Raw genomic sequence first — 72,089 nt, 5'->3', positions numbered from 1 at the left:
GTCGGCGCGTCGACCAGCGATGCCGACATGCATTGCGCGGTAGCCCTCGCGGTGACCAAACCCTTCTAGCCTGCCGACGTGCTTCCTGGTGGGCAGACCGACATCCTCGTTCTCGGTGCTTAGGTAGTTCTGGCAGAAGGAGATGCACTCGTAGGTGAGAAAGCCCTTGGCTATGCTTCCATCTGGACGGGCCCTGTTGCGAACGAATCCTTTGATGACACCGTTCAACCTTTCGAATGGCATCATGTTGTGCAGGAATGTCGGCCCGAGGTGGATGATATCATCCACTACATGGACAAGCAGATGCACCATGATGTCGAAGAACGCGGGCGGGAAGTAAATCTCGAGCTCGCATAGTATCACGACGATCTCTTCTTGTAGCCTGTTGAGCTGCTTAACGCCGATGGACTTCCTAGAGATGACGTCGAAGAAGTTGCAGAGGCCAAACAGCGTCTCGCGGACGTGGTCGTCCATTATCCCTCGCATCGCAACGGGAAGTATCTGCGTCATCAGGACGTGACAGTCATGAGACTTCATCCCGCTAAACCTCTTCTTCGCTACGTCCAGATATCTGCTTATTTTCCCAGAGTAACCGTGAGGAACTTTGACTCCTAGGAGGCACTCGAAAAACCACTCGAGCTCCTCATCGCTCAGAGTGAAGCAGGCAGGTTTAAGCACCACCACCTCATTTATCTTAGCCCTTTTGTGGCGACCCTGAGTCGTTTCCGTCTGTTCATCATCATCACTATCGGTGGGGTACTGAAGTTCTTTCTTGAGGCCAAGCAATTTCAGGTCGGTTCTTGCTTTCGGGCCATCCTTGGTCCTCTCTGGCATGTTCATCAGAGTGCCAAGTAGGCTCTCGGTAACGTTTTTCGTGATGTGCATGACATCGAGGCTATGGGGCGTGTGGAGGACCTTCCAGTACGGCAGGTCCCAGAAAACGGACCTCGCTTTCCATACGCCTAGCAACGGCGATTCTCTCGGTCGCTTATTTCCCGGCGCGGGGCAATCTTCCCAATTTTCCAAAAGCTCGGATATTTCTTCGCCGCTCCTCGGTCGTGAGGCTCTTTCGAACTCCTCTTCGCCATTGAACAGATCCTTGCGTTTTCTCCACGGGTGATCGAAGCGAAGCCACATTCGAGTCCCTTGGAACACAGTTTTAGAAGACCCGGGCACCTTCGGCAGCTGCAGATGCGGGGTCTTATCCATGCACTTGACACATGCGTTGAATCCGTGGTTCACTTGGCACGCTACATATGCGTAACCAGGATAGTCCTGCACTGTCGTTAGCAATGCGGCTCTGAGAGGGAAATAATCTCTTTTGTACGCGTCCCAAGTACGGGCCGGCGTCTCCCACAGCGTGGCTAACTCCTCTTTCAACAGATTGAGATACATATGCATGTCCACACCCGGTTGTTTCGGCCCCTGAATAAGAATACTCATGTGTACGTACCGCTGCTTTGTGCACAGCCAGGGGGGGAGGTTGTATGGCCATACAAACACGGGCCAGGTGCTATGCGTGCTACTCTGGTTTCCAAAGGGATTGAGTCCGTCGGTGCTCATGCCCAAACGAACGTTCCTCGGTTCGCTCCCAAACTCATCTGCGAACTCAATGTCCAACGCATTCCACTGGCTAGCGTCTGCAGGGTGTGTCAGGATCTTGCCCTTCTCCGGATCATCTGTGGGCTTCTCCCTTTCCGCGTGCCATTGCATGAGCTTTGCTTCCTTAGGATCTACGAAATACCGCTGCAGACGGGGAGTGATAGGAAAGTACCAGACAACTTTCAGAGGAACTTTCTTGTTCCCTCTCTTGTACCGTCCGTGCCCGCACACTGGACATGTGGTTCTGTCCTTGTACTCATCCCGGAAAAGTGCACAATCATTGATGCATGCGTGGTACTTTACGTGCGGTAGGTCGAGTGGGCAAACTATTTTCTTGGCCTCGTCGATACTTCTTGGCAATGTGTTGTCCTTGGGAAGACGAGCATGCCAGGATTTCATGTTATCGCTGAAGCTGCTGTCGGTCCATTTGTGTTCCGCCTTCATCTCCAGACACTCGAGCGTTACACTCAAGCGTGTATCCTCGGGCCGACACCCTGGATACAATGGAGTCATCCCGTCTACCTCCATTTGTGCCAGCTTGGCTTCAGGTTTGGCGTTGCCCGTGTCCTTCAGGAGCAGCTCTTGAACATGAGGGTCCCGCAAGGCCGACGTTAGCGGCGTCTGCGTGCTCTCGGCTTCTCCACCACCATCTGCTCCGGCATCATCATCTCCTTCATCAGCCTCATGACGAACACCATGTTCGGGAGACTCTTCGTCTTCTCGCCCGATGTCGTCCTCTTCTTCATGACCAACATTTGCCGCCGGCTCCTCATTGAAGCCGAGCATGAAACCGCGCCTGAGCAGGTGTTCCTCCAGTTGTCCAGAATCAGGGTCGATCCACTGCCGGAGTCCGCATTTTCGACACGGACATCTTATCAGGGTCATGTTGTTCCTAACCATGTCGGCCTTCGCGTTCACCTTGTATCTAACCACTTGGCCTTCCCTCATATGGACGACCATGGTTCACTGCGCGTCATACATAGAGCAAAAGAGAGTTAATTAGAACCACACACATCATGCACAAACACACATGCATGCATGATCGCCGGAAAATTTCGGCATGACCTATCCTAAAAGTAGGACATATGGCTAGTGCAAAAATTTGCCGAAATGGAAATGAATCAACATTTCGGCAAACATCCATGCACCACACGCCGGCACAAACCAACAACACCAACAACACAAATAAGCTTCTTCGCAAGCAAACATTCAACCACAACACAAAGCTCAACAAGTATAAACATCATCGTCTCGCCATCGCAAACCGTCCGGGAGCGCGATAATCTTCACCTACAAAACATCCATACATACAAAACATGCATCCAATAGTACTCAACCTCTCACAAATCTACCAATCATGGTGGAGCAAGAGGATGGGGTGGTGGAGAGAAAACAATGGACCATGCAAGAGGGAAAGTGGAGGAGGAGGGAAAGAGAATTGTGGTTTTTAGTACCCCTCTACAAGTTGGAGTGGCTTCCCCTCACAAATATGCCCACAAAATAGGCTTAGAGCTATCAACAATGGAGGAAAGTATGACCAAAATGGAGTGGGAGAGAGGAGCAACACGAGCTGGTTGGAGGAGACAAGAATGGAAAGGGTGGTGGGTGGAAGAGAAGAGGGGAAAAGCTGCCCTAAAAGCCAGATCTACTGTGCACATTCTGTGGCGCATATGCTGATATGCGCCACAGAAACATGGACTTCTGTGGCGCATATCAGCATATGCGCCACAGAATCTTGGTGGCGTGAGACGGGGGTGGTCCCCGCTGGATATTCTGTGGCGCATGGAGCAATGTGCGCCACAGAAGTTTAAACTTCTGTGGCGCACATTGCCCCATGCGCCACAGAATATCCTTCGCCCATGTGCAGTGGTGGACCCCGCGTGGGCCCCACTAACTTTCTGTGGCGCACTGGCCATAGTGCGCCACAGAATGTCCTCTTTTTGTGGCGCATGGGCTGATTGTGCGCCATAGAAGTTGCTCCATTTTTGTGGCGCATAGAGGATGGTGCGCCACAGAAATTGTTTTGTGGCGCATTGTTAATATGCTGCGCCACAGTTGTTGTTTCTACCTATAATGGTTTTCCTACTAGTGCTATACCGACAACATGAGCTATGACTTCTGGCGAGAGGGTTTGTAGCAGCCACCCAAGCACCGTCTGATCTCGAGACAGCCAGGCAGCATACACAGGATTGGGCTGCCGAGTTTTCTTCTTCTCTGAATCTTCCACCTCGAAGAACTTCTTCGGCGCAGCATCTGTGCCCTCAAGCAGCTCAAGGACCTGGGCACTGCGCAGAGGGGGCAGGACCAAGGTTTTCCAGAACAGAAAGTTTGCCCTGGTTAGCTTGGTGGAGGGTGGACTTCCCAGAACGGCGGCCAGTGCGATCGACGAGGAGGACGAGGCCATGGCACCGATCAGGGGGATTTCCGATCAAGGGATCGTGAGGACTTCCGATCTGGAGATCGTGAACTTCCAATCTGGTGATCGTGGACTTCCGATCTGAGGGATCGTGGACTTCCAATCTGCGGATTGTGGACTTCCGATCTAAAGATCGTGGAGGAATTCTTGTGTTTTTGGTGTTTCCGATCAAGGTCGATCGTGGGAGTTTTTCGGCGGCTAGGTCATGGAGAGGATTGCTCTGATACCATATTGACTAACGTAGCGGAACAGGATTACCTCCTTAGAGGGCCGGGTTGCATGTTATATAGGGGGCAAGAATAACCCTTGCCAGGGTATTACATGTGGGGCAGCTATACGTGTGGTGTACTACACCGTATCCGTATAGTGCTATAATACAACTCGAACAGTCCGAACACACATGCATCAGTTGGCTCGGTACTGCTAGTACGGATGAAACTAGCTAGATCCCCCGCAAAAAAAACTAGGTAGATCGATTCTAGTGCTTTGGTGTTTACAAGGGAAATTCAATAGAAAACAATGCATACTCGTTCAGCTCATCAATCAACGCATTCTCTGTCTATCACGAATAATCAAACTGAAATGGATGCATGCCTCCTTGGTCTATATATATCCTAGATTAACTTGCAATACCATTAACCTGCTACTGCTACCTGCTACTGCTACCTTTTCTTCTGACGAGGATAGATGCGATTTGTGTTCATAGAAGAAATAAAAACTTGGCCAATGAAAAGAAAAAGAGGAGTAGCATAAGGATGATGGGGGCTCTGACTCCACCATCAAAATCATTGAGCTACATCAGAGGCTCCGACAGACGAGAAACAATAACTCTCTGAATCAAAAGGTTGCTTATCACGGGGGAAATATAGGTATTAGCGTTCCCCATCCCCAACCTAAGAACATCAAATACACCAGATTCGGCTATCATACAGGTCTACGATGCAAAGCCACACAGGAATTTTTTTACTGGTCCAACACTATTTACACATCTTCTTCTATGGTGTATGTCCTACAAACATTATCTCAATCAAGCACATCTCCTGAAACACAATGCCGTCACCACTGAGATGATAAACTCTAAGGAAGAATAGAGACAACTAAAAAGGGCCGACAAGATCTGGAGTATGGAAGCACAAACGTTTATCTTCTCGGTCGCCCCTGCAGTGGGGCCCCACGCGGCGCATGCTGGCCTGCCTCGGCCGCAGGGCCGGTCCATAGATTTCGAGGGCCCTAGGGCGAACCGACACCAATGACCCCTTGTTCATAGTGGCTAAGTTTTCTAGGGCAGGGGGCAATGGCCCCCCTACTCTGAAAAAATCCTTAAAGATATCCAGTTATGTTAAATTTATATATCTTACTTAAAGTTTAAGCATGATTGGTGTTTTAGGCCCCTTAACAATCTCAGTCAAGCTTCACCAGTTGGTCACACACACACAAATTTTTAAAAAATTATTATTCAACAAGATAAATATTAAGGTAATGCAATAACAAACTAAATAATATTTACATTTGAAAGATCCATGCTCTTCAGAATATTGGTGAAGACATTTGAAACTATCGAGTCGCTTGGCAGCCCTCAGCCAACGGACGAGGAGAGAAATCCCTACCACGAATCCAAGTACAAGAACCACCCCAGCGAAGCATACTAGGCCAATCACCAGTATGTTCATGAGATTGGCCTTCATTGCTCCTCCGTATCCCCTACCGATCTAAACTTGGGTTTACAAATTGCAACGGCGTAAGCTCCCATTTTATAGGCGATTGGGATGTAAGAAAAGATAACTCCGGGTGCGTGTGGAGAACTCGAGGGGGAAGATGCCTCCGGCTTAATTTGCCAGAGAGGTTGGCACATTGCCACCTTTTCTTCGCCGGAGAGGCAGTGATCGCCTTTTCTTGTTGTTGTTGTTGTTGAGGCTTGAGGGGAGAGGCAGAGCCGCGGCCGAAAATGGTTTCTGTCTTTGTTTGGTTTTCCCTGGTGACGGTAGTACGGACTGTGACTACGGTGGGTGGAACGTCACGGGGTTGGCGAGATAAACAAAACGTGATGACAATGTGGGTGGGCCCTGATGCCCCAGATTTCTGAAAACACAAGGCAGCGTTACTGGGCCGCAAACCCATTAGTTCGTGAGGCGAGAAGCCCACCACAACAACAAATTTGTCAATAACCACTATAAGTGAAGCCCAATACAAAGCTCGTGTCTCATGTATATACTAATAAATATATATTACAATAAATTGATAAATATGTAGGAAATATGTGGCATTGTGTCTAGACTTTAAAAAATCTGCAAGAAAAACAATTCATATGATAGAGCTTTAAATAAATGACAATTCATATGAGAACTAAACCTTTTCCTTTCCGGATTCCTTGGAACATGATGCCCCAACATGTGCTATTGTGTTTGCGTGTGCGGTGTGCCAGCTTTATTGATGCCCCCAGCCTGCCTGTGTTTTGCTTGCGCTTTGGTTTGTGCAAGAAGAGATAAGGTGCAACCAAAAGTGGTTCGCAGAAGTGCCCGACTTAGTAAGAAATAAGTTGTTCTCACGATGAAAGGAGGTTTCTGGAATAGTGGAGGTTATAGGGATACGGCTAAACATGTTTTTGTAAATGAAACTATACGGGAACAAAAGTTAGACTTCTTTGCGATATTAGAATCCGGGAGGGACAATTTTTTGGCCCCTTTTTTGAAGCATATTTCTGGAGGTTTGGACTTCCAGTGGTACTGTATACCCCCCATAGGTAGATCTGGGGGTATCCTAGTGGGCATTAATTCCGATACCATTGAGGTTGACAAAGTTGTGGTGGGTGATAGATGCGTAAAATTTTATGTTACTTCAAAATGTGACAAATTCAAGTGGGTGATGGTAGCTGTTTATGGGGCTGCACAAGATGAACACAAACCCGCCTTCCTCTCGGAACTAGTTAGAATCTGTGAGGATGAGCCTCTTCCAATGATTGTTGGAGGGGATTTCAATATTATTCGGCGTAGGAAAGAGAAGAATAATGACAACTTTAATACACGATGGCCTTTTATCTTTAATGCGATTATTGAAAGATTGGACTTGAGAGAATTATCCTTATCTGGACGACAATATACGTGGGCGAATCGCAGAGATACCCCAACGTATGAAAAATTGGATAGAATTCTTACTAGTGTTGAATGGGAACAGAAATTTCCCTTAGTGACAGTAAGGGCCCTTACTAGATCTGGATCCGATCATACTCCACTTATTATTGACTCGGGTGATCAGGCATTTATAGGAAACAAATCTAACTTCTCTTTTGAGTTATCTTGGCTCAAAAATGCTGGTTTCTCGGAAATAGTATCTCAATAGTGGGTTTCTATTTCCGAAGGATCCAATCCTATGGAGCGTTGGCAAAATAAAATTTGGCACCTTAGACAATTTCTTCGGGGATGGGCCAGGGATCTAAGTGGACATTATAAGATTGAAAAGTAGAGACTTTATAATATAATCGACATACTTGACAAAAAGCGGAGATATGTCCACTAAGTGACAATGAAAGAATGTCGATACGTCAAGATAATGATGAGTTGGCAAAATTGAAAGGATCGTATGCCGCACCTAGAGGGGGGGGGGGTGAATAGGTGCTAACCAATTTTTAGTTCTTTTTCAATTTAGGCTTGACACAAAAGGTAAATTCTCTAGATATGCAACTAAGTGAATTTACCTATATGACAAGGCTAAAAACTAAGCAAGATAAATCTAAGCAATATAGAGATAGAATAGGATAGAGGTAACCGAGAGTGGAGCACGCGATGACACGGAGATGATTCCCGTAGTTCCCTTCCTTTGCAAGAAGGTACGTCTACGTTTGGAGGAGTGTGGTTGCTACGAAAGCCAAACCAACAGCCACGAAGGCTTCACTCAGATCTCCGGTGAGCAACGCCACGAAGGCCTAGCCCACTTCCACTAAGGGATTTCCTCGAGGCGGAAACCGGGCCTTTACAAGGTTCTTGGGGCACACATCCACAACCAAATTGGAGGCTCCCAAATCTGTTACAACACAACAATCAACAACAATACATCAACACAAATCAACTAGGGAACCAAATAGGAACACTAGCATGAGATCCCTCAAACAAGAGAGGGGGAAATGAAGAACGCTTCGGTGAGGATGTAGATCGGTGTCTTCTCCTTCGAATCTCCAAAGATCAAGAGCTTTGGTTGGGGGAGGAAGGAGATCTTGCAAATCTTGAGTTTCTTGAGGTGGCTCTAATGGAGGTGGCTTGGCAGATTTCTTGTGTAATGATTGAGCAAGCAACCAAGGTAGAAGAAGGGGGGTATTTATACATCCCCTCAAAATTGAGCCATTGCAGCTTCCGGGGGGGCGGATATTCCGGCCTAAGTAAGGGCCGGATAATCCGCCCCCCCCCCCCGGATAATCCGGCCAACGGAACAAAACAGTGACATTATCCGGCCAAATGTCCGGCCCTATGCCAGAGAAGCTTTTCTTCCAGTCCTTAGCCAAAATCGGGGGGGCCGGATATTTCCAAAATATCCGGCCCGGATATTCCGGCCCTGGTACAATACCGGGACAATATCCGGGCAAATGTCCGGCCCCCATACTGCGCTGCTTTTCCTCGAAGACTTAGCCAAAAACAGGGGGCCGGATATTTCAACAATATCCGGCCCGGATTATCCGGCCTGGCCAACTTTTTCTGATTTCTTTTGACAGACGATCAAATCCAACACACATGAATAAATAACTATGTAAACCCTGTACCACTTAAACAAACATTAGTGTATCACATATATTGACATCAAACACACAAAACATAATGTGAGAGATGTTCTTTCAATCTCCCCCTTTTTGGTGTTTGATGACAATATACGGATTTGCATGGGAATCACTATAGAGACAAGCATGATGGCAAAACATAGAGGCACTCCCCCTACATGTGTGCATATAAGTAATTTGCATTTGAATACAAATACACAACACATAGGAGTATGGTGCCTCAACACAAGAGATATCCAACATGAGCTCTAACAATAGACATTGACACATATGAAGTTGAGATAGGATGCAAGAAATCATACCCATGTGTAGATATATAATGCGGAGATATAGCATCACACATAATGTAATATCCTTGATCTCAACAAATAGAAATCCGAAAACCATAACAATGTCTCACACCACATAGCACATAGTTTTGAACGGCACACAAACAAACCAAATAGTTCAAATAAGAGGGAACACAAGCAATATAAGAATGATAAACGCATATGCTTGTGCCCAAACCATGCAAATCCCCGAGAATCCTAATAGAACACTTCTCCCCCTTTGGCATCGAGACGCCAAAAAGGGGACAAGCGCAATGCTACACGTCCCATGGGAATTACTCGGAGGCATAATCATCATCGGACTCTTGCGCCTCTTCTTCTTCTTCTTCTTCTTCTTCTTCTTCTTCATCAGTGTCAGGTGCATCCGGAGAACAACGAGAGGTGTTGGACCTTTGAAGGCAATCATCAAGATCACTCCAAGGAACCTGTGCAGAGTGCCATCCACTGTAACCCTGGTGAGCTGGAGGCTGAGGCGGGGGACCTTGATCACCACTGAGCTTGTGTAGAATAACCGCCTGAGTATGCTTAATCAGAACGCTCTCGTCTAGCTGCATAGTTCTCCTTATGGATCTCAATGTTCATGCAAAGGATGTGACACTGAAACCAACTAATCCGGGTCACTTGCTTCCTCATAGCCGGGACATCAGGATGACGAGCAGGAGCAAAACCACTAGAACGAGTAGCACCCATGAAAGTGTCAGGTGCAGGTACAGCTGAAGAGACTGGCTTAAGCTTGTAGGCCTTCTTGACATGGTGCTTCACAAGAGGATACCCACTCAAGTCTTCACCACTCACAGCCACAGAGTTGTTGATGAGAAGCTGAATGTAGGGTGCATAGGGTATGGTGGTCCGGGAGACCATGGCATCATGGATCTCATGGAAGATAAAGTCCATGATATCAAGAGTGTAGTCCCGGTCCTCATTAGTCTCACGAGCACACTTATAGCTGAGGTGCATAAGGTCCACAAGGGCTCCTCTGAGAGCATCATTGTTACCACCACTTGGGCAAATAGTTGCCCGAAAGAACCGGAGCAACTGACTGTATATGGGAAGCAGCCCCTTGGTAAAACCAACTTTTCCCGCTGAGGTATAGAGATGCACAAGAGCATTCTTATCTGTCTGTTGTGGTCCATGAAGGCGACGACCCTCATCAACAGGAACTCCAAGAATACCAGCAAATCGGTGCAGAGTGGCACTGCAGTAAGTGGAGCCAGTCATCCATTCCATAGTGCGTTCCTCATCTTTCTTGATTGCCAAAGTGGCAAAGAATTGCTTCACCAAATCTGGGCTATAGTCACATTGAATCTTCATGATATCATGCAAGCCCAGCCTTCCAGCTACCCAGATTGCGTCTTCAAAGTGATTGTTGACCGCCAGAATGTCCACATCGATAGCTTGCATGGGTCTCAGATTCTTCATGGGCTCATAGACATCCTTGTAGATGAACTCCTGCTCCATGCACCAGAATCTCCTGTCCTCTATCTCTTCATCCCTTGGAACATCTTCATACCAGTTCTTCTTGCGGATAGCGGAATAAGAGACTGGGTCCATGGCCTTGTAGTTCTCCCTCACTTCCTTGTTCTTCCGCCTTGAAGTGACGGACTTGCGAGGTGCATTGGGTGCATACTCGTCACTAGATCGATCATGCCTTGAGCGTCTCCGACCACCCCGAGAAGCACCACCTGTGAGAAGCAAAGGCGGGTAGCAAAGAGAAGGTAATGCTCATAAGTCATGTAAGATACAGTAATATACTCGAGAAACATGCTATAAGTCGGTACAAATCTAGACATGATAGATTGAAGCAAAAACTGCAGCGGCGATGAAGCTCCAGGCCGGATAATCCGGGGTCCCCAGGGGGCGGATAATCCGTCCGGGCCGGATAATCCGGCCAGCGCGGGGGCCGGATAATCCGGCCCTGCGAAAGTTGCAATTTTCCAATCAAAAGCTTGTCTAAGACTAGATCGGCCTCATAGCATGCAAGAGGAGTACACTACACGTGATTTGGAACAACTAGACACCAATTCCACCAAGAAAATAGCACATATAAAACTCAACATCTAGGGTTAGAGATTGTGAATCATACCCACATCCATTGTGGAAACCGCTTGGAGGAGAAGGTAGCTAGGGAGGAGATGCACCCGATCCACCCAAGAACTCCGAGAGGGGGCGGACGGAGCGTCTCCGGCAAGGAGGAGGAGGTCCGGCGATCTTGAGAGGAGAAAGAGGAGAGAGAGGCACGTGGGGGGTGGTGTGAACCATTTGCCCCCCCCCCCCCCCCCGCGGCCTCGACCTCAACCCTTTCAAGATCTGCCCAGGCCGGATAATCCGGCCCTAGCTTAGGGCGGATAATCCGGCCGGGCCGGATTTTCCGGTTTCTCCTGGGGCCGGATTATCCGGGGTTCTGGAAAATTCCAGAATCACCGGGAATCCGGCCCATCTTTCGTTGGTTATTTGCATGACCCATATGTGATACAATAATGTATCACGTCACATATAAGGTGCAAATTTACCAATAAGATGGAGCAACCAAGATCATCCGACCGAAAACACCTCAAACTCCAAGTTTTTACCAAACATGACAAATGAGCAAGATGGAAATGGCTTATAGGAGAGAGTAGGCTTAGGTTTTAGAAGATACAAACTGTTAATGGTACATGATCACTCAAGTTTGCAAGATATGAGCAAATAAGGCCAAACTAGAGTGATTTCCCATAAGAACATGGAGATGTCAATAAAATCCAATGAAAATCCAAACAACTCCAACTCTTCACGAAGAAGAGTGTGGTGGCCTAGGCCACCATATATGAGTGTTGTGGCATGGCACCGCGAAGATATATCTTGGGTCCAAGCCACTACTCATCATTTAAGCTCACATATCAACATATGATATAACGAGAATGAAATCTTTAATGTTGGCATTATGGGGGGAGGGATAGCTCAATTATTTAAACCGCACTCCCCTATTTCCATGCCCACATCTAAACCAAATAAAGTTTTGAGACGAAGGTGTGTTTGCAAGATGGTCAAGCTTATACTCCTTGAATCGATGATATTTAGCTCATTCCTCAAATAAGTGAACCTTGCTTCATCAAGAGGCTTCGTGAATATATCGGCAAGTTGATCTTTGGTAGGAACATAGATGAGCTCAATATCACCACGGGCAACATGATCCCTAATGAAATGATTCCGGATCTCAATATGCTTCGTTCTTGAATGTTGCACCGGATTATAGGCAATCTTGATAGCACTTTCATTGTCACATAATAGAGGCACTTTGTCACAAATGACACCGTATTCCTTTAAAGTTTGCCTCATCCATAACAATTGAGTGCATCCACTTGCGGCGGCAACATATTCGGCTTCGGCGGTGGAGAGAGATATACAATTTTGCTTGTTAGATGACCAACACACCAAGGACCTACCAAGAAATTGGCAAGCCCCGGAGGTTGATTTCCTATCATCCTTGTCTCCCGCCCAATCCGCATCGGTGTACCCATTGAGAATAAAACTTGAGCCTTTGGGGTACCAAATACCATATCTTGGGGTATCAACCAAATATCGAAAGATTCTCTTGAGAGCTATCATGTGGCTCTCCTTAGGAGAAGCTTGATACCTTGCACACACACCAACACTCAACACTATGTCCGGTCTAGATGCACAAAGGTAAAGCAAGGATCCAATCATGGAGCGATATACCTTTTGATCCACCTCTTTACCATTGGGATCAAGTGCAAGATGACATTTGGTAACCATAGGAGTAGCAACACATTTCATCTCGGTCATCTTGAACCTCTTGAGCATGTCTTGGAGATATTTTGCTTGGTTGATGAAGGTTCCTCCTCTCAATTGCTTGATCTCAAAACCAAGGAAGAACTTCATCTCTCCCATCATAGACATCTCAAACCTATCGGTCATAAGCTTTGAGAATTCATCATTGAAAGCTTTGTTAGTAGAGCCAAAGATAATATCGTCAACATATAATTGGCAAACGAAAAGCTCCCCATTGACCCTCTTAGTAAAAAGAGTGGGATCGATTAGCCCAACATCAAACCCACGGTCTACCAATAATTCTTTAAGGTGCTCATACCAAGCTCTAGGAGCTTGTTTGAGACCATAAAGAGCTTTATCGAGCTTGTAGACATGGTTAGGGAAGTTGAGATCCTCGAACCCCGGGGGTTGCTTAACATAAACCTCTTCATGAATAGGACCATTAAGAAATGCACTTTTCACATCCATTTGTTGTAACTTAAAGTTATGATGCAATGCATAAGCAAGAAGGATACGGATGGACTCAAGACGAGCCACGGGAGCATAGGTTTCTCCAAAGTCAATTCCCTCAACTTGAGAGAACCCTTGAGCCACCAATCTTGCCTTGTTCCTCACAACATTCCCAAACTCATCTTGCTTGTTCTTGAATATCCATTTAGTGCCAATAACATTGCGGCACCCCTTTGGCTTCTCTACTAAAGTCCACACTTTGTTGCGCTTGAAGTTGTTGAGTTCTTCGTGCATAGCTTCCAACCAATCCGAATCTTCAAGGGCTTCAAATACTTTCTTGGGTTCCACTAAGGAGATATAAGCATGATGGTTGCTAAAATTAGCCAATTGCCTTCTTGTGGAAACCTTTGCCCTTATATCACCAAGAACCTTATCATGAGTGTGATCACGAAGCTCAAGGTTCCTTTCTCTTCTTGCTAGACGACGGGCCTCGATCTCCTCCTTGGTTCTTCTTGGCCTTGGAGGTATCACTTGATCAACTTGATCTTTTGGGTCCCCGTCTTGACCTTCAACTTGAGCAACTACAATCTCTTGTGAGTGCTCAACATCATGTGCTTGATCTTGGACATCATTTGGTGCGGAGCAAATATCAAATGGATACTCGTCGGAACCATCATGAATTCTTGGTTGATCATAACCTTGATCTTGTCCTTGATCTTGTCCTTGATCTTGCACACTAGAGAGAGGGTGTTGTTCTTGTTCTTGGGTTGGTGCATCATTTGCTTCACTTGATGGGGTTTGTTGATGTTGAGAAGATGAGGGCTCCACCGTGGTAGAGCATAGTCCTTCCCGAGACGCCACACCGTGTCCCTCAATGGGGCGGAAAAATCCCACACCCATTCTTACTATGGCATCTTGAGGTATTTCATCACCTGCACAAACATCAACTTGCCCCACTTGGGAGCCATCATTTTCTTCGAACTTCACACTACAAGATTCAATGATAATCCCGGAGGATACATCAAAGATTCTATAAGTGTGAGATTCGGCACCGTAACCAACAAATATACCCTCCAAAGCTTTAGGAGCAAATTTAGACAAACGAACCCCTTTGATTTTGTAGAAACACTTACACCCGAACACCTTGAAGTATGAGATATTAGGCTTGTTCCCGGTGAGTATTTCATATGGAGTCTTGTTCAAGCCCTTGCGGAGATAGAGCCGGTTGGAGGAGTGACAAGCGGTGGAGATGGCTTCGGCCCAAAAGTTATCGCGGGATTTATACTCCGCCATCATAGACCTTGCCATATCCATAAGAGTCCGGTTCTTCCTCTCCGCAACACCATTTTGTTGAGGGGTGTAAGCAGCGGAATATTGATGACGAATCCCCTCATCACTAAGAAAATCATTGAGTGTGTAGTTCTTGAACTCGGAGCCGTTGTCACTTCTTATTGCCATAATGAGGAGGTTGTGTTGGCGTTGCACCTCGGTAGCAAAGTCAATGAATATTTGTTGAGTCTCATCTTTCGTCTTGAGAAAGTAGACCCAAGTGTATCTTGAGTAGTCATCGACAATCACCAAGCAATGTTTCTTCGCACCAAGACTTGCATGAGTAACAGGACCAAAGAGATCCACATGAAGGAGCTCCAAGATCCTCTTGGAAGAGATGATGGTCTTGCTTGGATGCGGAGAGTCATGCATTTTGCCTTCAACACAAGCCCTACAAACACGATCTTTGGCAAAAGACACATTTTCCATTAGTCCCACAATATGGTTCCCCTTGTGAAGACTTTGCAAAGTTCTCGTGTTGACATGGGCTAGGCGGTGATGCCACAACCAACCCACGTCCACCTTTCCGAATAGGCACATCGCACTTGACGTGGTGGTCCCCGAAAAGTCCACCACATACAAGTTGTGTTCGCGATACCCAACGAATGCGACTTTTAGAGTCTTGCTCCACAAGAGGACCACAATATCATTATCAATAAAGACGGCGAAACCCATCTTGCCAAGGGCGGAAACGGAAAGCAAATTGTAACCAAGGGTTTTGACAAGCATGACATCCACAAGAGTAATGTTGTGTGCAACCACAACCTTGCCAAAACCCAATACCTCGGATGTAGAATTATCGCCAAAGGAGACGGTGATATCATTTATGTTAGGCCTCAAATCCTTGACGAGGTTCTTGCCGCCGGTCATATGACTTGTACATCCACTATCAAGTACCCATTTTGAACCTCCAGCGGCATAGTCCTACATGAGATCAATTCTTGGATTTAGGTACCCATTTTTCAATGGGTCCTCTTTTGTTAGCAACAAGAGTCTTTGGAACCCAAATAGACCAAGCAACATAACCATCATATGGACCAACATATTTAGCATAAACATCACCATAATAATCTTTAAAGAGAACATAGTGAGGGTTATCTATTCCCGCACCATCATCATTAATGGTGTTGCCCTTTCGGGGTTCACCATTAGCTTTCTCATGTGCGGGCTTGGTCTTTTTCTTGTTTGCCTTTTTTGCCTTGGTATTAAAACCAAGTCCCTCCTTCCCATTGTTTGACCTTTGCTTACTCAAAAGATCATCCAAGGAAAGTTTACTTTGGGGAGAGGAGGTCCTAGCAAGTTCATCTTTCAACCTAGCATTTTCCTCAATTATATTTGCATGATCACATGAAGGAGTAGAGGTACTAGGTATGTCATATGAAGCAAGCCTAATTTGAAGTTGCTCATAAGACTCGGAGAGGAGAGAGTATTCACTCTTCAAGGCTTTGTGAGCCTTGTCTAGTTCATCTAGATCCTTCACAAGTTTCTCATGATCAACACCAAATTTGGCCTTTTCCTTTATAAGCACTTTAGTCTTAGCTCTAGCAAGATCTCTAGCTTTAGTGAGCTTGTTAATTTTATCTTGAGGCTCTTCAAGAGTCTCTAGCCTCTCCTCAAGAGAAGCTATAGTTTCTTGACTTTCCTCAAGAGCATTTTTAAGGGCATGGATTTCAAGAGAGTCTTCTCTCTCTATTTGACCCTTTTTCTCAAGCATATCACTTTGTTGAGCTATACGAACCATGAGGCTTGAAACATGCTTCTTAGTGTTACCTTGTAGGTTACTAATGAACTCATCAAACTCTAGCATCTCTTGTTTCACTTTTAGACTAGCGGGGTCAACCCCTAGATCATTAGCAATGTTAGGCATAGAGGGGTTAGGAGATGATACCTCGGAAGATTTAGCCATAAGGCAACTTTCTTCCTCCACATGAATGACCTCATTGGGGGATTCACTTGGTGATGAAGAGTTAGTGGAGAGGGAGGCAAGAGCGACCAATCCATTAGAGGTTGCATCTTCTTCATCATCAACATCATCATCTCCAGAGGTATACTCTTCTTGAGTTGATAGCACAATAGGTGTGTCCAAGGAGGACCTTGCCATGAAGCAATGTGCATTCTTGATATGAGGGTTCTTATTGGGAGATTCAAAGAGAGATGAAGAGGGTGTGTTGGTGGTGACGATGGTGGCCAATTCCTTTGAGCTTTCTTCATCTTCATCACCACTAGAACTTTCAACTTCATCGGAAGAATATTCTTCCCTTGTTACTAGCACAACTCTTGAGGGCCTCTTGCCCTTCTTGGTCTTGTTGTTGTAGAACTTCTTGTTGAGGGGCTTTGAATATTTGCCCTTTGAGTCTTTGCTCTTGTCCTTGGGAATGAGCCTCCCATTATGAAGCTCTCTATTCTCATAGGGGCATTCGGCAATGAAGTGGCGCTTGTCATCACAATTGTAGCATGATCTTGTCTTTGGACCAAAGCTAGTGAACCCACTTTTGTTGTTCCTCTTGATGTTGTCTTCCTTGGCCTTGGAGGGATCAACCCAAAAGGATTTTGCATGGAAGGCCATGTGATCATGGTAGTGGCATTGCAAATCTTCCGGATAGGTCATACTCCAAGATGCCCTATAAGATTCTTGAGGAATCACTTCTTCAACGGAGTTGACCACCAAGGCAAGGTTGGAACCTTTTGCCATCCCAAGAGCACGATTGTGAGAATCATGAGAGGTTTCCTCAAGCACCTTGAGAGCTTGCATCTCGTGCACGACTTGTTGAGAGGTGAGAGAGGAATAGCATTCCCTTCCCACAAGAGTCTTGACATCAATGGGTACAAATGGCATCATGCATTCAATGTACTTCTCCTTGATCCAAGAATCATTGATGTGGGTGGCACCAATAAGCCGGAAGGCATCGGCAACGGTGAGAAGTCTTCCATACATGTCTTCATGATCTTCATCCGGTAGCCTCATGAACCCTTCGGCTTTATTCTTGAGAGCATTATACTTGTTCCTCCTTGTGCTCTCACTTCCAATGCAACTAGCGGTCAAACCATCCCAAGCTTCCTTGGCTGTGGTGTAGTTCCGGACACGATGCAATTCCTTTGTCCCCACACTAGTTTGAATCATGTGCAAGGCGGTGTTGTTGAGTTGACTATCAACCGCTTCTCTTCTAGTCAACTTGTCGGGGTTGTATGGCTTGAAGCCCTCCAAGATGATTCTCCATAATTCATTGGAGGCACTACAAACATGAGAGCGGAACTCAAATTGCCAAGTATCGAAATTATCAATAGAAAACTTAGGTGGGTCGCCCCGAATGTTCAAATGGGGATGGGGAACCGGTATATCGGGTGATTGGAAAGGTGGAGGTACTCGATTGTAGCTCTCACTCCCATTAGTTCCCTTAGGAGATGCAATGGGAGATTTGATAGTGTTTAAGTTATCACCTTCCACGGGTTTGGTAGATGAGGGTAAGTCCGAAGCCTCTCCCTCATCTAACGCACCCGTGTCTTTTACCTCTACACTAGGAGCCTTGGGAAGGGCCGGAGCCAAAAGCTCGGCAATCATCTTTTTCATGCTTTCCATTTGGGCTTCCACGGAGGACTTCAACGAATTGAAGTCTTCCACGGAGACCATCTTGGCGGCCCCTTCCGGGGACTCCTCGTACGGCATACTCTTAGGCGGTTAAGCCCGAAATAAGAGCCGAGGCTCTGATACCAATTGAAAGGATCGTATGCCGCACCTAGAGTGGGGGTGAATAGGTGCTAACCAATTTTTAGTTCTTTTTCAATTTAGGCTTGACACAAAAGGTAAATTCTCTAGATATGCAACTAAGTGAATTTACCTATATGACAAGGCTAAAAACTAAGCAAGATAAATCTAAGAAATATAGAGATAGAATAGGATAGAGGTAACCGAGAGTGGAGCACGCGATGACACGGAGATGATTCCCGTAGTTCCCTTCCTTTGCAAGAAGGTATGTCTACGTTTGGAGGAGTGTGGTTGCTACGAAAGCCAAACCAACAGCCACGAAGGCTTCACTCAGATCTCCGGTGAGCAACGCCACGAAGGCCTAGCCCACTTCCACTAAGGGATTTCCTCGAGGCGGAAACCGGGCCTTTAGAAGGTTCTTGGGGCACACATCCACAACCAAATTGGAGGCTCCCAAATCTGTTACAACACAACAATCAACAACAATACATCAACACAAATCAACTAGGGAACCAAATAGGAACACTAGCATGAGATCCCTCAAACAAGAGAGGGGGAAATGAAGAACGCTTCGGTGAGGATGTAGATCGGTGTCTTCTCCTTCGAATCTCCAAAGATCAAGAGCTTTGGTTGGGGGAGGAAAGAGATCTTGCAAATCTTGAGTTTCTTGAGGTGGCTCTAATGGAGGTGGCTTGGCAGATTTCTTGTGTAATGATTGAGCAAGCAACCAAGGTAGAAGAAGGGGGGTATTTATACCTCCCCTCAAAATTGAGCCGTTGCAGCTTCTGGGGGCCCAGATATTCCAGCCTAAGTACAACGGAACAAAACAGTGACATTATCCGGCCAAATGTCCGGCCCTATGCCAGAGAAGCTTTTCTTCCAGTCCTTAGCCAAAATCGGGGGGGGGGGGGGGCGGGGGCCCCAGATATTTCCAAAATATCCGGCCCGGATATTCCGGCCCTGGTACAATACCGGGACAATATCCGGGCAAATGTCCGGCCCCCATACTGCGCTGCTTTTCCTCGAAGACTTAGCCAAAAACAGGGGGCCGGATATTTCAACAATATCCGGCCCGGATTATCCGGCCTGGCCAACTTTTTCTGATTTCTTTTGACAGCCGATCAAATCCAACACACATGAATAAATAACTATGTAAACCCTGTACCACTTAAACAAACATTAGTGTATCACATATATTGACATCAAACACACAAAACATAATGTGAGAGATGTTCTTTCAAAAATTACGTAGAAATGAAGAGTCAAAGTGGGCTCAAAGGGCAAAGGTTAAACATATCCAGGAAGGAGGAGATAATACCAAATATTTTCATTTAATATCCAATGGTAAACACTGAAGGAAAAAAAATATTCCAACTTGAGCAAGAAGAAGGAACCATTGTGGGTCAGAAGAATTTTAAAAAATATATTTCGGAATATTATAAAACTTTGTTTGGACCACCCATACCTAATACTTGTGAGATGATAGAATCCATGACTCAAGATATTAGACAAGTTTCGGGTGAAGAGAATGATTTTCTGACTAAGGATTTTACAGAAAAAGAAATTTTTGAAGCAATGGTGCAAATGGAAAAAAACAAACCGCCCGGGCCAGATGGCTTCCCGGCGGAGTTTTATATGTTTGAAGTCATAAAATGTGACCTGTTAGCTATGTTTGAAAGTTTTCAAAGAGGTGAGCTGCCTTTGTTTCATTTAAACTTCGGAACTATTATTCTATTGCCAAAAAAATAAAATGCTATTCAAATTCAACAATACCGTCCCATTTGTTTGTTGAATGAGTTTTAAAGTTTTTACTAAAGTTGGAACAAACCGGGTGACTGATATTGCTAAAAATATTATCCAACCGACACAAACAGCTTTTATGCCGGGTAGACATATTTTGGAAGGTGTAGTTGTAGGATAACGTTGCATAGAAAACAAAAATTTTCCTACGGCGAACACGCAATCCAAGCCAAGATGCAATCTAGAAGACGGTAGCAAAGAGGGGGTATCGAGTCTCACCCTTGAAGAGATTCCAAAGCCTACAAGAGGAGGCTCTTGTTGCTGCGGTAGACGATCACTTGCCGCTTGCAAAAGCGCGTAGAAGATCTTGATCACGATTGGTTCCGGCGCCACGAACGGGCAGCACCTCCGTACTCGGTCACACGTTCGGTTGTTGATGAAGACGACGTCCACCTCCCCGTTCCAGCGGGCAGCGGAAGTAGTAGCTCCTCTTGAATCTGACAGCACGACGGCATGGTGTCGGTGGCGGTGAAGAAGTCCGGCGGAGCTTCACTAAGCTACGCGGGAGATATGGAGGAGAGGGGGTCGGCTAGGGTTTGGGAGGGGTGGCCGGCCACTCTATGGGGGGCGGCCAGCTTGTGGTCTTGGGGTGGCCGGCCCCCTCCCTTGGCCCCTCATTATATAGGTGGATCCCAAGTGTTGGTGTCCAAGTCTTCGAATAAGACCCGAACCCAAAACCTTCCATAAGAGGGGGAAACCTAGCCCAACTAGGACTCCCACCCAAAGGTGGGATTTCCACCTCCCATGTGGGGGGTGGCCGGCCCCCTATGGTGGAGTCCACTTGGGACTCCACCCCATCTAGGGCTGGCCGGCCATGGAGGTGGAGTCCCATGTGGACTCCACCTTCCTTGGTGGTTCCTTCCGGACTTTTCTAGAACCTTCTAGAACCTTCCATAGAACCTTCCGCGACATTTTAATTCACATAAAATGACATCCTATATATGAATCTTATTCTCCGGACCATTCCGGAACTCCTCGTGATGTCCGGGATCTCATCCGGGACTCCGAACAAATATTCGAACTCCATTCCATATTTCAAGTGCTACCATTTCAACATCCAACTTTAAGTGTGTCACCCTACGGTTCGAGAACTATGCGGACATGGTTGAGTACTCACTCCGACCAATAACCAATAGCGGGATCTGGAGATCCATAATGGCTCCCACATATTCAACGATGACTTTAGTGATCGAATGAACCATTCACATATATTACCAATTCCCTTTGTCTCGCGATATTTTACTTGTCCGAGGTTTGATCTTCGGTATCACTCTATACCTTGTTCAACCTCGTCTCCTGACAAGTACTCTTTACTCGTACCGTGGTATGTGGTCTCTTATGAACTCATTCATATGCTTGCAAGACATTAGACGACATTCCACCGAGAGGGCCCAGAGTATATCTATCCGTCATCGGGATGGACAAATCCCACTGTTGATCCATATGCCTCAACTCATACTTTTCGGATACTTAATCCCACCTTTATAGCCACCCATTTACGCAGTGGTGTTTGGTGTAATCAAAGTACCTTTCCGGTATAAGTGATTTACATGATCTCATGGTCATAAGGACTAGGTAACTATGTATCGAAAGCTTATAGCAAATAACTTAATGACGAGATCTTATGCTACGCTTAATTGGGTGTGCCATTACATCATTCATATAATGACATAACCTTGTTATTAATAACATCCAATGTTCATGATTATGAAACTAATCATCCATTAATCAACAAGCTAGTTTAAGAGGCATACTAGGGACTTCTTGTTTGTCTACATATCACACATGTACTAATGTTTCGGTTAATACAATTCTAGCATGATATATAAACATTTATCATAAACATAAAGATATAAATAATAACCACTTTATTATTGCCTCTAGGGCATATCTCCTTCAGTCTCCCACTTGCACTAGAGTCAATAATCTAGATTACATCGTAATATACCTAACACCCATGGCATTCTGGTGTTGGTCATGCTTTGCCCTAGGGAGAGCTTTAGTCAACGGATCTGCTACATTCAGATCAGTGTGTACTTTGCAAATCTTTACTTCTCCATCTTCGATGTACTCGCGAATCGAGTGGTAACGCAGCTTGATATGCTTCAGCCTCTTGTGTGACCTTGGCTCTTGTGCATTGGCAATGGCACCCATGTTATCACAGTAAATGATTAATGGGTCCAATGCACTAGGAACCACACCGAGCTCTATAATGAACCTCTTCATCCAAACCGCTTCTGATGAAGCCTCTGAAGCCGCTATGTACTCTGATTCTGTTGAAGACTTCGCCACCGTGCACTGCTTCGAGCTTGCCCAGCTGCTGCAGCACCATTCAATATAAACACGTACCCAGATTGTGACTTAGAGTCATCAGGATCAGTGTTCCAACTTGCATCGGTGTAACCGTTTACAACGAGCTCTTGGTCACCTCCATAACAAAGAAACATATCCTTAGTTCTTTTCAAGTACTTCAGGATATTCTTGACCGCTGTCCAGTGTTCCATTCCTGGATCACTTTGATATCTGCTAGTCAAACTAACAGCATGTGCTATATCCGGTCTAGTACATAGCATGGCATACATGATAGATCCTACTGCCGAGGCATAGGGGATATTACTCATCCTTTCTCTTTCTTCTGCCGTAGCCGGTCCTTGAGTCTTACTCAATACCTTGCCTGGTAACATAGGTAAGAACCCTTTCTTACTTTCGTCCATTCTAAACTTCTTTAGAATCTTGTCCAGATATGTACTCTGTGATAGCCCTATTAGGCGTCTTGATCTATCTCTATAAATCTTGATGCCTAATATATACGATGCTTCACCAAGGTCTTTCATTGAAAAACTATTATTCAAATAACCCTTAACACTGCTTAATAGTTCTATATCATTCCCGATTAATAATATGTCATCTACATATAATATCAGGAATGCTACAGAGCTCCCACTCACTTTCTTGTAAATACAGGCCTCTCCATGACACTGTATAAACCCGAAGTCTTTGATCACCTTATCAAAGCGTCGGTTCCAACTTCTTGATGCTTGCTTCAGTCCATAGATTGAACGCTGAAGTTTGCATACTTTGTCAGCATTTTTAGGATCGACAAAACCTTTGGGTTGTACCATATACAACTCTTCCTCAATGTCTTCATTAAGGAACGCCGTTTTGACATCCATTTGCCAAATCTCATAATCGAAAAATGCAGCTATTGCTAACAAAATCCTCACAGATTTTAGCTTCGCTACGGGTGAGAAAGTCTCATCGTAGTCAACTCCTTGAATTTGTCGGAAACCCTTTGCGACAAGTCGAGCTTTATAGACAGTAATATTACCATCAGCATCTATTTTTCTCTTGAAGATCCATTTATTCTCGACAGCCTTTCGGCTATCAGGTAAGTCTACCAAAGTCCATACTTTGTTATCATATATGGATCCCATTTCGGATTTCATGGCTTCTTGCCATTTGTTGGAATCTGGGCTCATCATCGCTTCTTCATACGTCGCAGGGTCCTCATCATTGTTATCCACAATCATGACATTTAGACAAGGATCATACCAATCAGGAGTGGCACGTTCCCTTGTCGATCTGCGAGGTTCAGTAGTTTCCTCGTTCGAAGTTTCATGATCATTATCATTAGCTTCCTCTGTTGCCGGTGTAGGTGGTACAGGTACAATTTCTGGTACTGTGCTACTCTGATCAATGAGTAGAGATTCATCAATTTCATCGAGTTCTACTTTTCTTCCAGTCACTTCTTTAGTGAGAAATTCTTTCTCAAGAAAGGTTCCGTTCTTAGCAACAAAGATTTTGCCTTCGGATCTGTGATAGAAAGTGTACCCTATAGTTTCCTTAGGGTTTCCTATGAAGACGCATTTCTCCGCTTTGGGTTCTAGCTTGTCCGGTTGTAACTTTTTTACATAGGCTTCGCAGCCCCAAACTTTCAGGAACGACAGCTTAGGTTTCTTGTTAAACCATAATTCATACGGTGTCGTTTCTACGGATTTTGATGGCGCTCTATTTAAAGTGAATGCGGCTGTCTCTAATGCATAACTCCAAAATGATAACGGCAAATCAGTAAGAGACATCATACTACGAACCATATCTAAGAGAGTTCGATTACGACGTTCGGACACACCGTTTCGTTGAGGTGTTCCCGGCGGTGTCAATTGTGAAAGTATTCCGCATTTCTTTAAATGCATGCCAAACTCATAACTCAGATATTCACCTCCACGATCAGATCGTAGAAATTTGATCTTCTTGTTACGTTGATTTTCTACTTCACTTTGAAATTCCTTAAACTTCTCGAAAGTTTCGGATTTATGTTTCATGAAATAGATATACCCATATCTACTCAGATCATCTGTGAAGGTTAGAACATAACGATAACCACCGCGCGATGCTACGCTCATTGGTCCACATACATCGGTATGTATGATTTCCAATAAGTCAGTAGCTCGCTCCATCATACCAGAAAATGGAGTCTTTGTCATTTTTCCCATTAGACATGCTTCGCATCTATCAAGTGACTCAAAGTCAAGTGATTCAAGTAATCCATCAGTATGGAGTTTCTTCATGCGTTTCACTCCAATATGACCAAGACGACAGTGCCACATATAAGTATAATTATCATTCAATTTAATTCGTTTAGCATCAATGTTATGTACATGCGTATCACTACTATCGAGATCTAACAGAAATAAGCCATTCTTTTGTGGTGCTCGACCATAAAAGATATTATTCATAAAAATAGAACAACCATTATTCTCAGACTTGAATGAATAACCGTCTTGCATTAAACAAGATCCAGATATAATGTTCATGCTCAACGCGGGTACAAAATAACAATTATTTAGGCTTAAAACTAATCCCGAAGGTAGATGTAGAGGAAGTGTGCCGACAGCGATCACATCGACTTTGGATCCATTTCCAACGCGCATCGTCACTTCATCTTTCAGTAGTCTTCGTTTATTCTTTAGTTCCTGTTTCGAGTTACATATATGAGCAACCGAACCAGTATCAAATACCCAGGTACTAGAACGAAAACCAGTGAGATAAACATCTATAACATGTATATCAGATATACCTTCTTTCTTCTTCTTGACAAGGCCGCTCTTCAGATCAGCCAGATACTTGGAGCAATTACGCTTCCAGTGTCCCTTCTCCTTGCAGTAATAGCACTCAGCATCAGGCTTAGGGCCGTTCTTAGGTTTCATAGGAGGCGTGGCAGCTTTCTTGCCACCCTTCTTGAATTTTCCCTTAGACTTGCCCTGTTTCTTGAAACTGGTGGTCTTGTTGACCATCAACACTTGGTGCTCTTTCTTGATCTCAATCTCAGCAGCTTTTAGCATGCCAAAGAGTTCAGGTAACTCCTTGTTCATGTTCTGCATATTGTAGTTCATCACAAAGTTCTTGTAACTTGGTGGCAGTGATTGAAGGACACGATTAATCCCCAGTCTGTTAGGAATCACTATTCCCAAGTCACTGAGTTTCTTCGCATGCCCGGTCATGGCGAGCATGTGCTCACTAACGGAGCTGCCTTCTTCCATCATACAGCTGAAGAAATGTTTCGATGCTTCATAGCATTCCACGGCCGCATGAGTCTCGAATATAGCTTTCAGCTCATTCATCAACTCATGAGGATCGTGGTGCTCAAAACGTTTTTGAAGATCGGATTCCAGACTGCACAGGATGGCACACTGAACTTGAGAGTACCGAGTTTTCTGAGTCGCGTAAACAGCTTTTACTTCATCGGATTCATCTTCTGCAGGAGGGTCACCTAGCGGTGCATCAAGCACAAATTGCAGATTTCCGCCAGAGAGGAAGATCCTCACATGACGGAACCAGTCGGTGAAGTTGCTACCGTTGCTCTTAAGTTTCTCTTTCTCTAGGAACTGATTAAAATTGATTGGGGACGCCATCTCTACAACATATATTTGCAATAGTTTAGACTAAGTTTATGACAAATTGAGTTCAAATTTTAATTCAACATAATTAAAAAAACTAGGTGAACTCCCACTCAAAACAATATCCCTCGCATTGTCTTAGTGATCACACGAACCAAATCCACCGCATCTAAGCCCGATCATCACGAGAAAAGGTGTGACTTCAATGGCGAACACTCAAAGTGTTTATCATATCAACCATATGATTCATGCTCTACCTTTCGGTATCACGTGTTCCGAGACCATGTCTGTACATGCTAGGCTCATCAAGGCCACCTTAGTATCCGCATGTGCAAAACTGTCTTGCACCCGTTGTATGCACTTGTTGATTCTATCACACCCGATCATCACGAGATGCTTCGAAACGACAAGTCTTGGCAACGGTGCTACTAAGGATGAACACTTTATTATCTTGAGATTTTAGTGAGGGATCATCTTATAATGCTACCGTCGCGATCTAAGCAAAATAAGATGCATAAAAGGATTAACATCACATGCAGTTCATATGTGATATGATATGGCCCTTTTGTCTTTGTGCCTTTGATCTTCATCTTCAAAGCACGAACATGATCTCCATCATCTTCGGGCATGATCTCCATCATCGTCGGCGTAGCGTCAAGGTCAATGGCGCCGTCTTCATGATTGTCCTCCATGTAGCAACTATTACAACTACTTTGAAATACTACTCAACATGAAATTTAAAGACAACCATAAGGCTCCTGCCGGTTGCCACAATACAATAATGATCATCTCATACATATTCATCATCACATTATGGCCATATCACATCACCAAACCCTGCAAAAACAAGTTAGACGTCTCTAATTTGGTTTGCATATTTTACGTGGTTTAGGGTTTTCGAGAGAGATCTAATCTACCTACGAACATGAACCACAACGTTGATACTAATGTTTTCAATAGAAGAGTAAATTGAATCTTTACTATAGTAGGAGAGACAGACATCCGCAAAGCCTCTTATGCAATACAAGTTGCATGTCGAACGAGGAACAAGTCTCATGAACGCGGTCATGTAAAGTTAGTCCGAGCCGCTTCATCCCACTATGCCATAAAGATGCAAAGTACTCAAACTAAAGATAACAAGAGCATCAACGCCCACAAACCATTGTGTTCTACTCGTGCAACCATCTATGCATAGACACGGCTCTGATACCACTGTAGGATAACGTTGCATAGAAAACAAAAATTTTCCTACGGCGAACACGCAATCCAAGCCAAGATGCAATCTAGAAGACGGTAGCAACGAGGGGGTATCGAGTCTCACCCTTGAAGAGATTCCAAAGCCTACAAGAGGAGGCTCTTGTTGCTGCGGTAGACGATCACTTGCCGCTTGCAAAAGCGTGTAGAAGATCTTGATCACGATCGGTTCCGGCGCCACGAACGGGCAGCACCTCCGTACTCGGTCACACGTTCGGTTGTTGATGAAGACGACGTCCACCTCTCCGTTCCAGCGGGCAGCGGAAGTAGTAGCTCCTCTTGAATCTGACAGCACGACGGCGTGGTGTCGGTGGCGGTGAAGAAGTCCGGCGGAGCTTCGCTAAGCTACGCGGGAGATATGGAGGAGAGGGGGTCGGCTAGGGTTTGGGAGGGGTGGCCGGCCACTCTATGGGGGGCGGCCAGCTTGTGGTCTTGGGGTGGCCGGCCCCCTCCCTTGGCCCCTCATTATATAGGTGGATCCCAAGTGTTGGTGTCCAAGTCTTCGAATAAGACCCGAACCCAAAACCTTCCATAAGAGGGGGGAAACCTAGCCCAACTAGGACTCCCACCCAAAGGTGGGATTTCCACCTCCCATGTGGGGGATGGCCGGCCCCCTATGGTGGAGTCCACTTGGGACTCCACCCCATCTAGGGCTGGCCGGCCATGGAGGTGGAGTCCCATGTGGACTCCACCTTCCTTGGTGGTTCCTTCCGGACTTTTCTAGAACCTTCTAGAACCTTCCATAGAACCTTCCGCGACATTTTAATTTACATAAAATGACATCCTATATATGAATCTTATTCTCCGGACCATTCCGGAACTCCTCGTGATGTCCGGGATCTCATCCGGGACTCCGAACAAATATTCGAACTCCATTCCATATTTCAAGTGCTACCATTTCAACATCCAACTTTAAGTGTGTCACCCTACGGTTCGAGAACTATGCGGACATGGTTGAGTACTCACTCCGACCAATAACCAATAGCGGGATCTGGAGATCCATAATGGCTCCCACATATTCAACGATGACTTTAGTGATCGAATGAACCATTCACATATATTACCAATTCCCTTTGTCTCGCGATATTTTACTTGTCCGAGGTTTGATCTTCGGTATCACTCTATACCTTGTTCAACCTCGTCTCCTGACAAGTACTCTTTACTCGTACCGTGGTATGTGGTCTCTTATGAACTCATTCATATGCTTGCAAGACATTAGACGACATTCCACCGAGAGGGCCCAGAGTATATCTATCCGTCATCGGGATGGACAAATCCCACTGTTGATCCATATGCCTCAACTCATACTTTTCGGATACTTAATCCCACCTTTATAGCCACCCATTTACGCAGTGGTGTTTGGTGTAATCAAAGTACCTTTCCGGTATAAGTGATTTACATGATCTCATGGTCATAAGGACTAGGTAACTATGTATCGAAAGCTTATAGCAAATAACTTAATGACGAGATCTTATGCTACGCTTAATTGGGTGTGTCCATTACATCATTCATATAATGACATAACCTTGTTATTAATAACATCCAATGTTCATGATTATGAAACTAATCATCCATTAATCAACAAGCTAGTTTAAGAGGCATACTAGGGACTTCTTGTTTGTCTACATATCACACATGTACTAATGTTTCGGTTAATACAATTCTAGCATGATATATAAACATTTATCATAAACATAAAGATATAAATAATAACCACTTTATTATTGCCTCTAGGGCATATCTCCTTCAGTAGTTATACTACATGAGACCATCCATGAGCTTCATAGGAAAAAGATGGATGGGGTTCTTTTTTAAAATCGACTTCGAGAAAGCATACGATAAAGTAAAATGGCCTTTCTTACAACAAGTTCTTCGGATGAAAGGTTTCCATCCTACATGGTGTGCATGGATTCAGAGGTTTATTGAGAAGGGTAGCGTCAGAATTAGAGTTAATGATGACATAGGGCACTATTTTCAAACTAGAAAAGCACTTAGGCAAGGTGATCCTTTATCACCAATTTTATTTAATATTATCGCAGATATGTTAGCAATTTTAATTGCTAGAGCCAAAGAGGATGGTCAGGTAGCTGGTCTAATTCCACATTTAGTTGAGGGAGAGGTTTCGATTCTTCAATATGTCGATGACACTATTATTTTCATGGAGCATGATTTAGACAAAGCTTTGAATATGAAATTAGTTTTCTGTATTTTCGAACAATTGTCAGGTTTGAAGATAAATTTTCATAAGAGCGAGTTATTCTGTTTTGGCAAGGCCAAGGAGGTTGAAAATGATTATAAAATTCTTTTTGGGTGTGATATAGGTTCATTACCATTTAGATAGTTGGGTATACCAATTCATTTTTGCAAGTTAAGAAATGGAGAGTGGAAGCCAGTGGAGGATCGCTTTGAGAAAAAGTTGAGTAGTTGGATAGGTAAAATATTATCGTATGAAGATCGCCTAGTGCTTATTAACTCTGTTCTAACGAGCCTTCCCATGTTTATGTTGTCTTTTCTCAAAATTTCAAAGGGTGCTCGGAAAAGACTTGACTTTTTTAGATCGCGCTTTTTCTGGCGAAGTGATGGACATAAACGAAAATATAGATTGACCAAGTGGAACATAATTTGTAGACGGAAAGACCAAGGTGGGTTAGGAGTAGAGGATTTAGAGTCAAAGAATAAGAGTCTGCTAGCCAAGTGGCTAGATAAACTTATTAATGAAGAAGGGATGTGGAAAGAGTTATTATATAAGAAATATTTGAACTCTAAGACTCTTTCTCAAGTTTCAGCGAAACCAACCGATTCTCCTTTTTGGAAGGGGCTTATGAATGTTAAAGATGAATTTTTTAAGCGCGAGTCTTTTGTTGTAGGTAATGGGCTCACTAATAGATTATGGGAGGATATTTGGTTAGGACAGAGGTCCTTGGCAACTGAATATCCCTCCCTTTATAATATTGTTCATCACAAAAATATCACACACTAGTGGAAAACAGGCCTTTAGCACCGGTTGGTAAGGGCCATATGCACCGGGTGACCAACCGGTGCTAAGTATCCGGTGCTAAAGGCCCCTTTAGCACTGGTTCAGTTACAAACCGGTGCTAAAGGGGCACCGCGTGGCGGCTGCCGAGCGCCCGAGCGAGAGGACCTTTAGCACCAGTTCGTAATACGAACCGGTGCTAAAGGGTCTGCCACGGCAGGAAAACGCTCCAAAACGCTGCCGTGGTAGAACCCCGCTACCGTAAAAAAATCAAATTATTTTCCACTCCCTATTTTTTCTTCTAAATTTAATGCCATTTTACCTTTTTCTAAACTTTTTATGCAAAATAATTCGAAATTCAAATTTGTTAATTTTCCCTAATAGTAGGTTGCGTAACATACATGAATCTCAAAAATTATATTTTTTTGAATTTTCTATCATTTTATTTTCTATTTTACAGAGTTAAAAAGGCGATCCACATGGGGGGGGGGGGGGGGGTGGAGGTGCGTGGGGAGCAGAAAAACCTTTAGCACCGATTCATAACATAAACCGGTGCTAAAGGGTTCGCGGCTGACACCAACCCTTTAGCACCGGTTCGTGGCACGAACCGGTGCTAAAGGTCCCGCACGAACCGGTGCTAACGCCGCGGCTGGTCCCTGGACATCCAGACCGCACAAACCGGTGCTAATGACCTCTTTAGCACCGGTTCGTGCCAAATCCGTGTTAATGCTTTTTGGAGCAAAAAACTAAAGCCCTCTTTTCTACTAGTGACAGCTGAGAATGTGCTTTCCTCCACCCCTATCAATATAGGTTTTAGAAGAACTTTGGATGGCAATAAGTGGGATAGATGGAAACACTTGTTACATAGATTAATTCTAGTTCAACTCACAGATCATGATGATATTTTCAAATGGAGGCTTACAACATCCGGCCGTTTTACTGTTAAATCAATGTATAATGATATGCTTAATGGCCACACTCCATCTCTTAAGAAGTATATTTGGAAAATGAAGGTACCTTTGAAAATTAGGATTTTTATGTGGTTTCTTCATAAGAAGGTCATACTCAAGAAAGATAATTTAGTCAAACGGAATTGGCATGGTGATGTAAGATGTTGTTTCTGTGATCCAGACAATACAACACTTATTTGTTTCTTGTCCATTTACATGCATGATCTGGAGAATCATCTATATGACTTTTAATATACCTCCCCCCCCTAAATATTACAAATATGTTTGAAAAGTGGTTGAATGAGGTGCCCAAAAAAGATAAAAGGAACATTAGAGTTGGGGTTTCTGCTCTTTTATGGGCCATATGGAGAGTTCGTAATGATTGCATCTTTAACACAAAAAGCTTCCCATCGTTTTTGCAGGTTATCCCTTTGGTTACCCACTCGATCCGTATATGGTCTTATCTACAATTGGAGGACGAGCGTTCGACTTTGGATATTGGGTGCAACCGACTGGAGACGGTTGCACGGGATTTCTACAACCGGCGTGGATGGCGTGCTGACCGGCGTTTGACATGTTGATGCAAAGACGCTTCATGTTTTTTCCTTTTTTTCGATGGCTCATCTTTGTTGAGACCCTTTGCGATCCGTGATTTGTAATAAGGCTTCCCACACGCTCTTTTGTAAGACTGGATTTTTTTTGTTCAATAAAAGCGACCTTATGCATCATTGCGATGCAGTGGATAGGGCAACCCATTTCGGAAAAAAAAGCAGGAGGCTTCTCCCCTTTTTGTACACTTCTCAGTTCACCTTGTCAAAATAACCAGGGCATCAAGCGCACAATGCAACATGGGAGGTCAGCTGACTGGTTTCAGACAGATAATATGTCGCGAACACGGTATGTAGTCGAAAGGTGACCATGAAAGATTATGGAACTCGTTACTTTTTTTTTGAGAGAAAGTAGCACTTTATTGATTAGCAAACATCATTACAGAGTTCAGCCCGGATAAGCTCCGAGATTACAGTAGCAGAAAACTTACAAACCAGAGGCTCGGCAGATCGAGCCAAAGTGTGTGCTACAACATTGAAATTATGACTAGAAAACTTAACCGAACAGGACCCAAAGTCCGTCATTAAGCTTTTGATATTCCCAACCACAATGCCAGTCAACGAACGATCTTGGGCAGAAGATGATATGCGCTGGACCAAGGATAGACAATCGGAAACCATGATGACCTTCTGAAAACCCTTGTCTCGCGCCATAGTCAGAGCGCTCCTTGCCGCGATCGCTTCAGCTAGCTCAGGAACAGGTAGCCCATCCAACCCTTCAGCACAGGAGAACAAAAACGTCCCTGTATGATCACGCAAAACAGCTCCCCACCCCATGCGTTTCTCTGCCGGGAATAGAGCTGCATCAACATTCAAACAGACCCAATCTTCAGGAGGAGGCAACCACCTCGACTGAGCCACCTCTCACTGTTGCCTGTCATTTTTTGTCTTGAACAAATAGGTCATGATGAACTCCACATATGCCAGAATTTTTTAGGCCAACCTTTGAGGATGCAATTGTTCCTCCTTTTTGCGAGTACCATTCCTCGCCTCCCAAATATGCCAGCAAGTAACGGCCAACACCGTGGCACTTGTCTCATTCTCTCTGCAAAGAAAGTCAAAAACTCATTGCTTAGCATGAGAAACTGATTTCCTGCACATGTGTAGTGGGTATTGCTTCTTCACTGCGTCCCACACTTCCCTTGCAAAAGGGCACAACACAAATAGGTGTTCAACACGCTCTGGCCAGCCACAAAACACACAACCAACATCACATGCAATATGACGATGTTGTAGTTGATGTCCAGTAGGTAGACAATCATGAATAATGCGCCAGAGGGTGATCTTCATCTTATTTGGAGCCTGTATTGCCCAAACAGCCTTCCACAACTTTGTTTCGAGGTCAACATTAGAGTTTGAACCCTTCCCAGATGTACTACGAGCAGAGAAAAACTCAACAGTTCTAGCTAGATTATAGGCAGACCTGACGGTATAAACTCCATGCTTATCATGATTCTGTGAAGCCTAGAATTGAGAATACTAGGATTGGGAGGGTCACTGTTTCTGGGGGTTCTCTTACTTTGTCAGAGGTAATTGCACAGTTACAATGGATTGTCCCTGATGAGCAATATGAATGGGAGGTACAGGAAGTGGAGAAGGATGTTTATAGAGTGAACTTTCCAAGCAAGCTTGACTTAGTGCGTGTGCAGCACTTTGGTCGTTTTAATATTCCAGACTCGGGTATATCTATGTCCTTTGATTTCTGGAAGAAAGAAATAGAACCAGTCTGGTCACCAGAAGATATTTGGGTAAGAGTGCATAAATTACCTCCTTTTGCTCTTGATGATTTTTTAGCTATGTGGGCACTTGGAGATGTGTTTGGAAAACTAAGGACATTGATATTGTTTTCACTCGCAAGAATAATGTGTTGCGTATGTTAATTACTTGTTTGGATCCGACACTTATTCCGGCTACTTGGGATTTGAAAATTAAGAATGATTTCTATCGGCTGCGTTTTGAAGTGGAGGGGCAGCAGCCTAATATCTCTGCGGATGTTACGATGACGAGTGTACCAGGGGATGAGGAGGATCCAAATGGCAATGGCTCGGGTCATTCTGAAGATAGTGCAACTGATCGAGAGGCTAAACGTTCCAAGGGTGCTTCTGATAAGAAGACTGATGGTGACCCAATTATGCATTCACAGAGCACGGTTGGTAAGGGAAATAATCTGATGAGTTCGCCGGTTTCGCTAGGTACAGTGGATTTCAAAGATTTGAAAAATACATGGTCTTATGATACTGGAGCAAGTATGGCTGCCAAATCATGTGATAACCTGAGGTACAAGCATTCAAATTATGTTGATTTGCATCTTACTCCTAAATTATTAGAACCGATTTTTACTGATATTTTTTCTTCCGAGGGTAGCAAGCAGCAATTGCCTGCTGTTAGTTCCCGCCGAGTCTGGTTACACCGTTGTCTACTACTTTGAATGCTGGTGATAATGCGTGTTCAGCGCTGCATGTGGCGGCCGATCCAATTCTGAAGTATACTGATGGTTCACGTCCATCATCACATGTGCCAGATGATCCTACCCAGGAGGGCGGGAGGACTCAGGCAGCAAACAAGCTGACAGCGAGCGATGGCTTGCTGATGCCTGCCAGCCCATGTACACAGCCGCGGTATGCTGTGTCTGCGTCGCCCGCCGGCAGCCCTAAGGCCGGCATGCATCAGCAAAACAGCAGCCCGAAGCCCTTGCTGCATGCCGAGCCTAGTATGCATGGTATCGGTTGCGCGGCACGAGGTACGTCAATCGGGGATCATTTTAGTTTATCCGAAAAGGCTTCAAACATATTCACGTCAACACATACAGACTCAAATTTGCATAATATTAATGTTCGCGCAGCCTCTGTTTTGGAAGAGGCAAAAACTTATTCGCGTGAAGAGGTTATTGCGTTTGGAGGGATTTCGGAGGAAAGCATACGGGGGACTCGATCAAGTGCAAGGATCGGAGCTCAACCCAATGTTGATGACACGCAAATGCAGCGGGCAATGGGCTCGGCACAGCGAATGTCCGTGTACAATGTGCCTGGTACGTCGACTCCGAACAAAGTCTCTTTGTTATCGTTTACATGTTCCAATATTATTGACAAGGCTAAGTCTATGGGGGTGTCTTTGGGTAATTCAACCGAGGTAGAAAATGTCTCTGCTAAGGTGATTCTGGACAATGAATGTAGGAGGTCTTTAACTTTATTAAAACCAAATGAGAATTCTGATGAAGTTGGTATATGTTTACTGGTTAATAGGGCTTCAAGTTTATGTGAGGATTTGAATGATGAGGAAAATTTGTTAGATGATGAGTTTTCTATTGAGCAACCGACTGTAGTAAATGGTGCTAAGATTAAAAAAAAGAAGAAGGCCGTTGATAAGGCACCTCTTCGTAGAAGCACCCGAACCAAATTTAAAAAATCATACTCTTGAAATGGAATAGTGAGGGGTTTCGAGATCCTGGAAAGCATCTGTTTGTCAAAGAGGCGATTCGGGAGTATAGGTTAGACTTTATTGCGCTGTTGGAAACAGGAAGATCTAATTTTTCGAATGCATTCATAGCCTGTCTGTCGGGGGACGCTGACTTCGCATGGTTTTGTTTGCCACCAATGGGTCGGTCTGGAGGGATTTTGGTTGGTATTAATACATCTACTCTTCAAATTAAAAGGGTGGACAATGGGGATTTCTGTGTTAAGTTCCATGTCCGCTGTAAACATGATGGTTTTGAATGGATTTTAGTGTCCGTGTATGGAGCGGCACAAGATGCTCGTAAATCTGAATTTTTGTCTGAACTGGTTAGGATTTGTGATACTGAGTCTTTACCTATACTCTTGGCTGGGGATTTTAACATATTTCGTAAACCGGAGGAGAAAAGTAATGATAATTTTAGTCCTAGATGGCCTTTTATGTTTAATGCAATCATTGAGAACTTAAACCTGAGGGAAATCGCTCTATCTGGTCGTCAATATACGTGGGCGAATAGGCGAGTTATCCCAACTTATGAGAAATTTGACATACTAGCAAGTGTGGAGTGGGAACAAAAATTTCCTCTTGTTTCGGTGCGAGCTTTGTCCCGAGCTGGATCGGATCACACTCCACTTCTAATTGATTTGGGTAATAAGGCTCATCGGGGTAACAATGCGCGTTTCTCTTTCGAACTATCTTGGTTTGAACAAGATGGTTTTGAAGAGATAGTGGCCAGAGAATGGGCGGCTGGTCCTGTTGGGAAAACACCGATTGTGACTTGGCAAAATAAAATTAGACATTTGAGAAGATTTTTGAGGGGATGGGCAAAAAATATAAGTGGAAAATATAAGAAAGAGAAGGAACGGCTGTTGAATCTCATTGACTTTTTAGACATTCAAGCTGAAACATGTCCTCTAACTGAGAGGGAAAGGCTTGATTTAAAAAAAGCGAATGATCAATTGAATAAACTTAGACGAGAAGAAGAGATCAAATGGGCACAAAGGGCGAAAGTGAAACATATACAGGAGGGAGGGAACAACATAAAATACTTCCATCTGATTGCAAATGGTAAACATAGGAAGAATTTTTTTTTCCAATTAGAACAAGAAGAAGGCACTATTGTGGGTGATGATAATTTGAAAGTATACATCACTGAATACTATAAGAAACTTTTTGGACCTCCTGAGGACAACTCTTTTGAAATGATGGAAACCCGTACGGATGATATTCCTCAAATTTCGGAAGAGGAAAATGCTCTCCTAACGGCGAACTTCTCTGAGGAAGAAGTTTTTGAAGCCATATCTCAAATGGAACATAACAAGTCGCCGGGGCCGGATGGGTTTCCCGCGGAGTTTTACCAACGATTTTGGGAGGTTATTAAAAAGAACCTGATGGCCATGTTTGGCCACTTCCAGGGTGGTGGTTTCCCTTTGTTCAAGCTAAATTTTAGAATTATTACCCTACTACCTAAAAAAGAAAATGCGGTGCAAATTCAGCAATACATGCCTATATGCTTACTAAATGCCAGTTTCAAAATATTCACCAAAGTTTCCACTAATTGAGTATCGGTAGTAGCACACAAAATAATAAAACCTACTCAGACGGCTTTTATGCCTGGTAGACATATTTTGGAAGGAGTTGTTGTTTTGCATGATACAATCCATGAATTGCATTGTAAAAAGATGGATGGGGTTCTATTTAAAATCGACTTCGAGAAGGCATATGACAAGGTGAAGTGGCCTTTCCTTCAACAAGTTTTGCGGATGAAGGGTTTTAACCCAATTTGGTGTGATCGCATTAAAAATTTTGTTCGGGGGGAAGTGTTGGGATAAAGGTTAATGATGACATTGGTCATAATTTTCAAACAAAAAAGGGTCTGAGGCAGGGAGATCCGTTATCCCCTATTCTATTTAATATCATAGCTGATATGTTAGCCATTTTGATTATGCGGGCTAAGGAAGCTGGCCATGTGGGTAGTCTCATTCCTCATTTGGTTGAGGGGGGGGGGGGGGGTGTCTGTCTTGCAATACGCCGATGACACTATCATTTTTATGGAGCATGACATAGAAAAAGCGGTAAATATGAAACTTATCTTGTGCATTTTTGAGCAGTTATCGGGACTAAAGATAAATTTTCATAAGAGCGAATTATTTTGTTTTGGTAAAGCATCAGAGATGGAACACCAGTATAAAGAAATATTTGGGTGTGCTTCTGGGTCTTTGCCTATTAGATATCTTGGTATTCCAATTCATCACCGTATGCTCCGTAACTCTGAATGGAATCCGGTAGAAAATAGATTTGCTGCAAAGTTAGGATGTTGGAGGGGAAAGATGCTATCGTATGGGGATCGCCTTACCCTTATCAACTCTGTGCTTACTAGTCTACCTATGTTTATGCTATCTGTTTTGGAGATTCCGATAGGAGTGAGAAAGAGACTTGATTTTTATCGATCACGCTTCTTTTGGCAATCCGATGAACATAAGAAGAAATATAGATTGACTCGTTGGAATATAATATGTAGACCGAAAGATCAAGGGGGTTTAGGTACTGAAGTTCTTGAACTGAAAAATAAATGTTTGCTAAGCAAATGGCTTTTCAAATTACTAACCGAGGAGGGAATGTGGCAACAGCTGTTACATAATAAATATCTCAAACATAAGACTTTAGCCCAAGTAGAGGAGAAACCATCTGATTCTCCATTTTGGAAGGGTTTATTGCGGGTTAAATCTGATTTCTTCGAGCGGGGAAAATTCAAGTTGGGGGATGGGTCGAGGACTAGGTTCTGGGAAGATGTATGGTTGGGTGAGGTGCCGTTGGCGCAACAATATCCATCCCTGTACAATATTGTACAACGGAAAAATGTTTTGGTTTCAACGGTTTTGGGTCAAGTGCCTATTAACATTGGTTTTAGGAGATTCCTAAATGAACATAAGTGGACTTTGTGGCTGCATCTATGTGAACGTTTAATGTCGGTGCAGCTAACTAATGAATCTGATAAGTTTATCTGGAAGTTAACAGAGTCGGGTTTGTTTTCAGTTAAATCTATGTACTTGGATCTTATGAACGGTCATACTAGATTTCTGCGTAAGTATCTTTGGAAGATCAAAATACCCCTTAAGATTAATTTTTTATGTGGTTTCTTATTAGCAATAAGGTTTTGTTGACTAAGGATAATTTGACAAAGAGAAAGTGGACAGGTTGTCAAAAATGTTGTTTCTGTGATGAGAATGAGACTATTGACCACTTGTTTATTTCCTGTCCGTTTGCAAAACTAATTTGGAGGATGGTTTTCTTTTCCTATAACATTCCTCCTCCATCCAATATTACAAATATGTTCGGTAATTGGTTGAATGGAGTGAATAAGAATGATAAAGAACATATTCGGATTGGTGTTTCTGCAATTTGCTGGTCGATATGGACTACTAGAAATGATATTGTGTTTAATAAACAGAAGGAAACCAATTTTTTGCAGGTTATTCTTCGTGCAGCGCATTGGATACAGCTATGTGCATACCTTCTTCCGGAGGAGCAGCGGGATATAATGGTTACTGGATGCAACTATTTATTGACGGTCACACGGGATTGTTATTTCTAGGCTATTGGATGGCGGCATGTTAGAAGAATCGAAGATGGATAGTCTTTGTATACTTTTCATCTTTGTTTGGTTGATCCTTGTTGCGATCTTAGATACTGCATGATTGTAATAAGCTTATACTTTGAACATTTTTTTGAATAAAAGACATGGCTGTGTGCATCTATTGATGCAGAGGCCGGGGCTACGCTCCCATATCAAAAAAAAATCATGTGGCCAAGACACAAAGTCTTGACCGCCATGCCGACTGATGGGAATCTGCAATATAGTCGTCGCCAACTCATTATGGAAGAACGCTCGTATCGTTTCCTCCTCCCGGGCTGTTCCTTCCTCATCTATCTATTATATTATTAAAACAACAAACAACCAACGGTGGAGATTTCTCAACCTAAAACTAAGATTTAGAAATGGTGAAGATTTATCACGTATAGCCACATATTTGCAAAAAAAAAGTGATACACGGATAGATGTGCAAGGTCAACACGTATGTCACGTCCAATCTAAAAAGGGTTGCCGCACAGGAAAGAAATTTTAAACAGACATATCTACAAGAAAGAAAATTTAAAAGGTACACAGATAGATATTTAAGGTCAACACGCACGTCGATCCATGTATAAGCGATCAAAATCAATGGGAGATCGACGCTCTTGATAGCTTTCATCTGACAGAAGAGATCATGCCAAGCTGCGGCCGGTAGGCGACCCTGGAGGACGATGCCAGGGATGACGCGATCTGCTCCGGCGACCACATGACAGAGCAAATCGATGAAGGAGTTGCACCTGCTACCGTCTCCCAGGCCCCAGCACTTCACCAAGGTCGAACTAGATGCTGCTAGGTCAGCTCTACGGCGCCGTCATCGTCTCATCATACGCCCAAAAATCTTCAAGGATCTCCCAACACTTAGGTTGGTACAAGACGGATGTGTTCACGAAGGTCAAGAACGAGATACTGCGAGGCCAGCTCCACGGCGCCATCATCTTCAACGATCTACTCGGATGGATGAAAGGAACGACGTACCATCGATCGGCCGGATAATCAACAGATTGATATTGCCAGCGGCGAGCGGCATCATGTTTAACTAATGGTGGAGCGGTGCGCGCATGGGCGATCGACATGATCATCATCAAAGTGCTAGATGCAAAAGCTGGAGCTTAGCTACTAATGGATCAGGAGGCGGGAGGAGATGTTGCTGGTAGAGCTCCACAGCGACATCCCCGTCGTCATCATGCGCCCCAGTTTCTCCAAGGACCCCCTCCTTGGATGGATCCGAGGTACCGTAGATATGCCGGATATTCTTAGATCGATCGATCACGGGAGGCGAGCGGCAGCAAGATTAATTAACAGCAGATGCGTGCAGGGGCGGAGCCAGGGATATAATTGAGAGGGGGCAATTTGTGGTATCAGGGTTGTATTTAGCTTTGTGAGAGGGGACATCAATGGTGAAAACTTAACATATTAGCTTGTTAGTGAAAACTGAGTGGGGGCATTGGCCCCCACAAGCTTGTACCTGCATCCGCCCATGGATGCGTGCATGGATGCGAGATGATCGACGCGCACTAAGGGTGTGTTCGGTTCCAGAATTTGGTGGAACGGAACCGGTCCGTTCCGTGCCTAGGACAAGTTCCTGTGTTCGGTTTGGTCGGAGGAACGGAACCGAGTAGTTCCTAGGAACGGCATATTCCTCAGATATGCGGAATGCACCCATCCGGCCAAATCGGTAGAACGGCGAGGAACGGATCGCTAACCAGCCAAACTAATCCTTCATTAGCACGCGGTAGGCGACGGGAGGCGACGGCGGCGCTCGCAGGTGGAGGCGGCGGCGGCGCTCGCAGGCGGTGGCGGCGGCGGTGGCGCTGCAGGCGGAGGCGGCGTCGGCGCGCGCGCAGGCTGCAGCGGCGGCGCTCACAGGCGGAGGCGACGGCGCGCGCGGAGGCGGCGGCGGCGCTCGCAGGCGGAGGCGGCGGCGCGCAGGCGACGGCGGTGGCGTGCGCAGGAGGCAGCGGTAGCGCTCGTGCAGTTTCCGATTTGATGTTCTTTTTCCTCCATTAGCCAGTTTTGAGTCAAATTAGCCCGTTTTGAGACAAAAGACAAAGTTTAAGTATAATTATGGCTATTCCGTTCCGCTCCGAATTCCCCCAACCGAACAAAAAATGGAACCGTTCCGTTCCTCAATTTTGTCTAAACCGAACACGGGGTTGGAACCGTCCCATGACCTCGGAATGGAACCGTTCCGTTCCATCCCCTCCGGTTCCAGAACCGAACACATCCTAAGAAGCAGAACCTGGAGCTTAGCATAATGGATACTCCGCCGCGTCTGCGTGTCATGCAGGCAGCAAAGTTCCTGTACAAGGTGGAGAACTATTGTTTTCCTTTTGCTGGATATGTCAACGCCACCACTTTTTAAAGTAAGAGTACAGCTGAAGAAGTAATCCAGTACGAGTAATGTCAACACGTACGTCTTCATGTGTGTTTTTGGCTGCTTCCATCTCAACAATTATCGCAGCTTCCTTATTATAAAAATCCCATGTTCATTTTCTGTAGTTAAATCACCGATTTCTGATCTAAATTCATATCACCGATAAACAACTATTCTTCGATGTAGTTCGGAAGGAAACAACAACATTATACCAAGAAACTGAGTGAGCTGACCGCGAGATGACTAATATGCAACATTACAGTAAGTGCAGCGAGTATGTTTGATTTAATCAATTCGTCTATCGTTAAGCTACTACCAGGATATAGATTTTCGGCTACTACAGATGAAAGAATAATTTGAGCAATTTCAATGTTGTAGAATATGCAAATATCGCGTGGTAAGCATAAAATAAAAATAGTTTTGTGTACAATATATAAAGGTAAAGTACTTGAAAATGATCATCATATAATTTTTAAGTTATTGGTTTGAATTCACTAAGGATTAATGCTCTACAAGAACAGTTAGAGAAAGATCAACAATGACCAGGTACGGCAATAGTCATATTTACATTTATAACTTCCATGTGATACTATCGACTTACAAAATATTTGTTTAAATTTGAAGATGTTATTACATTTCTCACCAAGATTAAGTCAGTAGTCAAGGATGGCATTGCCTACGGACAAATTCCAGATGTCCACGAGGATAAAATTCTAATACCAAGTAAATACAAATTGAGACTCAGTTTGTATTTCAAGTGTATAATTAAACCTATAATTTAGAATTTAATCTATAGTGTGATAAATTAGACTCAAATCATGAATAAATTTCACTCATCATGTAGGTGAGTATTTGTAATGAATAGGGTTTTGGGGGAACCGGCACTACCCCAAAGGGAGAGGCCTATCTCATATATATATAGGCATACAAGATACAAATACAACCGTATACGGTATACATACAAATACAGCTACTATACATGTCTAACACCCTCCCTCAATCTTAGCCACTTCGTAAAGAATCAAGAAGGGTAAGATTGCGCCTGCAAGCCTCAAACTGTGGTAGAGGTAATGGCTTCGTGAAGATGTCAGCAAGTTGATCCTTAGAGGAGATGAACTTGATTTGTAGTAGCCGTTTTGCAACACGTTCCCTCACAAAATGAAAGTCAACTTCAATGTGCTTTGTTCGGGCATGGAATACCGGATTTGCAGAAAGGTATGTAGCACCGATGTTATCACACCAAAGTATAGGGGGTCTCGGCTGAGGAATACCCAACTCCTTAATCAGCGACTGTACCCAAATGAGCTCAGCAGTAGCATTACCAACAGCCTTGTATTCTGCTTCAGTACTACTGCGAGAAACTGTCGCCTGTTTGCGAGCACTCCAGGCAATCAAGGTAGAGCCAAAGAAGACCGCATAACCCCCCGTGGATCACCTGTCATCAGGATTGCCTGCCCAATCAGCATCAGAATAAGCCGAGAGCACAACAGAAGAACTCGGCCGAATATGGAGACCGTGGGACACTGTAAGACGCACATAACGCAAAATACGCTTGACGGCAGACCAATGAGTGTCACGAGGCTCATGAAGATATTGGCAAACTCGATTGACAGCAAAAGAGATATCTGGGCGAGTAATAGTCAGGTACTGGAGACCACCAACAATGCTCCTGTACTCAGTGGCATCAGCAGAAGAGAGAAGCTCACCATCGACAGCAGTGATTTTCTCGGTGGAGGACATGGGAGTCGCAACTGTCTTACACTTCAGCATGCCAGCCCGTCGCAAAAGATCCAGGGAATACTTCTTCTGTGTCAGAATCAAGCCACGGTTCCAATGAGTCACTTCCAAACCAAGAAAGAAGTGAAGCTGACCAAGATCCTTGATAGCAAAATCAGCACCCAATGATTTAATAAGAGCATCGGCAGCCATAGGAGACGAGCTGACCAGAATAATGTCATCGACATACACCAAGAGATACATAGTAACCTCGGGCTTCTGCAGAAGAAATAAGGAGGAATCAGCTGTAGAGGGCACAAAACCACGAGCACGAAGCGCAGTGGCAAGACGCGCATGCCAAGCACGAGGAGCCTGCTTCAGACCATAGAGAGCTTTAGTGAGTCGACATAGATAATCTGGACGAGCCGAATCAACAAAACCAGGGGGCTGACGCATATACACCTCCTCCTCCAATAAACCATGCAGAAAGGCATTCTGCACATCTAGCTGACGCATAGACCAACCGCGAGTAACTGCAATGGAGAGAAGTACCCTGATGGTCGTGGGCTTAATGACAGGACTGAATGTATCTTCATAATCCAGGCCATAGCGCTGCCGAAAACCTCTGGCAACAAGACGCGCTTTGTAGCGCTCAATAGACCCATCAGCATGTTTCTTCACTTTGAAAACCCATTTAGAATCAATGACATTGACCCGAGGTGGCGGAGGAACAAGTGTCCAAGTCTGATTACGAAGCAGAGCTTGATATTCCAATTCCATAGCTTCTCTCCAATGAGGCACACTCATAGCAGCTTGATAATTGCGAGGTTCAGCAGAAGGATCAGCAAGTGCAGCAGCAAGACAGGCAGCGTACCATGCAACAGTACCATCAGTGCGCTGAAGAGGTCGAACGATGCCACTACGACTGCGCGTGTGTGGGCGATGAGCCACAGGAGCAACAGCCGTCGGAGGAACAGGGGGCGCCGCGGCAGAACTGTCCGCAGACCCAGGCGGAGACGAGGCGGACGCTGGAGAGGCGCGCTGAGGCGAGGCAGGCTCGGGCGCCGAGGGCCCGGGCGACGTGGGCGCGGGCGACACGGGCGCGGGTGACGAGGGCGCAGGCGACGAAGGCGCGGGCGACGGGCGGTCAGCGCCCGGTGCATGGGCACGATCCCCGGTGCCATGCACAGGTGGATCGGCCACTGCATGGGCACGGTCAGCAGAGCCACGCGGAGGCGATGAGGGCGTCGCAGAAGAAGGCGACGTCGGCCAGGCGACGTGGGCGTCTGCATGGGCACGACCATCGAGGCCATGCAATGGAGTGCCGTGATCGATGTGATCCACAGCCGCGGTAGGAGGTGCCGCGGAAGACAGTGGGGTCGACGGCGCGACGTCCTCCAACAGCTCCAACCGAGCTCCACGACCAGTACCTGCACCATGGTTAGACAACAACAGAGGAGAATATGCAGCATCTACAAATTGGTCAGCAGGAACAGTAGTGGAAGGAGGTGGAGATGATTCAACTGTGGAGGACGGTAGGTTGGCAAAAGGAAACAGTTTTTCATCAAAGACGACATCCCTAGAGATATAGACACGATTGGTAGGAACATGAAGACATTTGTAGCCCTTGTGAAGAGAACTATACCCAAGAAAAACACATTTTTTAGAGCGGAATTCCAACTTGCGTTTATTGTATGGGCGTAAGTGAGGCCAACAGGCACACCCAAACACCTTTTAAAAAGTGTAGTCAGGAACTTCATGTAAGAGCAATTCAATGGGTGTCTTCATATTAAGAACTCTAGTGGGAGTACGATTGATAAGAAAACAAGCAGTGGTGAAGGCATCACTCCAGAATCGAAAAGGAACAGATGCATGAGCAAGTAAAGTAAGGCCAGTTTCAACAATGTGACGATGCTTACGTTCAACAGTACCATTTTGCTGATGTGTATGAGGACATGCTAAACGGTGAGAGATCCCAAGCTTTTGAAAGAAGGTGTTGAGGTTGCGATACTCGCTACCCCAATCAGACTGAACATGAATAATTTTGTGTTTGAGAAGCCGTTCAACATGAGTTTGAAACTGAATAAAAACATTGAACACATCAGATTTGCGCTTAATAAGATATAACCAAGTAAAGCGACTATAAGCATCGATAAAACTGACATAGTATTTATGACCACTGACAGAAACATCAGCAGGACCCCACACATCTGAAAACACAATTTCTAGAGGATTCTTAACTTCTCGACTAGAGGATGAAAAGGAGAGTTGATGACTCTTGCCCTGCTGACATGCATCACACACTGCAGGATCTTTATTACTAGACAAACTAGGAAGCTCATGACGATGAAGAATATGGCGAACAATAGGTGTGGCTGGATGACCAAAGCGAGCATGCCACTGTGACGATGAAGTGCGAACTCCGCTGAAGACTTGGGATGCACGGGGTGAGTCCAACCGATAGAGACCTTGACATAGGCGCCCACTAAGAAGAATGTCCCTCGTGGCTCGATCCTTAACAAAAAGATCAAAAGGGTGAAATTCACAAAAGACATTATTATCATAAGTGAGTTTTGGAACTGAAAGGAGACTACGTGTCACAGAGGGAACTCTAAGGACATTACGAAGGCGGAGATTCCTATTGGCATGTCTAGTAAGAAGAGATGCTTGACCAATATGAGAGATGTGCATACCTGCCCCATTGGCGGTGTGAACCTTGTCGGAACCATGGTAGGCATCACGTGTATGGAGCTTCCCCAACTCACTCGTCAGATGATCCGTAGCACCGGTGTCCATGTACCAGTGGGGATCAACATAGGTCTGAGTGTTCCCCTGCTGACCCTGGGGAGCGGGGCGATCGGCCATGGCAGCCTGACGGGCATTGTTGCGGGTGTCCTTGCCGTCATTGCCGATGCCGAGGAAGCTGCGCTGAAACCGGCGATGACACTTGGAGGCGAGGTGACCGTCACGACCACACAGCTGACAAGTGCGCTGGGGACGGCCACCGCCCGAGTGATCCGGTGAAGGCGCGGAGTTCTTGGGGATGTAGATCTTCCCCGAGGTAGGCGCCGTGTAAGAGGGAGGCCGTGCTCCCCCTTTGTTGGCGGCGAGGGCGGACACGTCCCCGTGGCCACCGCGCTCCCGTCGCCCAGGACGGGCCTCCACACGCTGTTCAGTGTTGAGGAGGCGCTGGTACAGCTCGTGAGGAGGCATCGGAGAGGTGGCGGCGCGCTCATTAACCACCTCAACAAGGCCATCGTACTCTTCATCGAGACCATTGACGACGTAGGAGGTGAACTCGGAGTCGCGAAGAGGCTGACCAATAGAAGCCAGCGTGTCCGCAAGCTCACGTACTTTGTTGTAGTAGTCCGTGACGCTGAGATCAAGCTTCTCACATTCGCCGAGTTGGCGACGGAGAGCATTGGCGCGGGCCTGAGACTGCGCCAAGAAGGTCTTCTCCAGGGTGCTCCACGCCTCATGCGAGGTTTTGGCGAAGACGACGAGCCCAGCGACCCCCGGCGTGAGGGAGCCCTGGATCGAGGAGAGGTTGGCCTGATCCTGCCCAGTCCACACACGGTGAGCCGGGTTGATGACCGGCCCGTGCACGCCGTCTACCAGCGCGGGAGGGCAGGGGAGGGTACCGTCGACGTAGCCCATGAGGTAGTGGCTCCGAAGGAGAGGAAGGACCTGCGCACGCCAGAAGATATAATTTTCCGGCGACAGTTTAATGGTAATATGATTACCAAAGTGATAGGGCGCCGGGAGCGGGCCAGAGGAGTCCGGCGCCGGGGACAGCGCAGCCGAGGGCGCGACCACCGCGGAGACAGCCGGCTGAGAGGCCGGCGGTGGAGGATCCGCGGACGAAACGCCAGCAGCGGAGGAGGCCGCGGACGCGCCGAGGACCTGAAGCTGCAGCGCGGACGGGGCCGCGGACGACGATGCCGACGGCGGATGCGAGAACATGGAGCCGACGGCGATCGTCCCGATCGACGAGCCAGACATGGCGGCGTGGTCGAGCGGCCTGTTCAGCAGCGCGGCGAGGGAGGCCGGCAGGAGGCCGGCGTTGGTGAGGCCGGTGGTCGAGGACGAACCCGACATGGCGAGGCGGAAGCGTGGGATCGAAGACACGGCGGCAGCGGCGACCTAGGGTTTGAGAGACCTAGGGTTAGGGGCGGCGCCGACCTAGTCTGATACCATGTAATGAATAGGGTTTTGGGGGAACCGGCACTACCCCAAAGGGAGAGGCCTATCTCATATATATATAGGCATACAAGATACAAATACAACCGTATACGGTATACATACAAATACAGCTACTATACATGTCTAACAGTATTTAATAGCAATTCGCATTGTCCTTAATGTTAACTCAACAATGGTGCAAAATTAAATGGCAGGTCCAGTTAACAGTGTTGGCATGCTTTTTGTGTTCAGTTAGACATATTATATTAACTGTTTGGATACTTCAAAGAGTCAATCTGCACTACAATAATATATACTCATAATCTATTAGCGACAGAAATAGCAGAAAATATTGGTGCAAATCTAAATACCCATCAAACCCATGAATATCCTTTAGGGCCATATAAATAGTAAATTGATTGTGACGAACCAATGTTGCTGACTCACTTCGCACAAACAGGGATGCATATATCAGATAAAAAATTGAAATTTAGGATGTCTCAACAATGATATTTGGACAAATCATGACGGTCGGTCCTAAGAAATAGGACCAAGTTAGTATTATGTGATGGAATGAGAAATGCACATTGTGAATGGTAGCTATATATAATACATTTTTTTTAGAAAAACCAAGGCATTAAATAATAGATGAACGCCGAGCCATACCATACACGCGCACACAAATGAAAATCCAAACTAAACTAAATATTGCAAGATATGAATCATGATTCTAGCCGCGCAAAGTGCGTGGGCCACCCCGCTAGTTCATTAAGAAACGAACCTTGGCACACTACTCCAGACGAACTGAACCGTATCTCCCCCCCCCCCCCCCCCCCCTAAAAACACAACCTGAAGTGTACCGCGTGTACTTTCTGTATGTGGAAACGATATTTGTTCGCGTCTTTCAGTGGAGATGCTTTCGAACAGATACAACGTCCTGGTCCCGGTAACTCGCATCAGCTACTACCAGCGCTAGTTTTACACCTTTTTTTGTTTGTCTCGCCCCAAGCGAGAGAAAAAATTGGAACGGACGCTGCAAGTGGATTTCACTGCCCCTTATTGGAACGAGAATACATTGGAAGAATAAACATTCGGCGAAATAATTTCACCACTATAACCCTTTTTAGCCATGCATGTCTCCTCAGCGCTGCAGCTAGCCCTGTCACCCCGTGGTACACGGCACCGCACTCGTCGCCAGCATGAACTGGTAGGCTCCACGTGTGCAAGTTCCACGCCCTGTGCCGAGGCGCAGCACTATGATGTGCCACGCCCTGCCATACGGTGCGACAAATCTACTTGGATTTAGTCGGCCTGAGCGGCACAATCCAATCCAGTTCCTATTCCTCATCCCCCAGACACGCGTGCTGGTGGAGGGCAGTGGCGGCCGCTATGGTCCCTCTCCTTCTCCTCTAATCATCTACCAAAAACCTACAGATTTGAAGGGTTTCTCCGGGGATCTTGATTTCAACCTGTTTCCCTAGGTATTCTCCCTCACTCCCCTCAATTTCATCCAAAATTCTATCGCATTTGCTCAAATTTTGTTATTTTAGAGAAACCCTATTTTATGAAAAAAAAATATAGATTGATATGCACTTTTAATCTTGTAGCATGCGAATAGCACGTGTGTGACTATGTTTAGGTCTCGTGTGATCTAGATTTGTAGTTCACATACGGAAGGTCACATGCTCACATATTAGTTTTTGTATTCTAACATTTGCTCAGACTAATAATTTTTATATGCTCACATGTGTAGGATGACACTTCTAGATCCTCACTATGATGATAAACACCATGCCTACTTGATGTTAAAATGGATATGGAATAATCAAAGTTGTATGTGTGCAGGTCCAGACCCCTCCGACTTAGGTGTCACGAGGCCTCCTCAGGAAAGATGCCATACGATGAGCGATACACGGAGCACATCTAGAAGCTAGGACTCCTCCCATTCATTCGTATGGTCAGCCGGTCAACACCGAACATGAACCCTTCTACGATCACCACGCTTGTCGATCGTTAGAGGCCGGAGACACACAGTTTCCACCTTCGGACCAGGGAGATGACTGATGTTTGACCTTATTGGTAAGGTTCATGGGGATACTATAAACAAGAAGGCGGGAAAATTAAGGGTCTCGGCCGGGGCTACTTTCTCTTGGATCTCACGGAACTTCAAGACAATCGTGTGTAATAGACATAAGCAAAATGGCATCAGAGCTTTTAGCTCTAGACCTGGTTATATGGCTGGAGTTTTCTTTTCGTTTTGTCCCACTATGCTGTTAAGTTTGTTTCTGGAAATGAAAAAGGAGCTCGGGAGCGCTTCCTGTTAGTCTAAAAAATATGACATAAGAAAAAGTGTGGAAGATGGAGATCATAGTGCCGAAAGAATGACATATAGAAATAAAAAAAAATAGGGATAAACCTTTTTTACTCTTTTTGGATATGTTAAAAATAGATATTATATATACAAATCGAACAAATTTATGAATAAACCATATATGTTTTGCATCTATGTCCTCTTCTATATAATATAGTATATTTGTGACGATCAAATTTTGTGAATAAAAACATAAATCATCTACGAAACTTACATAGTATGTGTATCTACTAGCTGAGCTAGGAACGTGAGCACTGCCTCCTCCCGTTCTATAAAATTCAGATGCCCATGCATTTAGATACACGTCCATCTCTAGTAGCTTAGTAATAAAATGTTTTTTGCTTCATGTTGTTTAAAGTTCTAAGAGCATCTCCAGCCGCGTCCCTCAAAGCATCCCCAAAGAAATTTGGGCGCGCCGGACCAAAAAAACCGTTTCAGCCGCGTCCCCCAAATTCCATTTTTGTCCGGCGCGCCCCGGTACGGTGTCCGGCGCTCCGAGCCCGTCCCCGTCCCACAGGGGACGCTCCGGGCACGCCGGACACAACGAAAAGCGAGGCGGGTTCCCACATGTCGGCGACTATTTGCATAAACCGTTGGTTCGCGCCTCTTTTCTCGTCGCTCCTTCCTTCCCGCGCCTCCCACCCCTCCGCCGCCGCTGGATTTCCCGGCCGTTTGGGCGTCTGATCTTTGCTGAAAGTCGGCACCGTCGTCGCGGCTGGGGCTCCCGCCGGTCGTGTCGCCGCCGCCGCTTCGCCAGCGCGTCCCAGAACGCGCCGTCAAATCCGCCCCACCTCCGCACACACAAGGTGCTCGACGACTTGCCAGGTAGGCGCGATTGGCCGCTGTTCGTTGCATCGTCTGCCTCGGCGCAATTTTAACCATTGATTTTGCTTTAGCCATGGACATCGACGATGAGATGCTTGCCCTGCTGCTGGAGGACGAGCAAGGCTTCGACGATGACCTGCGGGAGCATTTGCTGATCATCGCGTCCCTCCAGGACATGGTTGACGTTGAGGCGGAGAAGAGGAAGAGGCCACGCCGCGGAGGATCAAGGCGGGGGAGAAGGAAGTCCAAGCCCCGGCAGAGGATGGAGGGGCATACCATGCTGCACAACGACTACTTTGCAGACGGTGCAACACATGAAGACAATTTTCGGCGCCGGTACAGGATGAGCAAGGGCCTGTACATGAATATCCTCCACGGCGTTCGAGAGTTCGACCCCTACTTCAAGCTCAAGCTCGACGCTGTAGGTGTTGTCGGGTTCTCGTCCATTCAGAAGTGCACCGCCGCCATGAGGATGCTTGCATACGGAGCACCTGCCGATACACAGGACGACTACCTTCGCATGAGTGAGTCTACAGCCATTGAGTGCATGTACAAGTTTTGCCGAACTGCGGTGGGAAAGTTTGGCAAATACTACTTGAGAGGGCCAACTGAGGAAGAGACTGCAAGGATCATGGCACAAAATGCTGCCAGAGGATTCCCTGGAATGCTTGGAAGCACCGATTGCATGCACTGGGCATGGAAGAACTGCCCGTTTGCTTGGCAAGGTATATACAAAGGGCGTCATGGATATTGTAGTGTGGTGCTTGAAGCTGTGGCAGATTATGACCTGTGGATTTGGCATTCTTTCTTTCGCATGGCGGGATCACACAATGACATCAACGTGTTGCAGCAGTCTCCGGTGTTCAGCAGACTAGTGGAAGGGCATGCTCCACCATGCAACTATGAGATCAATGGCCACCTGTAACACCCCTCTTTTAGCTAAACCTAATTAGGTTTTGATTGTGCATCATGAGCATCATGATTATTTTTCCTAAGAAAATTGCATAAGGAAATGATTTTGAAAACCCTAATGTTGGTTTGAATCTCTCTCAAATTCAAATTCTCCAAAGTGTTTCCAAAAGTTTTCAAACAAAATACATGGCCTTAAGTATATTTTGAAGGCCATGGATAGTTTCTAAATTTTAAAGAAGTTTGAAACTTCAAACAGATTTCAAATACCAAAAAGAGTTTGGAAACAGAAGTAGAAACAAATTTTGGAAAAAAAGAGAGAGAAACCCCTCTCTCCCTTCCCTAGGCCGCAGCCCAACTCTTTCCCCTCTCTCCCCTCCCTGCACAACCCAGTAGGCCGGCCCAGCTCCACCTCTTTTGGCCCAACCCCACCCCTAGGGGGGTATTTGCAAAACACCCCATCGTTTTCAACCGCACGATGGGGGACGCAGCTCGGTGGCAGTACCTCCGCTGCCGGCCAGCGTCAAGATCCTCGCCGCCGCCCCCTAGCGCGTATAAAGACCCCTCCGCCGCCTCAACGAACCCTAGGAACCCCTTTTCCCCTTCTCCATCGGTTTCTTTCGCGAAATAGAAACCCTAGCCCTCGCAGTAGGTCCGGCCGACGTCTATCGCCGCCGCTCCTCGCCTTCCCAAGCTCCGGCGAGGGTCCCTCGAGCTTCGCCTCGCTGCCCCGACCCTCCTGGCCGAAGGAATCGGCCCGGGAGGCCCCCAATCGACGGGGACATCCCCGTCTTCCTCGTCACCGGCGCAGCCTCCGTCGAAGCTCGCCGGCGTTCCTCAGCTCCTCCGCCCTCGCCGTCAACTCCATCAGCTTCTTGGTGAGCTGCTGCTCCTCCTGGCACCCTCGGCACTCCCTCTTCCCCTCTGGTTCGTCGCCGCCACGAGCACCTGTCCCGGCCGCCGCTCGTCCTCGTCGCCGGCCGATCTCCGGCGACCTTCCCGAAGCGGCGCCGCCACCAAACTGCACCTCGCAGCCCCGCGCGTCAAACGCGCTATCGCGCGCGCCCGGGCGTGCCCTGCAGTGCCGCCGCTGCTCGTCACCGGCGCCGGCCACCATCGGTTGACCCGGCGGTTGACCAAGGTGGGACCCGCCCCTGTTTTCCTTTTTCTTTTCTTTTATTTCTGTAAATGGAAAATACATTGACAGGTGGACCCCTCTGTCAGGTTTTTAATAATTTCAGAAATATTTAGGAAAAGATTAAATCCATGACATGTGGGTCCAGTCTGTCATGATTTTAATATTTTCCAGGATTTTCCAGAAATGATTTAAAATGAATAAAACTTGTAAAATTCATAACTTATTCATTTTAAATCAGAAAAATATGTATAATATATAAAAATTTTCAGAAAAATGAGATCTACATTTTGGTAGCAAAATCATGCATTGTTACACAACTTTGAACCCTAGTTATTTTAGAAGAACTAAATCAACCCCTTCTGAGGCTCCGGAACTACTAACCCTAGTCCCGTCGAACCCCAGTTAAATTGATGATGTCTTAGGGTTATTTCAGTACCTAATTAACATATCATATCATCATACTTGTATGCGCATTGCATCGATGCCATGTGTTGATTGTTGTTCTACCTTTCCGGTGTTTTCTTCTTCGCGTTCGATAGAGCAAGTGCCCGAGACGATGAAGATCGACAATGACGCAACTCAATACTTGTCCACCGATGAACAATTCAAGCATGGGATCTTCGAAGATCCACATTGGTTTGTCAGGGACAAAGGCAAGCCCTAGCCTGGTTCACATTATGATTTCAAAATGCTTTTACTTCCGGTTCCTACATATTGCATTCGTTTCCAATATGTTTTATCGGCAGGGATAGTTATCCTATGTGTGTTGCATTTACCATCCTTGTAGCCTAAATACTCTGATCCACTGCTCCCAGCAAGACTAGGTTTGAGCTTGTGTGCATCGATAGAGCCGTTGTATCGAATATGCTTAGCCATGCTTAGTTGACGAATTCTGATCCATCCGGTTGATGAATCAGAGCTGCAATTGAACCTAGTATGGCATGATGACGTGGTAAGATCGGTGATGATAATTAAACATGCTTAAAGGCTTGGATGGGCCGCCACATGGGGATGTGGTGATTTGACTCATTCTCGCCGATACTAGGACCTGAGGTTCTCGCCTTCGGAACCAAGACTGAGCGTACAACCACACGGGGCCCATGGGAACCCCTTGGCCCGAACTTGCCTAGCTTACCCATGAGTCAATTAGTTTACGAGTTCCATTTGGCATTCTGCATGGCGAAGGCATGGACAAGGTTTTCAAAGGTGCATCATACAGGGACGTGGCTAGGGTGAAGGATGCTGGAGGCATTGAACTGGATCCCCTGCGCACAATGACCGGGACCGCCTCAGAGAATGGCTACCTACGATGACAGAGTTCCCCAGTTAGATTGACTCATGGAATAGGCGAAGCAAGGGAAAGGTTTTGGTCGACCACCCTCTACCGGCACGCCAAGGAAGCGTGTACATGAAGGTGCTAAGAGTCGGTCGACGCGTGTGGGTAAAGTTGTACACCTCTGCAGGGTAAATCTTTTCGAAAAGCCGTGCCCACGGTTACGGACGACTTGGTGATGGATTCTGTGATCATAGACAACATGAACTTAATCGTAAAACTTGGAATCAATGTGTGATAAGGATCCCTCCTCGGGGTATCGAGGGGGTGCTCCTAGTTGATAGGTTCAGCTGATGATGAAGATTCGGTGGATTCAATATGATGATCAGTAGAGCTAGAGATATCGCTCTCTTATCCCTTTTTAAAATGATCTGAATAGACGAGCTTTTGCTCCCTCTTGTTTTATAAAGGAAAACTGGCTTTCTGCAAAATAAGCTCCACATAAAGCCTCGCATACCAGTTTTGCTAAAAGGTTGTACCAAGTCTTGCTGAGTCCCTGTACTCAGCTTTGCATGCTTTGTTTCAGACAAAGTCGCTCCGACAAATGAAGGTTTCTAGGTCGACATCGACGAGTAGCTTGGGATTCCCAGGTGGCAGCCTGGAATCTATGGGCTGGGACGTCGCCGTTATGCTCCTGGCCTCTTAGGCCTTTTGCTATCTTGCTATCTAGAATAGCATAACTTTGCTTCTGTTGGTTGATGAAATGTAAGGTCAGTGACCTCTGCTTGTAATACTTTGGTTCTTTGCTCAGTTACGAGCTTGTATTACTTCTTGAGTCGTAGAGTCACTATTGTGTTACCGATTCTCACCCTGTAGGCCCTAGAGATCTAGGTTAGGCTTATGCCAGATGCAGATCTGGGTTTGTCTAGCCCTGACCTCCGGGGTCGCCGACACCACCAATATACCAAAGGCTATTATCTAGCCGATGGTATATATCCAACATGGGCCACTTTTGTCAAAACAATATCGAATTCATCAGGTATGAAGAATTCCCACTTTGCTACGCGACAGGAGGCTTGCAGGAAGGATGTCGAGCGGGCATTTGGTGTGCTTCAAGCACAATTTTCCATTGTCCGATACCCTGCTCTAAGTTGGTCTCACGACCAAATGTGGGAGGTGATGCAGACTTGTGTGATCATGCACAACATGATCATCGAGGATAACCGCAAGAATCATGCCAGGACACATGTTGGTCCCTATGAGTGTCAGGGCCTCTTGCGGAGGTTGATCATGAGTTGCCTGCAGATTTTGCTTATTTTCTCACCATGCACGCAGAGATCCGTGATAGCAATGTTCATGAACAACTTGAAGCTGATCTCGTTGAGCATTTGTGGAGGATCAAAGAAAATACCGTAGCACCTTGATCTAGCATCTAGCCCTATTTGTTATATTTGTTTACTTGTTTTTTTGTTTGTTGTAATTTAATTTGAAAATAATCCTCGCAAACATTTTTATTCATATGCTATATTTGATAAATGGTTGTGTTAAAAAGAAGTATTTTAAATGTTTGGGGGAGGCGTTTGGGGGACGCGGCTGGGGAGCGACGTCCCCCAAACGCGGCACGAACAAAACACGTCCCCCAAACGCTCAATCCGGCGCGGTTTGGGGGACGCGGCTGGAGATGCTCTAAACACTAGCAGTAGTACAAATGGAAGATGTGATCTTATCTACTTGAGCTATGAAATTTTCTTATGGTACTGTAGTTTTCAATCTTCATTAGATATTGCATTTTAATGTTAATTGGAGGTATTTGGGAAAACAATTTCTCACAAATGAACTTGCTAGCCCTAGATCCACATGGAACAGCCATGGTAGCAAGATCTGTAGCAGGGGCATGTACGAACGCAGCAGCAGATACATCTAATTTCTCGTTCTTTTACTACACTCCACATGCAGTTCCGGTTTCTTCAAGGAAAGCTGAGCTAGGAAGCCTTCCATCTCCAAAGGATTGCCATATATTGTCACGGTCTAGAAAGACTGGCACAATTTTGGATGATTCATGTCACATTTCATGCGTTCTCGCGCTCCGCCCGGTGGTGGCTCTCGAATTTCTTGCCAGGTCGCTTTAAGTGTCACGAACACAACAGCGTTGCGCGGAAACCACGTAACGCGTACGGTGTAGGAATGCATCCACAAAGAAACCAAAAGCGTCACAGCCAATCCAAATCAGAAAAGAGAACAACTTCTGCGGGTTTTCTTTTGACATGAAGAGTGTCCTCCTATTTATTAACAACAATGGAAAAGCACGAAGAATAGCTAGCATGGGAAACAGATTGCACATCCATCGCTGATCAGTGATCACAATTTCAAATAGACGCCAAAACGACTGCTAGCGTTTTTGACAATCATCTAGTGTAGTTATTAGCCCCACGACCGAGCAATACGTACATTGCAGTACAGATCATGCCTTCCACGTTAAGCCAACTGCGCTACGCACCTTGTGCTCGTCAGACATCCAAGTGATGTGGCCGAACTCCCATGATCCGGCCGGCTTCACGGTTTCGCTGCGGAACTCCACCGTGTAGCTCTTCTTCTCCTTCTGCCGCTTCAACACAAGTGTCGTCGGCGTCACCTTCACCTTAACTCCGTGCGGCATCGCGACGGTTACGTTGTAGGTCTCGGACTGCTCAGACACCTTTGTCACGGTCCTTGTCAGCCTGCGGACGCGGGTGTCGCCGTCGAAGACCACCACGATCGTCGGATAGTTGAGGTTGGCCGCGCCGCCGGGGAGCGCCGTCCTGCATTTTGTGAGCTCCGGTACGAAGCGTCGAATCTGCGGTGCCGTGTAGTTGAAGGAGCAGAGAAAATCGACGTAATCTTGCGTCCCGGCGTCGTAGACCAAACCTGGGTCCATCGCCAGCGCCGGATCGACCATCCCGGCCCCGGCTGCCAGCGGCGTGGCGCTCCCGACGCCGCCGCTGTCCAGTATGGCCCCATCGGCGTTGTCGGTTATTTTAACTGTAGTGATCAGCGCCGACCGCACCATGGACGGTGTCCAGTCTTCGTGCACCTTCTTGATCAACGCGGCGACGCCGGCGACGTGCGGGCACGCCACGGAAGTCCCGGACATGATATTGTACTCCGTGCTCCTCGGGTCGACGTCGGGGTAAGACAAAGCAGCGCCGGACCAGGCGGCGAGGATGTTTACGCCCGGAGCGACGAGGTCCGGCTTCATGACCTCGGGGACCACCGTGTTTGGGCCACGGGACGAGAACCCCGCCACCACCGGCGCCCGGTTCTCGACGCCGGTGACCGTGTCGCAGGAGAACACGAACGAGGCCACCGGGTACGGCTCGGACGACATGTAAGCGTCCAACTTCTTGCGCTCCGTGTTGCTCATGCTGAGGCCGGGGAGGATGAACGCCCGGCCGGGGACCGCCTCCCGGAGGCGTTCTGTGCCTTCCACGGCGACTATACCGGCTCCACCGGCGCTCTGCACGTAGATGCCGCTCTTGAGGTCGCTCTGTTTATTGTCGCACACCACCACCTTTCCCGCGATCTTGTCGGGCGTCAGGTCATTCTCGCCGCAGGAAGCGAGCACGACCGGTAACATTCCCGTGCCGTTGGCCTTCCTGGCGTACAGAGACTGGCCTCTGAGCACCGCCCCGTTGCCGAGCTTGAGTGTCGCCGGGAACACGCGGTCCATGGTCGCGGCGCCTACCGTGGTCATCCACGGCGCCACGTTCACCACGGACGATGCCTCCGGGCCGCCGTTGCCGCCCCCGACGACGACGAAGACGCCGCTGCGGTCGGCGCCGAACATGGCGATGGAGACGACGTCGTCGTAGAACTGCGGGTTCGTCGAGCCTTCCACTCCGACGGACATGGAGATGACGTCCACGCCGTCGCTCACGGCGGCGTCAATCGCCGCGACAAGGCCGTGCTCGTCACATCCATCCGTGTTGCACGCCTTGTACATGGCGATCCGTGCATTGCTCGCCACGCCATGGGCGGTGCCGCTCGAAAACCCGGATAGGCTGGCGCCACGTACCTTCGATCCGGCGGCTGTGCCGGACACGTGGGTACCGTGGCCGACCTTGTCCCTTGGAGTGAGGGCGCCATCCAGCTCGGCGGTGAAGACCTTGGCCCCGACCAGCTTGTTGTTGCACAAGCTGGCGTTGAAGCCCTCCGCGTCGACGCACATGCCTTTCCAGGTCGACCGCACGGGGCCGAGACCGGTGTCGTTGAAGCTGGCGCTCTCCGGCCAGATGCCGGTGTCGATGAAGCCGATGATGATGCCGTCGCCGAAGTTGGAGTCATGCCAGGCGCCGAATGTCTCGTTGAGGCCCATGAACTCCGGCGATCTCGTCGTGTGGGTGTAGCGCACTCTGCTCTTGTACACGCCGGACACGCCAGGGGTCCTCGACATGCGCCGGGCCTCGTCGTCGGTGAGTCGAACAGAGAAACCGTGCATCACCGTGCCGTAGGTGTGCATGAGGCGGCTGGAGGAGCTCGTGGTGGCGCGAGGGGAGTGGGTGGCCACCATGGAACTGTACCACCGATCGAGGGTGGCGAACTGAGACGGCTTGGCCAGGTGGTTGGTTTGGATGATGTAGGTGTGGGAGAATGAAGAACGAGGCTTCTGCTCGGCAGTGGCATTCTTGGTCTTCTCCATGGTGGATGAGTGCGTGGGCTGAGCAAGGACCAAAACTAGCAAAGTGCAGTGCAAAAGGACTGAGAGTGTGGAAGCCATTGTTGGTGCTTGTGTGTGAGCTTGTGGTGGAGGAATGCATGTATGTATGTGGTTATGGCTTTATAGAGAGCTTGAGCTCATATGATGAAGTCAAGACTTAATCTTTTCTTGGCGAGGTTTTTGGACGATGGTGGCTGTTGTTGCTCCAAGCCTCGTCAGGCAGAGATGGCTGCGAAAGATGCGGCGTCTTTCCAGCATTGACTTTGAGAATTGATTTTGGTTCTGCCAGAAGTACTTTTGCGTGTGCAGCAAATAGCACAAAGAGGCTCATGGATGCCAAATACAAACAAAACGAAGCAGAATTCCATGGATGAAGAAGGGGTGAAACGGCCTCCACTACCCTTCTTTCCTTTTCTTAAAACTCAACTCAACTTGTCCCCTGCCTGCTTATCTCTGCTGAAGGAGATGCACCAATTAAAGGCGAGACTGAACATGCAAGCCCACAGTTTTCAGTTAACATTCTAGCTTCTGTATGAGGCTTGAAACTAACTGCCTAAATCTGTTCCCACTCTCCTCTGCTCGGTCGGGCAACTTGTGACACCACTACTGCAGTGCGGTCAAGACTTCACATTCTCTACAATTTATGCAATCTCAAAGTGGCATTGCGTCAAGACTTTGCTAGAAGAACAAATTTACACACTTTCTGGGCTTGGGCTGATCCTTCGTTTGACAAAGTATGTAACTGAGGAGGATTTCCAGGGACGTGCCGAATCAATGGGCAACAAATTCAGTATAGATTTAACTATTATTTCTAAGAATATAGAACTCCCCCAGGTTTCTGATGGGGAATAGAGAAGAACTGATGGGCAACAAATTGATGCACTGTCCCCTCCTTGTCAGCTATTATTGCAATATGCTAGAACAAGTAACCCTGCACTCTCAGGCATAGTGGAGAAACAGAAGTTAAGCACGGTATGGAGAAGAACAACGGAATCAAACGCCTTGCACATTCCCGCGATTTCTTTGCTGTACACATATTGCAGTCCTGCTGTTGCATCTCTATTGTCTCTTGGCGGAAACAGAGGTTATATATCACAGTCCTGCTGCTGCATTCCCACGATTTGTTTTTCTATAATTGATATTTATTTCGCTAGGAAGCATTTTCTGCGAGTGTGTAGCATGTTTTTTTTGATAAAGGAAATATACTAATATACCAGTTACACTTAGCCTCTGCAACAACGCACCACCCTAATGGCACTACGGATGCACACAGCCAAAAAAAAAAGGAAAAGAAAACTAAGAAACAAAAGTCCCGCTACAGTATCTCGGCCCTAACAACAACAATACATCCACCGCCAAGACAACATCTGAAGTACAGACTCTCCAAAAATGACGCCTCCAAGAAGGGAACAGTGCGCTAACACCATCGTCGCCCGATCAAAGATCTTAGGTTTTCACCCTGAAGATAGTCCCCGCTTCATTGCCTGGCACAATCAGTTAAGGCCAGACCTTGGGTTTTCACCCTGAAAGGTAGGACTCTGAACTTCACCCGTGTTGTCGCCCCCACTTTCATACCGCTGCTGTGAAGCCCGGAACACCAAGCAAATCCCTCAACAGCGCGGAGATTTGAACCTCCCTTAGCTAGTCCTCCCCTCCGGCCTTCATGAACTTCCCTTCTTCCGGCTTTCATCATGTATCCATAGTCACTTGATGTCAACACAGAAAAAGAGCTTTGCGCCGCTCCCTCCGGAACCAATCGGTCGGAATAAAAGCATGGGTGCGCACGACAGAATACCACTGATCCAACAAACTTCAGGCAAAAAGCACCGTTACATTCGCCGGCGGAGCCTTCCGGAACTCAACACTCCGGCTAGATCACGAGTCCAGGCCTCCAATACGTCTTCCTCTTCACGCAAGAGAGACCCTAGGACCACCACGTTATTCAGGTCGGACCCCCACATCGACGACCGTCCCGGGCTAGCCATGCCAACCCTCCACCGGTGATTCCGTCGCCGGCTTCCAAGCATCTCCATCTCGCCGCCGGAACGCGGTGATAGATCCATAGATCCACCACCACCAACCGCAAGCCGACCCTCTCCGGCGAAGAAGAGGGCCACCTCCACCGTCGTACCCAAGGCTGCTGCCCCGGGCGACCTCGTGTCGCGGGTGAAACCCGAGATCGCCTCCACTCACCGGCAAGAGGAGGGGGGGGGGAATTGCCGCAGGCCATGAGCCTGGCCGCCACCCACCACCAACCCCTGCCGGAGTGCTGCGGAGCCAACGGGAGGAGGGAGGCCGCAGCGCTGACCGCCGCCGCCCATCCCACGCGCCGGCCGCCAGGGGAGCCAACGGGAGAAGGGTCGCAGCGCAGGCCACCGCCGCCCGACTCATCCGCGCGCCCGCCATGCATCGAGGAGGGAGATCCGGCCGCCGTCACCAGGCGTCGACGAGGAGGAGCCGCCGCCGCCGCCACGCCCCGTGGGACTTTGCCCCGGCGGCGCTACCGGCGGCGGCGGCGGCGGTGGCGGTTAGGCTGGGGTGCGGGCTTGTGCGGGTAGCATGTAGGACAAAGAAGAAACATGGAATGCAAACAAAAAATTCTAAACATGGAGAAGTGATGAAAAGGCCTCCACTATCTTTCCCTTCTTTTCTTAAATCAAGTACTCGCGTTTTCCCCTGCCTGCTTGTCTCTCCTGAGAGAGATGCCGCAGTTGAAGACTATACGTGCTGGCACCCAATTTTTTCAGCTAAGATTCTATCTTCGCGTGAAGCATAATGAAACCAACTGTCTAAAAGTCTGTCCCCAAGTAGCACGGAAGCTATCACTTCATAACTAGTACTGCGTAGAACTAGTAGTTACTAGAGCTCCTTGCCAAATTTCAAAAACAACGTGATATTTGAGCGTTAGTGCTTACCCTGCACACTTACAATGATCTAATCTCTTGCGCGGCTAGATTCATACACTGACAACTCAGAAATAATAGACACGATCTAATCTCTTGCGTAGCTAGATTTACTCTATAGTGTTATATATCCGCTGCGAAGTGTCATTTCGTTCTATTAGCAATTGGAATATAAAAGGGAATGTAGATAATATGTGCATCTTCGAAATCATGATTGTAGAATGTAGTACTCCCTCCGATCCATTTTAAACTGTCCCTCATTTAGTATATTAAGTGTCACTGATTTAGTATAAACTTGTACTAAATTAGCAACAATTAATATTGATTGGAGGGAGTACAAATCTTTCACATTAGGGGTCCTTGGGCTCGCGCGGCTGATTGAGTGCCAGGAATGCGAGGAGTTTCCGCCAACGCCATCGAAGGGCATCGCAAAACCGAGATTCCACCAATGTCACGAACTTTCATCGCGAGCTCGGCCAAAGGGATAGCCCCCAAGCACTTGCGAGGTGAGAAGGCAAGTTGCACCGCCGAAGGGGCTAATCAACTGAGACCGCACCAGAAACTCAAAGATCATGGCAATACCGCTACCATCACCATCGGACTTATCCAAGCTTGCACGACCCTCAAGAGCTGAAGTCAAAGTGCACCAAACCAAACCCAATTGTGCCACCGGATAAGCAGCACGAGTTTCCCTTGCGACCCCTTCAACAAGAAAATCGACACATCTGCGTGAAGCTTTCACTCGGAATCACAACAAGAAGCTAACAGAATGTGCCTCTCCAAAACCACGTCCCCAACGAGGTTTAACGACGTCATTCCAACGCTATCATGGTCATATCTAGCAAAACTAGACCAAATATTTCTCAGGGATATGCGGCCAGATTCATACACTGATAACTCAGAAATAATAGACATGGTCTAATTTCTTGCGTGGCTAGATTTACTCTTGATAAGGGGTTGCCCGATCTTCTCAGTAAGCGACGGTAGATGTGATGAACACGGACTGAATACATCGTAGATACACGATGATGAAGTGGATGATAATTTGTATGACGCCGGCGAAGTCTCTCGATCAATCTCTATCGCCAATGCAACAGCTCTCAACCCTAAAAGATATTCGCAACTCCACACACTTGCGCACGTAGCCACCGACCACAAAGTGGTAAGTTGCAACCGTCTAATTTCCAATGGAACAACAGATCACACAAGACTTTCAGTAGCATACACCAAATCGATGCAATATGGTGTATAAATTGGATAGAGTTGCAAAGCAATCAACTATGAACTAGGGTTTATCTTAAACATGGTCTAAACCTAATTTGGGGGCATCCTGGGCACTTATATAGGGGATCAAGACGACCATGAGTCGAGAAAATACATTAAAAACCGACCTAGATCGGGATCTGGTCGAGACTGACTCGGACACGACCGGCCTGGGGCCGGTCGACCGGGAAGGCCGGTTTGAACCGGGCCTGGCACCGGGTGGTGATCGGACTAGGGGTCCAGAGGCCCTGGATGTTGCCCGGTGTGCGTCGGGCTGACCCGGCATAGCGGCCGGTCAGACCGGACGTAGGACCAGGCCGTCCGGCGTGGCGGCCGGTCAGACCGGGACTGGCACCGGCCTGGATATCGTCTTCTTCCCTCGCGCATGTCTCCCTCTCCTCCCTCACGCGTCCATGGGATTTTCTTCATGTCCAGCTTCATGTCCAGCTCCATGTCCAACTTTACGTCCAGCTGCTCCTCTTCTCCTTGTGCGATACTTGCTCCATCCTCGTACCTGATCATACATAAATAAAAGGACTTAGGCAGTATAAAATTCTCATCGATCAAGATATCATTTAGGAACAAGTTCACATATTGTTTAAGTAGCTTCGCACGAGCCCTTGTAATGGGTCATCCTAACTTCATTGGACTTAAGCTTTACGGCAGCATCGTCTTTGTAACATCCCAAATTTCAAAACAAAGCAAAAATGAAATTCCTTTTTCCAAAAATGAGAACCAACAAAAACTTTTCTGAATTAGATTGCTATGCTTAGGGCTCCACCATATTGCTTGTGCTTCTACCCTGCTGAATGTTAGTCTGCTTAGGTGGTAAACCCTAAAACCCTATAGTGATCAAGTGAAGATCACAAACCTTATAAAAGTTAGAGAGATCAAATAAGGAAAACCCAAAACCCTAACCTTTTCAAATAGACAATGGGATCTATTTTTGAGAAACCCTGAATACAGGAAAAACCATATGTGGGCCTATAGCCCTAATAGGTAAATCTTGAACCCTACCTTCTCTTATTTTACTAAATGGTAGTGAACCATTGTAAAACTTGTTAAACCCTAAACCACATCCCTCTTGACATCAATCTTTGAAAAATAGAATGAAAAGGAAAAATCTTATTTAAGAAAGAGGCATATATGCCTATGGCTCTTTTTGAGAAACTTTCCCTAGGCCTTTCTACTTTATGTAGAGAATTGGAAAGTCCTCTTAAACCTTATCTAGTACTTTTCCAACACCATCCAAAGTGGAATACAAGGTTTTCAAAAAGAGAGTAATGATGCCATAGAGGCATCTGAGAGCAAAACATCAAATTTGTGAAATTGAGGATCTTGACCCTAGACTTAAAGTTGAATGGTTGGATCACCCCTATATACCATTTCAACTCTCAACCACAACCTTTGGGTCAAGCCAAGTCAAATTAAAAATCAAGTGCCACATATGCATAGAGGCATATGTGATCCTTAGCCATTTTCACCAATTCTTGTCCTTTGCACTTCTACCTTTACCCAATGGTGTGAAACCATCTCTAAACCTAATCTAACCCTAAATTGACCCTCACCCTTGCTCAAGTAAAGCAAGGGGAGCACCTTACAAAAATAAGGAGAATTGACTTGTCATCTCCTATGTGTTTTGGCCAATTTTACAAATCTTTGAGCTAGACCTTTTGGGATTGTTTCAATGGTTTGAAAATGTTTCAAAACTAATAGGAAACACATTAGAATCAAGACAAGTCCAGGCAAATGGAGAGAAATCCAATAGTGGGGTATTTCCATTTTCCTCACATACACATAGGGCCAATTTATCAAATCTTGATCTAGGCATCAACCTTGCCTCAGAATGGTTGGAACCTTGCATCCAACTTCTTCTAACATCAAACAAACCTCCCTCTTGTCAAATTGAAGCCAATAAAAATAGAAAGAATAAAAGTGAGAAAATCACAAAACCCTCACATATGGCTTATGCCATTTTTCTAAATTTTGACCCTAGACCATTTTGGCCTTCACCAGGAGTTGAATAATGTTACTAAACATTTATTACAACTTTTGGAATCCAAGAAACCCAATTCAAATCAATATCAAACTCAATTGGGGATCACATGCAATAATGGTCAAATCTGCCATTATTATTCTGGTCACTACTTTGAGCCTCTCTATTTCAAGTTTTTCAAACTAAACTTTTCCAACTCTTTGCATGTCATCCAAGAGGACATCAAGGAGAGCAACTTTGGTAAAGACCCCCTGGCCAAAATCATCTTTGATCAATTGTTATGCCCCTCCAAAGTTGGCACTTTTAATTAAGTGGAACAATCTCCCACTTAGGGAATTTGCTAGATTTTTATTTTCTAAATTCCACCACCACCTCTCTTTGCCTCTGGTCATTTAGAACCAAACCAAACCCACTCTTGTCAATTTGGTCAACCTTTTGAACCCAATCAAATTTGAGCAAATTTTGCAAATTACAAATATGGCATAAATGCAACACTATTTGAAATAGTGTTCTACTACCCATAATCTCCCCCAACCTACACCATTCTGTTCCCTTGCCCCCTCTCTGCCTCACACCACCACAGCAACCCTAGGGAAGGGCAAGACATGGCCTAGCCATGGCCATGCCATAGCATGCCGGCCATGCCGTGCTCCCCCTCTCCCCCTTGCTCTCCACTTCTGGCCCTGGTGCCCAAACCCGCCACCATGCATTCCTACACCACCCTAGCCCCTCCAGTGTCGAGGAGAACGACGACAGCCGCCGGACGAAGCGCGCCCAGAACGGCATCGGCATGCCGAGGACGTCGCGAGCATGCCCGCAGCCGACGTCACTGGGCACGCGTCGCCTCGCCGCAGCACGCCTCCTCTGGACCCCCTCTCCCCACGTTGAGCATCGCCGTCGCCGCGCCAACCCGCCTGACACGGTCCCGTGTCCTCGCGCCGCCTGCCGCCGTCGACACCGTCGACATTTTCCCGTGGACGCCGCCGCAGACCAGGACGCAATGCGTCGTCACCGGACCATCCCCCACCTTGCCGTCTAGCTCGCTAGCACCGACTGGACACCACCTACCTCGCCCTGCTCCCTCCAGGCCCTCTCCATCGCCGGCAACGCCGTGTCGATGTCGACCTGCCGCGCCCCGCCCGGCCATCTTGCAACCTATAAAAGGAGCGCTCCTCCTCCTCCAATTCTCACACCAATCGACCTCCCTCCTCTCCCTGATCCTCCTCGCACTCTCTCCCCTCAACATTGTGCACCACAGCCACTCAATTGCATCATCGCCGCCCGTGCTCCATCGCAGAAGCCGCCGGAGCTAGAAGCCACCCCAGGACCTGCGACTTGTTCGAGAAGCACCGCCGTCATCGACAACCTCCTCCTGCATCAACGCCGCCCCTCGCCGACGTCCCAGCTCGCCGTCGACCCCCGTGCCTCGCCGCGCTAGCAAGCTCTCCCCTCGACGGAGACGACGCACCTCGACCGCCCGATCTGCATCTAATCCAACCGCCCACATTCCCCCGTACCGTTTCGGTGAGTTTCACTCACTGACGCGCGGGCCCCTTTGTCAGCTGGCCCGCAGAGCTAGCTGGGCTGGCCTGGGCCGTGTTTAAATCTTTCAGCCCATTCTGCTTTCCCGCCAGCCCAGCTAGTTCAATTTGGATTTAAACTTTTTCAAATAAATGTAATACTGCCTCCACTTTGAAATTCAACCATTTCAAATTGGCTAAACCAAATTTAGTGAACTTTATGTTGTTAGAAAGCCAATGAAATCCTCTACAACATGCCACTGGCCTCAGGGTCAATCTCTATGTAGAATTAATCTGACAAAAATAACAAGTCAGGGACTTTTCTGCCTTAGAATAATTATTAAAAATCAACCAAAATAGCTATTGAGTAAATTCCAACTCCTTTAGCTCACTTTTGACTTGCACTAATTGTTTATGAAATAAAATGGTGTGGTCACTTTGCATGATCATGCCCTAGTTTAAGAAATGTGCAATATGGCTAGTTTTACTAGTTGATATTGTCCAAAATTATTAAGTAATGCATATGAAGTTTTATACTTCCTTTAAATCTTGTCTCAAATGAATTCATGTGATGTTTGGACCCCTGGTCAAACTCACTTATATGAATTCCTTAGAGATTTAAATCATATGTAGTGTTATTAAATAGTATGAGGTAGTTTGCCTCATTTAAATCTATTTCTCAAATAATAATGATGAATGGTTGACTTGGGTCAACATGATTTCATGCATGATTATTTGAGAAATTAAATCCTAAGAAGTTTTCAATAAGAGAAAGGTATCTCTCCAACCCTAGATGGAAATTATCATTTCCATGTAGGGAGAGGAAAGTATTTTCCCAAACCACAAAACCAATGCACCCTAATTGTGGTATTGGTGTAACTACAAGTAAGGTTAGAATAGCCAATGAATTGTTGAGGATGAGAAATCACCTCAATGGTAGCTGTTAATCTAGTTACAACTATGTGTTAAATCTTATGAGAGGTTTCCCTCTCATTTAAATCTTGGTCTCAAGTATTTCAACATGAGTTATGGGCCATGGTCTATATAATCTTATGTTGAGTATTTGGTGACATTAAATCACTACCCTGTTAATATTAAATTGTAAGAGGTATGAAACCTCATTTAAATCACTTTCTCAAATGAGGAGTATGAAGAGGTTGACCTTAGTCAACCTAGGTCATATTGTGTTCATAAGAGAAAGTAAATCTTAATAAGGTATGAGAGGAAATTATTTTTTTCTGGAATAAGAGGAACACATTCCCCCGCTTAATAGTAGTGTGGAGGCTGGTTAAGTTGTGTGAAGCTTGTGTGTGAGTAGTTTAGTATGTAAATTTGGTATGATGATTGTATGCCCCGTATTCGTATTTTAGACGCTAGTCCCGGAGACCATCAGGAAGAGGAGGACTTCTACAACAAGGAAGGAGAAGAGAACTTGGACACTCACTTCAACTAAGGCAAGCTAACACTGATAGAAACTATCCTTTTGCAAGCCAATACCAATGCCAGTTAGTATTGCAAGCTAGTATCACTGATATGGTTTGCAAAGCTATACTTTTGTTGCAAGCTAATATTCTTGCAAAGTGCAAGGCCCCCTTGGGGCAAGGCACCATGTTGCTTATCTTTTCTTATGTGAACCCATCCCAAGTTTTGACTTTACCAAATTCTTACTTGTTTTCTAAACCAGTTACTGTTATAGTTAACTTGGGTCAGAGTACAAGTTGGTTACTAGAGTAGTAAGGTTAGCCAGCTTTTACCAATCCAAACTAGGCCTTTGCAAGTTGACCCCAATGCAAGATGATAATCTTGCCACTTGCACAACTCACTATGAGCAAGGCATTACCTTATCTACTTTATATCTATGCTCCTGATTTCCAGTATTTGCTTTACAAGCTTTTATACTTTGGTTGTATCAAAGTACTTTTTGATTCATGATTCCCTTGGCTAGTATTGGACTAGTACAAGAGTATCAAGCTTAGCCTAGAAGCAAAAACAAAATACTTAGCACCCCCATACATAGATGCTAGTGCTGTTTTGAAAGTGACTACTCCACTTGGGAAACTGGGAACTGATAGGATTTCGAAAACCTTGGAATGACGAGTCATTCTATTGAAAGATTTTGAAGGAATTTTGAAACCTTGGAATGAAGATGCTTTCCAAGGAATGATCTTTGAAGGTGAATATGACCGGTGAATGACTTGGTGAATTTTACCAAAAACACTGATGGTTGGGTTCGGATGCGATACCATTCCAATTTTACCGTACCCCCACAATACCTGAATCTGGGTAGGGCTTAACTGGAAGTTTGTGTGTCTTAGTATGGGTTCCCTCTAAACAAGCATCATCGGGGTTATGCCGAAAGCTGCCTCTACCACAAAAGAAACAGTACGATATGATGCGCGATGAGGTGAATGTCCGGCCCAAGCCCTGTGCAGTTCCCAGGCTGACTGTCTGTCTTCACTGGGAGGCCAAGCTCATGGGGAGAGGTGCCTATACTAGGGTATGTAAATGAAAGGTTATGATTGGTAGTTCGCGTACTGCGTACGATAAATCAGGGCCAGTTACCCCTGACGAGCTATTGCAATTGTTGTGGCACAAGTGTACAACCTCTGCAGAGTTAAACCTATTCGAATAGCCGCGTCCTCGGTTATGGACAGTTGGAAAGGCCATACTGTTCCGTCATCAGAATTTTTTTTGAAAACTATGAATGGTGAAGGGTGACTTATGATTTTGAACTTGAATGGAGACTTTGACTTGGGATCACAACCTGGTTGGGGGAATGACACTAATGTTCCCACCTGAGTTAGCTAGTAGAAAAAGAGTGGTTTACAAAAATGTTGGTGAACTAAAACTGGCTTTATGCAAAAGAAGCTAGAGCTTAGTACCCCCTTACTAGAACTTTTAGCACTTACCGTAATATTAGTTTGCGAGTACTTTAAAGTACTCACGGCTGTGTCCCTGGCTATTCAAATGGCCAGATTATGAAGCAGAACAACAGGGTGAAGAAGATGACCAGCAGGACGCCCACGACCACTAGGGAGCCTTCTGACGTCAGACGTTGGCCTGTGGACTAGAGAGTCCCTTCTACGTTACGCTTCCGCTATGAAACTATGAACTTGGTGAATGTTGATCCCTAGATCAACTCTGTGTGTACTATGGGATCATGCGATCTCTATTTGTAAAGATGACTATGGTATGTAATGAATGATGACTTATGATATTCAACTGTTATGTCTCGCAACAACAATATTCCTGGGATTGCGATGTATGGCATGACAGGCATCTGGACTTAAAAATCCGGGTGTTGACAAGTTGGTATCAGAGCCATTGTTTGACCTTAGGAGACCCTAGTTAGAATGGACGTCTGAAAAACTTAGTTTCAAAAACCAATGAAGTGAATATTTGTGAAAACTTGTTCTTACTCTTACCTTGGAGATTCTTTGCCAAAAATGAGAAAGACATACTCTACTTTCTTGCAAGCCTACATAAAAATTTGCACACTTGACTACTTCTCTAATTTACTCCTCTTTGCTCACAGATGACGTACCAATGGGAGTCTTACCAGCTTGGTCCCGAAGGCGACCTCAAGTTCGAAAAAGAATTGAAGCAACTAGTGGATTATCTAGGACACCCATACCCCAAGTTCTTCGGAATGCCACTCAAGGCTAAGTCAGGAGAACCTCCTCAGTGGGACGTTTCTACGGATCTACGAAGGAAGCTCGATGCCTCGGTATGGGAAACCATTTGGATTTCTGTAACGGGAAACACCTGGAAGGAAGGACTAGCCGAAGCGATGCAGGAAGCAATTTTTCGTCTGTGTGGACAAAATAAGGACAAGATCAAGAACACTCGCTTCATCTACTACCCAAGACATGACCCCTGGGGAGAACCAATGACCATGCCCCCACCGCAACCAAAGATGAACCCCTCTGAAGCACCTCAGGACTTCAGGCAGTACAAAACCCGCAGGGATTTGGACAACGCCCTCGCCTCTCGTCAAGCACCTCACCCGTGAAGAAGAAGAATCCACCCGGAAAAGTAGTATCACTCCAGCACTGAAGTAGGTGTGAGTTGTATCAGGATCCCCTTGTATCGTAGAACGAATGAATGGTTCTTCAAACCAACGGTGTGTTAGATTTGTAATGTGTGATGTTTGGTATGAATGAAAAAGTGTTGCTGGTTTTTACCCCCTCAACACTCCTCAAGTTTTCAAGTTTTCAATTCTTGAATTTTAACTCAAACCAACCATAGAAGTTTCCCTCTTACCTTATCATCTACTTCAATGTTCAGATGGCCCCTCCTACCCGCAACAACTCCCGTGCCCAAGCAAATCAGATACCCCCTGAGCACGCCAAGATGACTGACGCCATCAACATCCTTGCAATGGAGTGCAAGGCACTTCGCCATCAGCAAGCCAAGAAGGACTACCTCATTGCCCGCCTCCGCGTGAAGATAGCATCACTAGAACGGCTCCTCCCAATACCCCACCATGCCCCCAGAGCCAAGTCCGATGTGACTTGCTACGCATGTGGTGTTACTGGTCACTACTCTAACAAGTGTCCGGTGAAAGCTGCCAACAAAGCCCCAAGAACTGGAAGCAATGCTGTACCCATTACACAAAACGACAAGGCAACGGTAACCTGCTATGCATGTGGAACTGTGGGTCATTACTCCAATGAATGCCCCAAAAAGCTTGCCAAGACTGCCGCCAACCCCGCTGCATCTGCACAGCAGCAGCGCCGTATCGCAACCAGAAGAAAGTTTGCTCCAAACTACCCGAACAACCGCAACGGTCGCTACTACAACCTGAAGGCCACCGAAACACAAGAAACCTCTCAGAATATGCCAAGTATGTTCCCTGCTAAGTCCTATCACCAATCTCTCTTAGGAACCTAACTCTTCTTAAAATCTCGGGACGAGATTTGTTTAAGGGGGAAGGGTTTGTAACATCCCAAATTTCAAAACAAAGCAAAAATGAAATTCCTTTTTCCAAAAATGAGAACCAACAAAAACTTTTCTGAATTAGATTGCTATGCTTAGGGCTCCACCATATTGCTTGTGCTTCTACCCTGCTGAATGTTAGTCTGCTTAGGTGGTAAACCCTAAAACCCTATAGTGATCAAGTGAAGATCACAAACCTTATAAAAGTTAGAGAGATCAAATAAGGAAAACCCAAAACCCTAACCTTTTCAAATAGACAATGGGATCTATTTTTGAGAAACCCTGAATACAGGAAAAACCATATGTGGGCCTATAGCCCTAATAGGTAAATCTTGAACCCTACCTTCTCTTATTTTACTAAATGGTAGTGAACCATTGTAAAACTTGTTAAACCCTAAACCACATCCCTCTTGACATCAATCTTTGAAAAATAGAATGAAAAGGAAAAATCTTATTTAAGAAAGAGGCATATATGCCTATGGCTCTTTTTGAGAAACTTTCCCTAGGCCTTTCTACTTTATGTAGAGAATTGGAAAGTCCTCTTAAACCTTATCTAGTACTTTTCCAACACCATCCAAAGTGGAATACAAGGTTTTCAAAAAGAGAGTAATGATGCCATAGAGGCATCTGAGAGCAAAACATCAAATTTGTGAAATTGAGGATCTTGACCCTAGACTTAAAGTTGAATGGTTGGATCACCCCTATATACCATTTCAACTCTCAACCACAACCTTTGGGTCAAGCCAAGTCAAATTAAAAATCAAGTGCCACATATGCATAGAGGCATATGTGATCCTTAGCCATTTTCACCAATTCTTGTCCTTTGCACTTCTACCTTTACCCAATGGTGTGAAACCATCTCTAAACCTAATCTAACCCTAAATTGACCCTCACCCTTGCTCAAGTAAAGCAAGGGGAGCACCTTACAAAAATAAGGAGAATTGACTTGTCATCTCCTATGTGTTTTGGCCAATTTTACAAATCTTTGAGCTAGACCTTTTGGGATTGTTTCAATGGTTTGAAAATGTTTCAAAACTAATAGGAAACACATTAGAATCAAGA

General features: G+C 46.1%; 1 pseudogene; it reads right to left on the bottom strand.

The window, feature by feature from the left end:
• Window positions 1-55,993: 55,993 nt before the first annotated feature.
• On the bottom strand, window positions 55,994-58,507 carry LOC127333050 (subtilisin-like protease SBT1.6; annotated as a pseudogene).
• Between the last annotated feature and the right edge of the window lie 13,582 nt (window positions 58,508-72,089).

The sequence above is a fragment of the Lolium perenne genome, chromosome 2 (genome assembly GCF_019359855.2).
Source record: "Lolium perenne isolate Kyuss_39 chromosome 2, Kyuss_2.0, whole genome shotgun sequence".
In the NCBI taxonomy this organism is placed as follows: domain Eukaryota; kingdom Viridiplantae; phylum Streptophyta; class Magnoliopsida; order Poales; family Poaceae; genus Lolium; species Lolium perenne.
The sequence above is the reverse complement of the archived record's forward strand: the minus strand, read 5'-3'. Positions and strand labels throughout refer to the sequence as shown.